This window comes from Zingiber officinale, chromosome 4A (genome assembly GCF_018446385.1).
Source record: "Zingiber officinale cultivar Zhangliang chromosome 4A, Zo_v1.1, whole genome shotgun sequence".
In the NCBI taxonomy this organism is placed as follows: Eukaryota; Viridiplantae; Streptophyta; class Magnoliopsida; order Zingiberales; family Zingiberaceae; genus Zingiber; species Zingiber officinale.
This window is the reverse complement of record NC_055992.1, coordinates 154,504,291-154,576,379: the sequence shown is the minus strand read 5'-3', so window position 1 is coordinate 154,576,379 and position 72,089 is coordinate 154,504,291. Positions and strand designations below refer to the sequence as shown.

General features: G+C 39.5%; 3 protein-coding genes and 2 non-coding genes across 6 annotated transcripts; 1 reads left to right on the top strand and 4 right to left on the bottom strand.

Moving 5' to 3' along the window:
• Window positions 1-29,734: 29,734 nt before the first annotated feature.
• LOC121972944 lies at window positions 29,735-30,118 on the bottom strand. Its single transcript, XM_042524554.1, has one exon. The coding sequence runs from the start codon at window positions 30,116-30,118 to the stop codon at window positions 29,735-29,737; it is 384 nt and encodes a 127-aa protein (XP_042380488.1).
• Window positions 30,119-35,124: 5,006 nt separating this feature from the next.
• LOC121971772 (tricetin 3',4',5'-O-trimethyltransferase-like) lies at window positions 35,125-36,700 on the top strand. The gene is made up of 4 exons (XM_042523205.1): window positions 35,125-35,657; window positions 35,727-36,037; window positions 36,105-36,169; window positions 36,257-36,700. Exons 1-4 carry the CDS (start codon window positions 35,242-35,244, stop codon window positions 36,551-36,553), a joined length of 1,089 nt encoding a protein of 362 aa, XP_042379139.1. The 5' UTR covers window positions 35,125-35,241; the 3' UTR covers window positions 36,554-36,700.
• A 195-nt stretch (window positions 36,701-36,895) lies between these two features.
• On the bottom strand, window positions 36,896-39,371 carry LOC121971771 (putative septum site-determining protein minD homolog, chloroplastic). 2 transcript variants are annotated; one of them, XM_042523203.1, is made up of 2 exons: window positions 38,211-39,371; window positions 36,896-37,573 (listed from the first exon to the last, which is right to left on the bottom strand). In XM_042523203.1, the coding sequence occupies exon 1, from the start codon at window positions 39,278-39,280 to the stop codon at window positions 38,315-38,317; it is 966 nt and encodes a 321-aa protein (XP_042379137.1). In that variant the 5' UTR covers window positions 39,281-39,371; the 3' UTR covers window positions 36,896-37,573; window positions 38,211-38,314. The 2 variants fall into 2 exon arrangements, with proteins under 2 accessions (XP_042379137.1, XP_042379138.1); XM_042523204.1 differs by lacking the exon at window positions 36,896-37,573 and adding an exon at window positions 37,612-38,108.
• Window positions 39,372-44,134: 4,763 nt separating this feature from the next.
• Window positions 44,135-44,241, bottom strand: LOC121973938. Its single transcript, XR_006109841.1, has one exon. It is a non-coding gene; the product is annotated as a small nucleolar RNA R71 (small nucleolar RNA).
• A 6,904-nt stretch (window positions 44,242-51,145) lies between these two features.
• LOC121973962 lies at window positions 51,146-51,251 on the bottom strand. The gene has a single exon (XR_006109862.1). It is a non-coding gene; the product is annotated as a small nucleolar RNA R71 (small nucleolar RNA).
• Window positions 51,252-72,089: the final 20,838 nt, after the last annotated feature.

Below are 72,089 nucleotides of genomic sequence, written 5' to 3'. Positions count from 1 at the left end.
ACATCTAATGTTGACTCATTTGGGCATGGCCATGCACTTAGTGGTCTCACTCTATCAAGAATACCGATGTCGCTCCCGTCATATGGGAGGGATAGATTCCATCTACATCACTCACATCCCTCTACATAATTCGTTATATACCCAGTAATCACCTTTATAGTCCACCCAGTTACGGGTGACGTTTGACGAAACCAAAGTACATAACTCCTTATGTAGGGATCCATGGTGACTTCAGGTCTAAGGACTAATAGTCATACTAATAGCCACATGAGAAAGTATATGACACTCATATAACGATCCATGATACTTTCTCATGGTGGGTCATTCAGTATACATTCTCCAATGCATACCCATGTGTCAACTTGATATCTCCATATCCATGACTTGTGAGATCAGGTCATCGAGTTGACCTACATGCTAGTCTTATTGCATTAACATTGTCCCTGAATGTTAATACTCGACTAGGAATGATTTAGAGTAGTGTTCCCTATATCATCTCACTATCGGTTCAACTAACCGATTGATATAGGTGAGAACCATCTACTCAAGGACATTATTATACTTAGTTTATTTGACACCAATACAAGTAAGTATAATAACCATACAAATGCTTTTATTAATATAAAAATATGATACAATAAGTACCTAATACAATCATCAAATGATTGGCTCTAGGGCTCTAGCTAACACGAGGTACTTACAAGCATTAGTTAACTTCACACTTTGAATTATCTAGATAATCAAAGGTTGGTTCACAAATGCTAGAAGAGAGGTTCAAAAGAGGGAAGAGAAGGTTTAGAGAAAGAGAAGAAAAGAGAGAATAGAGAAAGGGAGCATTAGTGAGTGGCGTGTAATAGATTCTAGGATTTTGGTTTCATTATGATACTAGTTAATGTCCCTATTTATTGTTCATCTATCTAACTCTATGCTTACACCCGTGTAGGAATTCTAACTAAAGCCTAGCACAACCTTTATGTAGGTTGGACTAGAGAGTCTACATAAGTTTTAACGTCATTAAGTAAAGAGATAACTCTAGAAAGTCCAATTAAGAGGGAATCCCTGTCACTAGGATCCCTCGGTCATACATTTCTAGAGTTATCTAATGTACTTTCTAATGGTAGCACTAGAGTATCAACTCCAATTAGAATGATCTAATAAGGATTAGTCCCTATGTTAAGATATTTTAACTCTAGAAAGTAGGTAAGTATTGATGCCCTTTGTCACTATGGGTATAATGTGTTTGATTGAATGGGTATCCTCTGTCACTAAGGATCCCCCGATTATCCAGTCTAATGACAACCTTAACATAGAGATAAGTCCCTCACATCTATATGAATTAACCTCACACACATTTTGTCAAACACATAAAAGGCACAACACATATAGAACTACAGTAAACACATCATTGCATAGGAAAATATTCAAATACATAGTTCATACATCTACAACACATCATAACTACTTCTTACGTCCTAGATCTAGAGATCTACTCAATTGCAAGAGAATACAACCAAAATATAATCAAAATAATAAACTATAACTCAATACATAGAAATAAAGCAAGGAGAGTACTTATCCTTGAAGCCCGATGTCTTTGGAGGTGTTACCTTGTTCTGGAGGTGGATAGATTGGTGAAGATGGACGATCTCAGGTTCCCCCAAGGAATAGGGGCAAGCCCCAAGATAAAGATTCTCAAAAGGGGAGAAAAACCCCCTTAAATAGAGCTAGGCACGGGCCTGGCATGACCCGTGCCATGGCCGTGTGGCATCCTCACGGCCAAAGTCAGCTTGGCTTTTGGTCCGGTGGCACGACCATGTGGAATCCACACGTCCATGCTCTTCTTGTTCTTTGAAATTCTACACGACCGTATGGATTCACACAGTCGTGGCCTACTTCTGCTCTAGAAAACCCACATAGCCGTGTGGATTCACACAGCCATGGTCGTCTTCTTTTTTTAGAGTGTGGCATGACCGTGTGAGTTCACACGGCCGAAGCTTGATTTACCATAGGCAAGACCACACGACTATGTGGTTTCACATGACTTGAGCTTGATCTTCTCTATGTTCGCTCCAATGTGCATTTTTGTTCCACTTTTGCTCCAAATGATGTCATGTCAATCAAAATAAGGAAAGAACAAATCTCCGAACAAAAGAAGTGGAAATATGATATTATAATAAATAGGGTGCAATAAACATACATTATACTCATAAAATATAAATAGATGTGCGTCAAAATATGTATAAAAGTGTATATAATCTATATACATTAGAATGAAAAAGCAAGAATAAAGGTAATGAATAAAGAATTATCTAGACAAACACTAATGTAAACTAACTAGATTTAAAGCACTTAGTTCTCGACAATGACACCAAAAACTTGATGTGAACCTACAAGTGCACGAGCGTAGTCAAGTAATAAAATTTATATAAGTCAATCAACGAGGACTGAGGATCAAATACTAATTGGTTTTACACTTCAAATTTAGCTAGACAGAATCGATTATAATTTGCTTTGAGGTTTTTGACTAAGATGTGAAAATAACATAAAAGAAAGATAACTGAGAAAGTCTTGAATTCATAGGATGTTCTAGGCCTTCAGTTTTATAGTAATGGTGAATGTTGTGCTATACATTTACCCATTCCTAGTTCTTCATTTCTATATTTGCAGGATGACCTAAATTACTACCAAACACCACCCAACGACGATGTATCAGAGTACTTCCCCGACCAGTAACCAAGTATGTCATCAAGTGAAGAAGAAACTTAGAGAGTCTAGATTTTCAGTTGAGTACCTCCTGTCACAAGCCCCCTAGGTTTACGTCTCTAGATTACGTAGGTCACTTGCGTAGCATATGATTAGGGAAAGCCCATTAGGTCAAGTGATAGACTCATCCATACATAGAATTATTCCCCCTTAGGAGATTACGTTCTATAGAGAAAGATAGTTACCTTAGATACTCAACGTTAAACAAGTATCCTAAAGTCATGTCGAGCTATATTGGAGCATACAATCAAAAGAGGTAGAAATCTATGCATCTATTCAATGAAAATTTAGATTTATGCTCAGATATGGATACACAGTAATGTATCTAGTTTAGAAATTAGATCTATGCATACAAAAATATAATCTAGATAGATAAATTTATGTTCATAGAGAAAGCCTACTTGCAAGCATTTCATCAAATAGAATAAGTATCATACAAGCTTCATCAAACAAGGAAATTGGTAATTTAATAAAGTTTACATCATCCACACATTACAATTACTTTCTACATCCTAAAACAATACAAATATACTCAATAATTGGAAGAAATATAATCCAAGAACTCAAAATGATAGAAACTTCAAAAACCCTAAGGAAGGGGAGAAGAAATTTATCCTTTGATGTCAAGTAAAGCCCTTGGATGCAGATCATGGAGTACTAATGAGAATGGAGTAGTAGAACAGTCAGATGATGTCTCCAGATGCAAGGATTTGACCTAGAGGGTCTGTTCTCATCTTGGAACTTCCTCCTCCTCAAAGGGGATGAAGTGCCCCTTATATAGAGGTGAGGGAATGGGGTGACCATGCCTCTTGGCATGGTCTAAACCATCTCTGGTGTCTGGCCGTGCCATATGGCATAGCCAAAGCCAAATTGGCTCTGGCCAGATAGCTTGGTCGTTCCATTAGGCACGACCAAATCTATCTTTGGCTTCTTGTTATGCCTATTGGCACAACCAGAGCAGAGGTTACTCTGTTTCACCTTTTGGGCCATGCTATTTGGCACAACCAGTTCTTCAAATATGTATTTTCTGATTTTATGGAGACATGGCCTTGTCTCAGGGCATGACCTAGTTCATTTCTGCTCTGGAAACCTGCACGATTTGGCTCCTAGCCGTGCCCTGAGACACGGCCTTGTCTTCACTAGTGTTGATTCTTCTTCCTGGCCGTGCCATTTGACACAACCAATGACTTTACTAGTTCCTTGGTTGTGCTATTTAGCATGGAAAAAATGATATGCTTAAGGAAAGAATCTCAAATAAATTCTCAAGGATAGAGACATAAAATGATGGGATCCACAAAAAATAAAATGGTTGACTATGAATTTATGTGTCTATCCTTGATCATTTCCTTGAGATTTTTCCTTGTGTGTATCATTTCTCTTAGCACGACCTCCTTCTAGAGCTTCACCTAGCCATGCCTCAAGGCATTGCCAGGTACAATTTAACTCTGGATATCTTCTTTTGCATCTTTTGAATCCTTTACTGCTCCAAACTGCTCCTAAAAATGAAAACAAACACCGACCAGATCTTTGGATGAAAAATAGTAATTATGCTAAAATTAACATGATAAAGGGTATGAAAGCATAGATTATAAGCAATGAATACAACAAGATGTACGTTAAATGATATAAAATAATATAAATAATCTACACACACTAACTTTTCTTTTTTATTTCTTAAACCTGAACATCTCGACTCGTGTAATTTGAAAGTGGAAAATAGATTTTCTAAAGTACTTACCTCGAGGTCCTGGAGATATAGAAGAAGTCCACTATAGACATCCACTCGGGTGTTCTCGAAAAAGCATTTAGCGCATAGCGAATCTTGATTCATTACCATTTCTCCGAGGTTTGTGAGACCAGTGATCAGCTCCTTGATTCTTACATGTAGATGAGCTGCTATCTCTTCCTTTTCCATCCGGAGGTTGTTGAGTTTATTCTGGAACAGGTCCCATCTTGCAAATTTAACTTCCGAGGTCCCTTCGTGCAACTCTAGAAACTTTTCACAAAGTTCTTTAGTTGAGTCGTAGTTGTCGATCTGATTGAATTCTTGGGATAGAAGAATGCTTAGCAGATGAAACTCTGCTTTGTCGTTTACCATGAAGTCATTTTGCTCTTTTTTGTTCTAGAGATGTTCTTTTTTTTTTTTATCTTTGTGTTGATCTTTGGGTGCTACAAAATCATATTTGATAGTAAGAAGAATTTCAAGGTTCGTCTCGAAGAATACCTCCATACAGCATTTCCAAAGTGCAAACTTCCCCTTGAACTTTGGTAGGTGAATGCTTGATTCGATGACCATCTTCTTACTTTAGCAGGCAGTTAGTCCTTCTAGAGTGATCTAACTTTGATACCAATTATAGATCCAAGTAGACCAGTTAGAGGGGGTGAATAGCCTGAAAAGAAAGCTAGAAATTTCTCTTGCTTTTAGAACAGAACAAGGACACAATATTAATTAAAATAAGCAATTAACATAAAATCAATAACTTAAAAAGTAAGAAGGCTAAGAAATTTACTTAGTTACAACATAAATGGTTGTCAATATAAGATAATTTAAAAGCTTCACTAAAAGGCTCCTTCATGAAGGAAGAGTAGTCTCTTATAAACTTTGAACACTCAAGAATTGCTTCAGAAATGAGTACAAGAGTTGTATTTTAATTCCTAACTCCAAGGGGACTTTATAACCTCCTGGGATAAAGTTAACATTGGTTCACATCAGTTGGAGGCGCCTCCAAAGGAATCCAAGGCACCACCTAAAATGATAAAGTTTATCCTCTTCTCAAAGGTAGTCTAACGACTAATGTTCATTGGAGATGCCTCTTGGAATCTCCAAGGCGCTTCTAAGGGAGGCGTGAGGGTGCCTCCAAGCTCCATGAGGGTGTAGCCAAGGGAGGTGAGAGGGCGCCTCCAAGGGAGGCATGAGGGTGCCTCCAAGCTCTATGAGGGCACCTTCATCAAGAGGCACGAGGGTGCTTCCAAGCTCCTTCACGGTGCCTCCAAGCTCCATTAGAGCACTTTGAAGCTCCTTTAAGGCGTCCAGTTAATTTCCAATATGTTAATTCTTCCTCGTGCTTCTTTGGGGTGATGTTCTGACTGTCCAAAATTGAGCTCACATGGACCCAACTCCAATCTTCTCCTTAAACAGGCTTCCTCTCGGCTTCTTGTCCCTCAAACGCTCCACGTGCGTTCTTCTTGTCCGCCAGTGTACTCTTCCACAGCTTTTCGTCCCTTAGATACACTGAGTCCATTGACTCATTTCCTGTGTCATCCTTCTCACTCACTGTGTCTTTTTCTTGATTTCTTGTATTCCTAAGTTCCTACACACTTAAACACAAGGTATCAAAAGACACATGACCTAATTTAACTTGGTTAATCACATCAAAATCAACCTGGGTACTTACAACAAGGACTTTCACCACCTGGATTCACTCACCAAGACTTTCACCATCTAGCTTCACTCATTATGGCCTATATTCATTCACTTAAACTTTCACTTTTCTTGGAGTTTACTCCTCCAAAACTTCTCATTGTTTAGGGTTACCTCCCTTAGAATTTTTTTCTTACCAAGTATCAGGTCATCTTGACCTGATTGGGCCTGCTAGTCACTCAGTAGACTACTCACTCTTGCAGTCAATTGATATACTATTCACCCTTATAGTCATTCGATAGACTACTCACCCATGCAATCACTCGGTAGACTTCTCGCCTTTGCAGTCACTCGGTAGACTACAAAAACTTAATGTGTGCCTGAAAGTATACGAGTATCATCAAGTAATAAAAATACAAATCCCATGAGGACTGTTGATTAAGCACTAGTTAACTTTGCATGGTGAATTATCTAGAAAAACGAGGCTCACGAGCGCAAGAAGAGAAAGAGAAGGGAAGAAGAGAGAGAGAGATTGAGAGGAGAGAGGGAGAGAATGAGTGTAAGTGAGTGAAGGATGATAGATTCTAGGATTTCAATTTTGTTATGATGTTAGTTAATGTCCCTATGCATTGTTCATCTACCTAACTCTATGCTTATGCTCATGTAGGAATTCTAATTAAAGTCTAACACAACCTCCGCGCAAGTTACACCGAAGAGTTTACTCAAGTTCTAACGCAATTAAGTAAAGAAACAACTCTAGAAAGTCCAATTGAAGGGATACCCTCTGTCACAGGCCCCCGATCATATAATGACTAGAATTATCTAATTTACTCCCTAAAGATGGATTAATGCAATTAAGTAGAAAAGATAACCTAGAAAGTCTGGTTAATGGGATACCATCTGCCATAGGGCTCCCCGATCATACAATCGCTAGATTGCACAAGACACTTCCTAACATTAATTTGGGAAAGACTCCAAAAACTCTAATTAACCTCCCCAGTAAGAATCGATCTCCGTTTCAAGAAAATACTGTAGAAAGTAAGGGATACCTTCTGTCACAAGGTCCCATGGTCATACAATCCAAGACCCTTCCTCTATATGGTGATCAAAACTCTACATCTGAATGTAGTGACCTCACCCACATTTCCTCACACACATACAAGGCACAACGCACAAGAAAAGATAAAATATATCATAGCATAAGAAAATATCCAAATACATAGTTCATATAACATATCATAATTACTTCCTACATCCTAGATATAGAGATCTACTCCATTGTGAAGGAGATACAACCAAGAGACAAAAATTAAAGCAATCTACAACTCAAAACATAAAGAAAAGAGAAGAGAAGTCTTATCCATGTAACGTCGGTATTCTTGGATGCAATCCTCGCTCCGAAGGTGGACGGATCGACGAAGATGAAGCTTCTAGGGTTCCCCCAAGGGGGAGAACCCTTCTCCAAGGAATGAGAGCTAGCCCCTAGCCAAAGATGAGTGAAATGGGAGAAAAACTCCTTAAATAGAGATAGGCATGGGCCTGGCATTACCCTTGCCATGCCACACGGCCAAGGTCTGCTCTGGCTTGGAAAATTCACACAATCGTGTGGTCTACATGACCATGGCATGGCTCTACATGGCTGTATCTCATGGAAATATCTTTTAGATCATCTAAATATGGTTTTCTTTGGTTTAAGTCTTCAGCAAAGTTGTATATCTTGAAGTTATCTAAATTTTGATATAAAGAACAACCAGTAATTCTAACCGAATAAAAAGTTATGGACATTTTAGTTTTAGTTTGCATTGCAAAAAATTCCACAGGGTCGTGACACAGCTGAGTGAAACCACACGAATAAAGCATTGGAAAATTTTGATCTTCACATGGATGTGCCTTATAGGCATGACCCAGACCTTTTGGATGCTCTAGACTCCGTTTAAGCTCTATTTTCTATCAAATTTTTTCTGTAAGATCATGCACATTACAAGAAACATGGTTATAGTGTATTCCTTGATTAAATCTCCAATTTGAAAGTCTTTTGAAAGCCTTTTTGTTCATGTATATTTCGTGTGAGAATACTCCTTCCTTTAACTTCACATTTTAAGGCTTTTTACACTATTTTTGCTCCTAAAACATATCCTATCAATCAAAACAAGTAAAGAGCAGATCTCTGAATAAAAGAAGTGAAAATATGATATTATAATAAAATATAGTACAATAAACATAAATGATGCTCATGAAATACAAGTAGATGTGTGTTAAAACATGCATAAAAGTGTATATAATCTACGCACATCAACTACTCACTCTTGTAGTCACTCGGTATAATATTTACCCTTACAGTCACTCGATAGACTTTTCACCCTTGTAATCACTCGGTAGACTACTCACCTAACTATGCTAACCTTGACGAAGCTCCAATAAACATATTGTCAAACAACATAAAAACTCTAAAGGTCGATTGCACCAACATTTTCTCTCTTTTTAATATTTGATAATATCTTTAAGTTAGGCTAATTACTTAACCTAACTTATCAAGTCTTATGCCCAAATAGAAAGAATTAGAGTTTCTAACTTAAACCCTTTTTCTCTCTCTTTGGCATACATCAAAAAGATTTCTAACTTCTTAAATCCTAAGGGATTCCTTTATTTTGCACCAATTATATATATAAAAAAAGACATCTCTCTTACCTTTTGAAAGATAAATTAGAGTTTTCAATTTTTCAATTTTTATTTTGAGAAATCCTTTTTCAAACATGATTTTTTAAAAAAATTATGTTTAAGGAATTTTTACAAAATTTTCAAAAGTATTTTAAATATTTTCAAAAGTAATTTTTAAAATATATTTTCCAAAACATAAAAATATTTTAAAAGAAGACACTTTCAAATAAAATAATTTTTAAAGTAATTTTGAATAACTTTCTACATATTTTTTTAAAAAAATCTTTGTTGAAAACATGTATTTTCAAAATGTTGTAAAAATTGATTTTCAAGAATTTTGCATAGTAATTTTTAAAGTCAATTTTTTTTAAAAAAAAATCGAAGGTATTTTTAAAAATATTTAAAATATAATTTTTCAAAGGAATTTTTACAACATAATTTTTCAAAATATTTTCTAAATCATGATTTTGAAAATTATTTTTAAAATAATTTTGAGAAGAAAAATGTTATGTTTAAACTATCTTTTCAAAAGAGAATATTTGGAGATAAAAATTTTTAAACTCTTTTTAAAAATATTTTTTCAAAAATATTTTATTTTGAACTTCTTTTTAAAATGTGTCTTCAATAGGATCTCTCCCTTAATCTGATACTCCTTAGGACATTCTTGATATCAACAAGGAAGATATATATACATATATATCTAAGGGTTGAAGAATTCATGGTTGATTTAAGGATCTAAAAGTTTAGGTGTTGGTCAACAATCATGTACAAATTTTAAATACTATCTTTTCAAAAATATTTTTAATTTACTTTTCCTAACATCTTACCCATTCTAGATTTTCAAACATGGTAATTGTATATGTTAGAATGTATACTAAAAGTCTAGCTTTTGTATAAATATTTATTTTGAAATAAGAATCACATTGGTCAAATGTCTACATTTATATGCTAAATGTAGTTATTCATTTAATTTATATTGAAGATAACATGGTGTGTGGTGTCACACAGAAGATCATGTTATCAGTTCCTTATAAATTATAAAAAGTTGCTCACAACCAAGATGGAATGGGACAAACCATTGGAATGGTTGTAGTGTAATTTGATATTAGTTTATCTTGACTATAAAATTACGCTAGTACACTCTGAGTGTATTGAACAGGACCATTTGAGGTTGTTCTTTTTATACTGACTGTAAAAAAAGAGCAGGACCTCTGTTATTATGGAAGTGAGTACTCTTAATCATGATATAATAACAAGCATGTATAGTTAATATTTATTTCTTTAATTTATCAAAGGGTGAGATTTAGTTCGTTAAATCAATATACCCGATAAGTTGGGAAATGATATTATTTATATGGTGTGTTGTTGATTATAGAATGAAACTGTGTCCTAGTGATCTAGGTTGGTGATGTCCCCTTGAGGAGCTCATAAGGATTGTCATGTAAACCCTGCAAGTGGACTTAGTCCGACATGACAATAAGGTTGAGTGGTACTACTCTTGGAGTTAGATATTAATTAAGTGAGTTGTCGATAACTCATTTAATTAGTGGGCATTCGATATCTTAAACACGGAGACTAACACACTCATGATAAGAAGGAGCTCATATTATAATATGGGATTGGTGCGGTAGTACAATAATAACTCTTTAGTGGTATGAGTTATTATTGATGAACTTGAGTTGAGTGTTCGGGGCGAACACGGGAAGCTCAAGCTTATCGAGAGACCAAAATCAATTCCTTCTCTCGGTTCCTGTTGTGGCCTCTTATTTATAAAGTCATATATCCACCTAAAGCCCAGCTTCTTACCCATCTTGATGTGGTCGGCCAAGCCAAGCTTGGAGCCCAAGCTAGGGCCGGCCAAGCCAAAGGATGGAGCTAAGTTGTGGCCGACCAAGCTTAGAGCCCAAGCTAGGTGGCCGACCACATAAAATTAAAAGGTTATTTTAAATTTTAAAATCTTTCCTTTTGTAGAAGCCATGGTTTTAAAAGAGAGTTTTTAAATTTTAAAATCTTTCCTTTTACATCTTTCTACAAAGGATTAAGAGAGAGGTTTGAAATTTTTCCTTATTTGTAGTTATCTATAATGTTTAAGAGAAAGATTTTAATTTTTGATAAAACTTTCCTTTTTTTAACCATCCACATGTTTTTAAAAGAGATATTTTCATTTATAAAATGTTCCTTTTATAACAAACAAGGGATTTAAAAGAGAATTTTTTTTTATTAAAATTTCTTACCGGAAACAAATAAGGAAATTTTAATTTTATGCTTAAAACTTTCCTTGTTTGGAGCACTTGGGTAGCGCCGGCCATGACAACCATTAAAAGGAAGTTTTAGTTTTTTGTTTTAAAACATTCCTTTTTAGTCATTGGCAAGGAAAATAAGGATGTTTTAATTATGTTTAAATTTTTTTTTTTTTTTGCCAAGACCAAGGATTATCAAAGAGAAGGAGGGGGTGCCTCATGAGATAAAATCTTCTATTCCTCTCTTCCAATCTATTGGTGGCCGGCCCTCATCCTTTTCTCTTTTCCTCTTGTTTTCTTACCTTGAGGCCACGACATTTGAAGAAGGGTTTTCATCTTGGTGGTCGGTTGCTTGGAGAAGAAGAAGAAGAGGAGGAAGGAAGCATCCCTTGAAGGTTGTTGGTGGCCGAAAGTTAAGGAAGCAAAGGAAGGCTTGGGTGGATTTCATCTTTGTAGATCGTCACCCACATGACATCCAAGAGAAGAAGAGGAATACAACAGAAGATTAAGAGGTACATAAGCTACAAAAAGATATAACTAGTTACTAGTTTCCACATCATAACTAGTTCATCCTTTTGTATAGATCTTGAAAAACCAAACACAAGAGGCTATTAGTTTTAGGTTATCGTTTTGTTATCGATTTTATTTTTCAATTTCATGTTTCGATATTGTGCTTCTATTGAGGTCTCTGTAGTTAAACCTACTTTACTGTAAGAAGTTAAATATCCGATTTCTTTGAAAGACTTTGTCTAGAAAGTGGTGGATGATCCCATATCCAAGAAGGCCTAGTGCCTCGTCATGTTTAATCTGGAAGCCGATTTTTGAAATAGATATTTAATTAACTTCTGTAATATGGTTTAACTTATGAAGAACACATCAGTTAAACTTAGAGTAAAAATGTTAAATATCGTTTCCAATCCAAGTTTAACTTTTGAAGGACAATTTGGATTAATAATGTTAAGCATCGTTTGCAATCCAAATTTAACTTCAGTAGAGCACATGGGTAGCTTAGATAGTTCTATGCTTATATAAATTTTTCTACAGGGGAACTAGAACGGTATTCCGAGTAGTAAGCAACAATTGGTATCAGAGCTAGGTTTTACCTCTATGTGTTTGGTTTTTATTTTAATTATGCACATGTCATACATATTTTAGGTATAAAAATAATAGGATGTGCAAATAGATTAACTCTGTGGTTGCAGGCTCCAACTATTATGGCCTATTATGATTATGTGTGATTGGACCCTAGAACATGTCAAGGGTATTTTATGTGTGTGCATGATTGTATTTATTAAATACAGCAGGAGCTGTATTAGTTTTAGGATTTTACATTTTATTCAATTTAGACTTTATGTACATTTCTTTGTGGAATATAGGATTAATATATGTAAAATTTTATTTTTGTCGCGGATCATATCCTTGCGAGGCGTGGTGCTATTTGAGGACCAGAGGCGCAGCGGAAAAGGAAGCTCGATGGACGCGACAACATGAGCCCTAGGGCTGGCGGCTAGGTTTGACGACTGCTAGGGCTGGCGGTACATGGAGGACAGTGATGGAGAGGCCATAATAGTTGGAAAATTATTTTTCCATATTTATTGCTTTTATTTGCTGTGATGTGTGTGTGTGCATGTTAAAATCCTCATCTTAAATAACTAAGTGGGAGAGGGGTTTTTAAATAAATTTCACAGTCTCCATTACTGGTTTGTAAGTGATGCAAATAAACTTGCACGTTGGCTTTGAGTGCCTTCCTCCATATCGGATGAGTTTGTTTGCGGATCACTAGACCAAACTTTCTTTATGGATGATTATAGGAAATTATTTAGAAGCATGTTATTTTCTCCATCTGAAGGGACACAATCCTATTTAATGGACTAAGTATCAAGTAATGATATACACTTAGGCACATTTAATAATATCCTCCCCATCGGAGTCACTACTATTATTTGTGTGACCGAAGGAATACCAACTATTAATTTATTTGTCATAAAGTTAGGTTGACAAATATAAAATTAATGTGTAAAACCGTCTCTTACAAATGTTAAAATTTGTATACGTCCACATTATCGTGGTATACAAAATTCACGGTGTTTTGAGGTGTTGGTGAATTTAAATGATATTGTTTGAGGAATCAATATTATTCTAAATTCTTAAGTTTTAACCAAAACTTATTTTGTGATTCTTAGGATTTCAAATGACCTTCAACCCACTTGCTGTTATTCTGAAAGAGAACAAACTTACTGGTCCCAATTACATAGATTGGAAAAGAAACCTGGACATTGTCCTAACTGCTGAAGACTATAAGTTTGTACTGTTAAAGGTCTGTCCTAATGTGTCTAATAGCGATTCTAGTGAAGAGGAGATTGAGTATTATAGGAAATGGGTCAAGGCAGATGAGATGGGGTGGTGTTACATTTTGTCTTCAATGTCAAATGTGTTGCAACATCAGCATCAGTCCATGCCCACCGCCTATGGCGTGATGCACAATCTTAAGGAACTCTTCGGACACCAGAATTGGGTTGCTAGGCAAGAGGCTATGAAAAACTTAATGACAGCCACCATGTCAGAGGGGACACCCATAAGGGATCATATCCTCAAAATGATGGCTTACTTGAACGAGATACAAATCCTTGGAGCTGAAATCGATGGGGGAAACCCAGGTCGATATTATTCTCCAAACGCTACCCAAAAGTTTTGAGCAGTTCCACCTAAACTACAATATGAATAAAAGGATTTATTCATTGGCGGAACTACTGACAGAACTTTAAGCAACATAAGGGTTATTTCGTCATAGTTCTCAAATCCACTTTGCTAAAAATGTTTCTACTTCTAAGTCGAAAGGCAAGAAGAAGAAGAAGAAACAAGCTAGCTCAGCAAAGAAAGTGAATCGATTTCTAGGTAGTAGACTAAAAGCAGGAGTGAAGAAGCCGAAGGGTAAGTGCTTCATTTGCAAGTAGTTTGGACATTGGAAGGCGGGCTGTCCTCGTAGGAAGGAGAACAATAAAGGTATATCTGATTCTCTAGTAGTTGAAACATGTTTAGTGGTATTATCTATCAGTACCTGATGTATAGATACAAGAGCCACTGATCATGTCTGCAATTCATTGCAGGGGTTCCAGGAAACCCGACGACTATATGAAGAAGAGATAACCGTCTACATGGGCAATGCTATGAAAGTGGTGGTTGTTGCAGTGGGAGATGTTTACTTATCATTTGATAGGAATAGAACTTTGATTTTGAGAAATTATCTTTATGTACCAAGTTTTAGAAAGAATTTAATTTTAGTTTCTAAACTATTTTTGGATGGATATTCTGTTTCTTTTGATGACAAAGTGGTTATCAAGAAAAATAGGGTAGTTATCTGTTCAGGTATATTAGTTGGCAATTTGTATACTCTAAATTCAATAACTCCCACAAAGCAACAAATGGAAATTAATAACACATCCTCTAATTCTAATAAGAGAAAGGAACCTTCGAAAATGAACCAAACATATATTTGGCATCTAAGGCTTGGTCATATTAACTTGAGTAGGATTCAAAGGCTAATAGTCGATGGACTCTTGGGTTCATTGGTGGTGGAAAACTTTCCAACCAGTGAATTTTGCTTAGAAGGAAAAATGACCAAGATGTTGGTTGCTACTCGGAAAACCTAGAGGTTCCACTGTACAAAAATTTTATACAAAGGTCTGAACCTTTTCCTAGCTACCATGTGTTCTTTTAAATTAAATTTTGGATCGCCTGCGGAACTTAACACGTTTGATCCAAAACTTAATCTATTTGTTCTTTTAGGTTTTGACTTGGATCTCCTGCGGAACTTAACACGTTCGACCCAAATCACCTTAAGTTATTAATTCCATTAAATATTAATTTCCATAATTGGTTCCCAGTACTGACGTGGCGAGGCACACGGCCTTCTTGGATATGGGAGCAACCACCACCGACTAGACAAAACCTTTTATGGAAAGATAATATTTAATTTCCTAAAATAACTTTAGGTTAACCGAAAAGAACAATCAAATCACAAGGGAAAGAAAAACAAAAGAACACTATATCGAAAACAAATTCGAAACTCTAGAATCGTATGCCTCTTGTATTTGGTATTATTTCCAAAAATAACTAGTATGATGCGGAAAGAAAAATTACTAGTTATACTTTTTAGAAAGACCTCTTGATCTTCTACCGTATTCCTCTTCTAACCTCGGACGTTGTGTGGGCAACGATCTTCCGAGATGAGAACCACCTAGCACCTTCTTCTTCCTTACAAGTTTCGGCCATCAAAACTTCTCCTAGGATGAAGAGGTTCGGCCACCACCACCATGCTCCAAGGGATGCTAGAAAAGAGGCTTCTTTTCTCTCCTTCTTCTCCTTCTTAGTTCCGGCCACCAAAGCTGTCTCCACCATGAGAAGGTTTCGGTCACACAAAGGAGAGGAGAGGAAAGAAAGGGCCGGCCACACCCAAGGAAGAAAAGAGGGAGAAAAATAATAGAGTTGTTCATCCATGAAGGCACCTCTACCCCCTCTTTTATAATCCTTGGTCTTGGCAAATAAGGAAATTTAAATAAAAACTTCCTTAATTCTTTTGCCATGAAAAGGAAAATTTATTTAATTAAAAATAATTTTTCTCTTCTCAATTTACAATGGCCGGCCATTATACAAATCTCCAAGCAATTAAAATTTTAAACACAAATTAAAACTTCCTTATTTGCTTCCGGAAATTTATAAAATTTTTTCAATAATTTTATCCCTTCATGATTGGTTAATAAAAAGAAATTTTATAAATTAAAATCTTTCTTTTAAACATGTGGATAAAAAGAAAGTTATCTCTAAAAATTAAAATCTCTTTCAATCTACAAATAAGATATCAAATCTTTTCTTAATCTTTTGTAGAAACTTATAAAAGAGATTATTTAATTTTTAAACTCTCTTTTTAAATAATGAACATGTTTTAAAAGTAAAGTTTTCTTAAAATTTAAAATCCACCTTTTAATCAATAAATAAGGAAAGATTTTAAAATTTTAAACTCTCTTTTAAACATGTGGATGATTTACAAATAAGAAAAGTTTTTAATAAAAATTAAAACCATCCTTTTAATCTACAAATAAGGAAAGAGATTAATCTCTTCTCTTAATCTTTTGTAGAAAGCATATAAAAGGAAATTTTAATTTTTTAAACTCTCTTTTAAATCATGATATCCACATAAGAAATAATTTTTAAAAAAAAACCTTTTAATATTCTAGTGGCCGACCACCTAAGCTTGGGACCCAAGCTTTGGTCGGCCACCTACATGGCTCATCCACTTGGTCCTGGCCGGCCCTAGCTTGGGTTCCAAGCTAGCTTTGCCGGCCCCATTGGATGGGTAAGAAGGTGGGTATGCGGTGGGTATAAATCTCTATATACTAGAGGCTACGATAGGGACCGAGAGGAGGAATTGATTTTGGTCTCCCGATGAAATTAAGCATCCCGTGTTCACCCTGAACACACAACTTAATTTCATCAATAATAATTCATTCCACTAAAGAACTATTATTGAACTACCGCACCAATCCCAAATTACATTTTGAGCTCCTTCTTATTATGAGTGTGTTAGTCTCCCTGTGTTTAAGATAACAAATGTCCACTAATTAAGTAAGTTACTGACAACTCGCTTAATTAATATCTAGCTCCAAGAGTAGTACCACTCAACTTCATCGTCATGTCGGACTAAGTCCACCTGCAGGGTTTAACATGACAATCCTTATGAGCTCCTCTTGGGGGCATTCTCAACCTAGATCACTAGGACACCGTTTCCTTCTATAATCAACAACACACACTATAAGTGATATCATTTCCCAACTTATCGGGCTTATTGATTTATCGAACTAAATCTCACCCATTGATAAATTAAAGAAATAAATATCAAATATATGTGCTTGTTATTATATTAGGATTAAGAGCACACACTTCCATAATAACTGAGATCTTTGTTCCTTTATAAAGTCAGTATAAAAGGAACGACCTCAAATGGTCCTACTCAATACACTCTAAGTGTACTAGTGTAATTATATAATTAAGATAAACTAATACATAATTACACTATGACCTTCCAATGGTTTGTTCCTTTCCATCTTGATCGTGAGCTACTGTTTATAATTTATAAGGAACCGATAACATGATCTTCTGTATGTGACATCACACACCATGTTATCTACAATATAAATTAATTGAGCAACTACATTTATCATAAATGTAGACATTTGACCAATGTGATTCTTATTTCTAGATAAATGTTTATACCAAAAGCTAGGCTTTTAGTATACACTCTAACACAAGAGACCTTTTAAGGCCAAGGGGTATAGAGCAAAAGATGTGTTGGAATTGGTTCATTCTGATTTGTGTGGACCTATGACTATCCAGGCGAGAGGTGGTTTCAAATATTTTGTCTCTTTTATAGACGACTATTCGAGATATGGGTACATTTACTTGATACGTCGCAAGTCTGAGTGTTTTGATAAGTTCAAAGAGTACAAGGCTGATGTGGAGAAATGTCATGGTAAAAGTATCAAGACACTACGGTCTGATCGTGGTGGCGAGTACCTCTAAGGAGAGTTTAGGAATTACTTATCAGAGGTTGGGATTCAATCCCAATTGTCTGCACCTGGTACACCCGAATAGAATAGTGTGACAGAACGAAGGAATAAGACTCTTATGGAAATGGTTAGATCGATGATGAGTTATTTAGAACTACTAAATTCGTTCTGGGGATATGCTTTAGAAACGATAGTGTACATTCTGAACTTAGTATTTTCTAAATCAGTACCCTCTACTCCCACAGAATTGTGGAATGGGCGTAAGCCTAGTCTGAGACATGTTCGAATTTGGGGTAGTCCAGTACATGTGCTGAAGGGAGATGCTGATAAGTTGGAATCTCATACATAAGTTTGTTTGTTTGTAGGATATCCTAAAGGAATGAAAAGTGGTTTGTTTTATAGTCCTAAAGATCATAAGGTCATTGTTAGCACTAATGCCCGATTTTTAGAAGAGGACTATGTAATGAACCACAAGTCCATGAGTGAAATTATTTTAGAAGAAATGAAAGAGGACACGTCTACTTTAGTACCAACAGTGCAAGATGAAATATCACATGAAACTGTAACACGTATCACAAATGATGCACAACTACAAGCAGTGTCTCGTCGTAGTGGGAGGGTTGTTAGACAGCATGAAAGATTCATGTTTTTGGGAGAGTCTTCGGACTTGATCCTAGGTAAACATGAACCTGATCCTCGAACATATGATGAAGCACTCCAAGATAAAGATGCAACATCTTGGCAAAGAGCGATGAATTCAGAAATAGAATCTATGTATTCTAACAAAGTCTAAAAGCTAGTAGAACCACCAAATGGTGTAAAATCTATTGGATGTAAATGAGTCTACTAAAGAAAAAGAGGAGTAGACGGGAAGGTGGAAATTTTCAAAGCAAGGCTTCACTACAAGAAAAATCCTCATAGACATCGGTGGAACAACAACAGTTTTAAGCAAAAACCGATGTCTTTGAGTATTTTACACCGATTTTTTCAAAAATCGGTGTCTATGAGCGCAGATTTTCACTCATAGACATCGGTTTTTTAGCCGATGTCTATGAGCGCCTTTTTTTTTGTTAATAGACATCGATTTTAACAGCGATTTTTAAAACCCGGTGTTAATGAACAAAAAAAAAAATAATTTAATTTTTCCACCAGCCAAAATTTACAACACTTCACAAAGTTCCCTCCAAACCTAAACCAATATCGTGCCCCTTCTCTCACCCTAAATGTAAACCTAAACCTAAACCTCCGACCATCTCTCTCAGCCTCATCTCCCTCTTCCCCTTCCTGGATCTCTTCCCCTTCCTGGATCAACGCCCCTTCCTCTCCCGATTAGGATCAAAACCACCTGCTTCGGCCCTAAGCAAAATCGTAGCATAAATCGTTCCATTCTGCCTCCTCGTCCGATCCTCTCTTCCTCCTCCTCCTTCCTCTCTTCGCTCTTCCCGGCTAAGGTAGGGGACGACGAGATCGCATCGAAGCACTTGATTCATTCGATTCTGGTTCCTGTTCGTGAAACCAGTTTCTTTCGATCGAGGTGATGGCGGATGTGCAGATGGGGGAGATGGAGACCTTCGCGTTCCAGGCGGAGATCAACCAGTTGCTGAGTCTCATCATCAACACCTTCTACTCCAACAAGGAGATCTTCCTGCGCGAGCTGATTAGCAACGCCTCGGATGTGAGACATTGCTGCTTTCCATGATGCTGCTCCCATTTTTTTTCCCGTGTTGTCGTTGTTGAAGCAAATCGTGTGACTGCAGGCACTCGATAAGATCCGGTTCGAGGGTCTCACAGACAAGAGCAAGCTGGACGCCCAGCCGGAGCTCTTCATCCGCCTCGTGCCTGACAAGGCGAACAAGACGCTTTTCATCATCGGCAGCGGCATCGGCATGACCAAAGCTGGTAATTTCTCTTCTCCGCACCTTGTCGGGATGACGTCGCCGTCCCGACGAACGCTCAAGGTAATGTAGTCCGAGAAATGCCCTAATTTTTGGCTCCTCACGCTTACGATCACTTTTCCTAGCAGCCCGTAGGCGGCATTAGCCCCGTGATGTTCGGAGTGCAACTGTCGGCAGAAGAGGCGGAGAGCTTGAGCAAGAGGTAGGGAATGTCTTATATAGTGACGTCTGTTCTGTCTTCTTCTTATTTTCTTGTTAAGGTTTATTTCTGATCTTGTTTTCGCCTCTCACTCGGTTTGATTCGAGTTCCATGGTGAGAAAATTGTCGTTTTGTTTTCCTCCCATTATCGACTTCCTTGATATGATGAGAAGTTTTTTTCTTAACAGTAGGAAACATGTAGCAGTGTAATAGTTCCGAATGTTGCTGATCTCCTTGCTTTACAACCCGCAGCTTCATTTTCCCCTATTTTCCTCCAGTTCTTGTGTTCTTCTATTTTATTTATCAATATTTCTAAATTTTGTTTATGCCACCTCAGTTGACCTAGACTCTCCTTTGTATCACAGACTCGAGTTCTACACATATTTTCAAGATTGTTACTCTGCCTTGTGTGTATCATCATTATCATATGTTCTGCACATGCTGTGTTTGTCAAAATTCCACACTCGTCGGTAACTTTGATTTGCTCTTCAGTTAAATCGGATGGATTGTTCATTTAGTCGATGGATTCTTCCCCTTTTTGCCTCATTGGATTGCTAAGGCTCGTAATGTTGTTTTGCAGCATGGGCATTTAGGATTTATGCTCTCATGTTATGATGCTCAAGTTAGCTACGATGGCCGCACTAACACTTTTCTGGCAAGGTATGTGGACAATTGCTCTCATTTGAATTCAAAATATGTTCTCCTTTTGATGAAAAGTTAAGTTGTCTCTGTCAAAGTTATCACACTGGCTTCATATAACATGGCGTGCGTTATTCATTCTTCTCGACTTGTAGATATCCACCACATGGAAGAAGAACTGTGGTCATAGAAGAAGTTGACCAAAATATATATATACTCTATGATCGTATGTATAAGAGACTTTATTTAATGTATATGAAAATGCATGTTATAAACGTTACAGTCTTTGTTCAAATTAGTGCCTCTTTTACATTCTCAAAAAGACTCTTTTAGGCACAAGGAAGAAGAAGAGCTTCTGAATCTTTGTTTCTTCCAAGTTCAGACAGCTATGGAATCAGCTTTGGTAACTGCTATGGCTCGCATCATGGGCGAGAAGGTGGCAATTCTCATCCGACGCAACAAGAACGTCAAGGAAATAACTGATATTGAAGAGAAGATGGAGAAGTTCAAGGAGTTGTTGCTGATTGTTAACATGGTGATCCAAGATGTCGAGTCCCACCCTTTCACTTATGATGTGAAGATCTTGTAAAGGAAGCTCAGGTACTTGGTCTACTATCTCGAGGATGTTGTGGATTGCTATGACACTGAAGTCTTGCGCAAGCAGAGATCAAGAGCTTCTTTTAGGTCGGTGAATGATTTCTTCTCTTCTAATAACCAAATTTTGTTTAAGAGTAGGCTAGGCAGCATGATAAAAGCTGTAACAGATAGTCTGGATTCAATTTTACTGGCAAAATCAAAGCTTTTGAATTTGTCGCAAGGCAATTTTGTGATGGAAATTGACATTTAGATCGGTATAGGTTGATAAAACTTGATCAATATAGGTTGATAAAACTTGAAAATATAGATATTAGTAGTGATATAGTCTTGCATAAATCTCAATGGAGATATAGATCAGTATAGGTTTAGGGTTTAGATACTGTGTTTTTTCACCTTGTTTGTTCGTCTCAAGGAGTTGGAGCTTTTCCCGGAGGTCAAATCATTGGAGAAAATATGACTATTTCATGATGACCTCTGCCACAGTTATTCTGTGAGGGATCAACTTTTGAAGGTACATCTTCTCTTTTTCTTTTCTTGCTAACCAGTTGTTTTCTCTTATTCTAACTTGGTATTTCTTTAGTTAAAATGAGCTTATTGTCTTCCTTAAGGGTTTCTTATATGGAGGCATATAGCATCACTAACAAATTATATTTGATTTCATTTCCAATTTAATATGATGAATGCCAATTAATTTGGATTAAATTATATGTTTTTTTAGTCTTCGAAACCTTCACAAGAAGTTGATGTCAGGAGAGATTATTGAGAAAAAGATTAATGATATAGGACAGGTGTCTAAAAGAAGCATCTGGGATAATGATCCAGATGTTATTAGTGCGTTTGGATGCTTGTTGACCTGTGCAGCTCCAATGAAGAAAATGTTACGAGTGGAATGCTTGCAGATTTCATATCTCGGGTTAGTGGTGAACTTTTTTTTTTTTTTAAATTTTTTACCAATGACCTTCAAGATGTTTTAGATCTTCTACAATATGACATTTGATACCTTCTATTTTCTAAAAGAAAATAATTGTTGCAAATTGGTATAGGTGATCCTTGTCATGCTGTCTTTCATTTGCCAACTATGTCTACTGAAAGCCACACCATGCATTTTATTGGTTGATGTAGTTGGACTGATCTCTCTCTCTCTCTCCTAGTTGTCTATTTGCTGCTTTCCCCTGTTAGAATCATACAGTTCCATGCTATTAATTGCCCAATGACTTGATGTTGAACTTTGTGTAATTCCTGGAATATGCAGCTAAAGGTGAACTCTACAAGGAGCTACAGAAGTCCAAATGCTTCAGTGAGAGGCGAACTGCTACAGTGAGTTCTTTGCAAACACACACTAACGGTTATCAGTGTATGAGCTTTTATCTATTATTGCCAATGAAGGACTAACACTCTAATCATGTACCCATAGAATTTGCAGTTCCTTTCTCACTGTATGTACAAGTGTTGTGCATTTGCAAATTTAATGAGGCTAGTGTGTCTGCAAACTTGAACAAACGTTCTGATAATTTATAAGCTTTACGTGTTTTTTTAGAAATGCCTTAAGGTACTTCTTAATGAATTTTCCCATGTTGTCCACGTACTTCTATAGATTCTTCCTCATGATATTTTTGTTTATCATGGCAACATCCAGAAGTCTATGGCAGCCGCTTCTGCTGAGGATGGCCTCGATCCCATACTTGCCTACACTACCGGAGTAGAGATCGAGCAGCTGTAGTGGTCTTCCTCCCAGCCCGACTGGGTTGCCATTGCCTACTCCACTAAGCTTCAGATTCTGAGAGTTTAATGGAAAGTAAACGGATATTAGAGCAGTAAACAATGAACAATAAGATTTTGTTCAAAATTCAAGTCTATAAACCCAAATTATTCAGAATTCAAATTTCCATGCATGAAAGGTCACCCTTGGCATAAGGTAGCTGAACCTGTAATATAATGATGATCCTCCTAGTAATCCAAACAATAACGCACCATGTCTACAACATGCAGTTTTTTGCAAATTCTGTACCCCCCGAGGCAATTGATCTTGTGTCAACACTACTTCAATACTCACCTAATTTGCGTCTTACAGCGGTAAGTATATGATATATCCAAATAAAAATAAAGTTTTTCTGTTTCACTTTCATAATGTCTTCTCTACATCTTGCTAGTTTCTATTTTGATCATTAATGGTTTGCCATTGGTATGTATTCCAAGTGACATAAACATGTTTGTCATCATTGATACAGTTGGAGGCCTGCTCTCATCCATTCTTTGATGAATTGAGAGATCCTAATACATGTTTGCTTAGTGGCAAATCTCTTCCTCCTTTATTCAACTTCACATCTAAAGGTAATGCCTTGTTCACCTTCCTGTCTAATTGTCGTCCGTCCGTCGATGGTCCTTTAAATGAGATTTAAACATGTTTGCAGAGCTTGAAAGCGCTTCTCCTGAACTAGTTCGACGCCTCCTACCCGAGCATTGAACTAAACTCCGGGTCAAGAAGTTTAGGCTGAGTTTGGTAGAGAGCTTCTTTTTCCAGTTTTCCTGATGTGGTCAATGGTTGGAATTCAAGACGATAAACAAGAACCATTTCAATTTTAAGGCTACAGTGTGTGCTTGAAGTGCAAGATTTTGCAGAGACTTGAAGAGATAGGGAAAGAGAAAGGATTCCTTCTGCAGCAGACAATCTTGAATTATATCTGACACTACTGATGGCCATCTTATAATTGATCGGAGATATGAAGGGGCAGAGCAAGAGAAAGGTTCCTTCTTCAGCAGTCAGTTTTCTGTTGCATTACCATTGACCATTTCTTGAACGTACGTAGCCTCGTTGTACAACCCCAACAAAATCTTATTGTTTATTGTATTGTTGTAAGAAGAATATTTATGTAATTTATGAATATTTGTGTATTTTATGGATACTGTTGAATGAAGAATATTTGTGTAATTTGTGAATATTTGTGTATTTTTTTTTGTTACTGTTTCGAAAATCAAATTTGTACTATTAAAAAATACTGATATTACATCGGTTTTCCACCGTTGCAAAACCGGTGTTATTAACTAATATTACATCGATCGTATACCGCTGCCAAAACTAGTGTTATTAACATATAATATTACATCGGTTTTACACCGTTGATGAAACGGTGTCGTTAAGTGATACTACACCGGTTAATAACTGATTCGAACACCGGTGTCGTTAAGTGATACTACACCGTTTTAAACCGATGTCTAAAATGGCAGACTTTTTACATCGTCTTTATAGACATCGGTCGAAAATGTAATAGACACCGGTGGAAAACCGATGTCTATGAGGTTTTTTGTTGTAGTGCTTGTTGCAAAAGGGTATACTCAGAAAGAGAGAATCGATTGTGAGGAAACCTTTTCACCAGTAGCCATGCTTAAGTCTATCCGGATTCTTTTATCTATTGCTGCTCATATGGATTATGATGTTTGACAAATGGATGTCAAGACAGCTTTGCTTAATGGAAGTCTTGAAGAAAACATCCATATGAAGCAACCAGAGAGGTTTATTGCAAAGGGCAAAGAACATCTTGTATGTAAGCTCAATCGGTCTATTTATGGACTGAAGCAAACTTCAAGATCTTGGAACATCCAGTTTAATGAAGTAATCCAGTCTTATAGATTTACTTAGTGTCCGGATGAGTCTTGTGTATACAAGAAGTGTGACGGAAACATGGTGATATTTCTTGTACTATATGTAGATGACATTTTATTAATTAGCAACAATGTCAAAGTGTTGTCAGAAGTAAGGGTATGGTTGTCCAAGAAATTCGATATGAAGGACTTGGGAGAATGCGGACATATTCTTGGGATCAAAGTAATAAGGTATCACAAGAAAAGAATGTTGTGTTTATCCCAAGCTTCATATATCGATACTATCCTAGCTCGTTTTAGCATGCAAAACTCCAAGAAAGGTTTTCTACCTTTTCAGCATGGAATATATTTATCTAAAGAGATGTCTCCTAAGACATCAAAAGAGATAGAGGAAATGAAGGCAGTTCCTTATGCTTCAGCTGTAGGAAGCCTAATGTATGCAATGTTATGCACGAGACCGGATATCTGTTTTACCATGGGCATGGTTAGTAGATATCAAAGTAATCCAGGACAGGGACATTGGACTGCCGTAAAGCATATATTAAAGTACTAGAGATTATGTGCTAGTTTACCAAGCAGATGATTTGCTCCCTGTGGGTTACACGGATTCTGACTTCCAATCAGATAGGGACAATAGTAAATCTACCTCAGGTTATGTGTTAACTTTAGGAGGTGGAGCCATAGCATAGAGGAGTGTTAAGCAGAAATGCGTTTTAGACTCCACCATGGAAGCTGAGTATGTGGCAGTCTCTAAGGTAGCCAAAGAAGCTGTATGGCTCAGGAACTTCTTGATGGATTTAGATGTGATTCCTGGTTTGCCCAAAATCATCACAATTTATTGTGATAATAGTGGTGCAGTAGCAAACTTGAAGGAACCACGAGTCCATAAGGCGAGTAAACACATTGAGCGCAAGTACCACCCGATATGAGACATCGTAAAGCGAGGAGAACTTATTGTCGCCAAGATTGCATCAACAGATAACCTGACAAATCCTTTCACTAAGGCTCTTTCGGTGAAAGCTCTTGATCGGTATTTTGAGGGGATGGGAATTAGATGTATGACAGCATTTATGGCAGCGTAATCTTTTAGTATAAGTAGGAGATTGTTAGAATGTATACTAAAAGTCTAGCTTCTGTATAAACATTTATTTTGAAATAAGAATCATATTGGTCAAATGTCTACATTTATATGTTAAATGTAGTTGTTCATTTAATTTATATTGAAGATAACATGGTGTGTGGTGTCACACAGTGTTGGGATTTTCGAGACGTAAAAATAGTTTTTTGCATTGCTGAAACCCCGAAATCCCATGCCACCGGATCCGTGCGAATATTAAAATTTTCATGTATGTGTTTTCTAATCCTAGATCTACTTTAGATCTACATGTTTAGGAGTTTATACCTTTGATGTGAAGTCCTTCGCTTATCCCGCTCGTCCAAGAAGATGCTGGATCTCAAGGGTGTCAAGTGAACACCCCTCTATATGTATCCACACGAACAATTAGGTGGAGAAGAAACCTTAGAGTGTGCTAGCACTCTTTGAGGGTTTCGGCCAAGGAGGAGCAGAGGGAGAAAAGAAGAAGCAAGGAGGAATAATGATCGATGATGAAAATAAGAGTAAAAAATGGCTTAAGTATTTTCATCTAATGAAAATACTTAATGTTCATTAACACCATTAATGAGCCTCATTAATGAGCCTTAATGAATATTCAATGAATATTCATTCTTCATTAAATGGTCATTTTGAAACTCATTCGAAATTTGAATCTAGAATTCAAATTGAATTCCATTTATCATTGAATTCAAAATTCAATGAATATCATCATTAACCCTCACTTGAGTTTAACTCAAGTCTAGCCTCACTTGAGTTTAACTCAAGTCTAGCCTCACTTGAGTCTAACTAAAGTCTAACTCAATCGAGTCTTACTCAATTAATCTAATTTGGATTACTCTTAATCTAATTTGGTTCATCACATGAACCTAATCCACTTGGTTCATCATATGAACTGAATCTCCATCGAATTGTCCTTTGTGTGTGACCCTATAGGTTCTTGTAACGTTGGCAATGCTCTTAAACTCATTTAGAAGCATAAGTAATGAGCGGTATCTAGCAACACATTATTACTACCCAAGTTACAAGAATGTTGAGATCCAACATCACCTTGTGACTACTAATTGTGACTCTTCACAATATATGACAAATGCCCTTCTATCCTTGACATCTAGATTGATCAATGTGAGGCATAGACCGTGTCATCCTCTAATCAATCTAAATCTTGAACTCTAAGTAGACTCACTCTAATCAATTGAGCTCAATATCTCATATTGACTCATTTGGGCATGGTCATGCACTTAGTGGTCTCACTCTATCAAGAATAATGATGTCACTCCCGTCATATAGGAGGGATAGATCTCATCTACATCACTCACATCCCTCCGCATAATTTGTTATATACCCAGTAATCGCCTTTATAGTCTACCCAATTACGGTGACGTTTGACGAAGCCAAAGTATGTAACTCCTTATGTAGGGAACCATGGTGAGTTCAGGTCCAAGGACTAGTAGTCATACTAATAGCCACATGAGAAAGTATATGACACTCATATAACGATCCATGATATTTTCTCATGGCGGGTCATTTAGTATACATTCTCCAATGCATACCCATGTGTCAACTTGATATCTCTATATCCATGACTTGTGAGATCAAGTTATCGAGTTGACCTACAAGCTAGTCTCATCGCATTAACATTGTCCCTGAATGTTAATACTTGACTAGGAATGATTAAGAGTAGCGTTCCCTATATCATCTCACTATCGATTCAACCAATCGATTGATATAAGGCGACGAGCAGGAACTTTCGTTGGTCGGTCGTCATGGGGAAGGACCCCACTATATCCATGCCTCACTAGTCGAATGGGCATGATACTATGGACGTTGTCATCTCTTCTGTGGGTCGATGCGAGAGGTTGTGATACCTCTGGCAGGACAGGTAGGTGGACATTGTCCGAGCGGCATCCGCCTGTAGGGTTGGCCAAAAATATTCGACCATTAGTATCTTCCTGGCCAACGATCGACCGCCCGTGTGTCCTCCGTAAGTTCCTTGATGCACCTCCTGTAGAATGTACTCGATGTCTTCTGGTTCGACGCACTTGGGTAGGGGTCGGGAGAAAGCTTTCTTGTATAGTTGATCCCCGATCAACGTGAATCTTCCTACTCTCCTTCTCAACAGGTGGGCTTCCATCCGATCGGGCGGTGTAATTCCCGATCGTAAGAACTCTATCAGCGCCGTCCTCCAGTCGTTTGGGAAGATGAGTCCTTCCATCCGATCGACGTGCGCCACCAGAGATACTTGCTCGATCGGCTGCGATATGACAACAGGCGATATGGAGCTAGCTAGCTTAGCCATCTCATTTGTCGCTTGATTTTCCGCTCGAGGTATCTTCTGAATAACCACCTCCCGAAAGTGGGCTTTTAACCTTTCAAAGGATTCGGCGTAAAGCTTGAGTCGGGTGTTTCTTATCTCAAATGTTCTAGTGAGTTGTTGAGCAACTAACTGGGAGTCCGAGTAAATCAAGACCCTGATTGCTCCGACATGGCGAGCGGCTTGCAGGCCTGCTATGAGCGCCTTGTATTCGGCCTCGTTATTAGTCGCCCGATATTCTAGCCGAATGGACAGATGCATCCGTTCTTCCTGAGGGGAGATCAGTAGTACACCAACTCTACTCCCTTGCTGAGTGGATGATCCATCCACATATATCCTCCAAGTGGCCTCTGACTCGAGATTCTGTACCTCGATGATAAAATCTGTCAAGGATTGTGCCTTGATGGTCGTTCGGGGCTAATACTGTATGTCAAACTCACTAAGTTCCATTGTCCATTTGATCAGCTGTCCGGATGCTTCTAGATTGAGGAGGACTCGACCCAGGGGCTGTTTGTCATTACTATGATTGTATGTGCGAGGAAGTATGGTTGAAGTCTCCAAGCGGCGAGCACTAGCGCAAAGACAAGTTTCTCGAGACTAGTGTAGGGGGACTCGGCATCTTTTAAGATATGGCTCAGGAAGTACACTGGTTGTTCCTCGTCGTTCAGTCGTACCAATGCCGAGCCGACAGCGTGCTCGGTCGAGGATAAATAAATGTGAAGCGGCTCGTTGGCAGCCAGCTTAGCCAATACAGGCAGAGAATTCAGATATGCTTTTAGTTCTTCAAACGCCTTGTCGCACTCTTTGTCCCATTAGAATTTGGTAGCTCGACGCAGTATCTTGAAAAAAGGGAGGCTCCGGTCGGCAGAGTTGGAGATGAATCGAGATAAGGCAGTTATCTGACCGGTGAGACGCTGAGTTTCCTTCAAATTCCTTAACGGCGGCATATCTTGCAGCGCCTTTACCTTACTAGGGTTCGCCTCGATGCCCCGCTCGGTGACGATATAGCCGAGGAATTTTCCACCCTTTGCGCCGAACAGACATTTGCTCGGGTTCAGCTTGATTTCATATACGCAGAGCGTCTGGCAAGTTTCTTCTATATCTGCGCAGAGGTCCGCAGCTCGGAGAGACTTAATGAGTATATCATCGACATACACTTCCATGTTTCATCCAATCTGCTGCCGGAACACCTTATTCATAAGCCTTTGGTAAGTAGCCCCAACATTCCTTAATCCGAACGATATTACGTTCTAGCAATAGGTACCTTCCGCTGTGATGAAGCTCACTTTTTCTTGGTCCTCCCGAGCGAGCGGCACTTGATGATATCCCTGATACGCGTCCAGCATGCATATAAGCTCGCACCCAGCCGTGGAGTCCACTACCTAGTCGATCCTAGGCAGTGGGTAGAAGTCCTTTGGGCAGGCCTTGTTGAGGTCTCGAAAGTTGATGCAGACCCTCCACTTGTTGCCAGACTTTGAGACTAGTACCACATTCGCGAGCCAGCTCGAGAACTGGACCTCTCTAATATGGTCGGCCTCCAAAAGCTTCTCTACCTCAGCTCGGATGATCTGATTTTGCTTGGCGCTGAAATCTCTTTTCCTTTGCTTCACCGACCTTGCATCTGGTTGGGCGTGAAGCTCGTGCTGCGTTATGCTCGAGGAAACGCCGGGTAGTTCATGCGTGGACCAGGCGAAGACATCATGATTTCGCTGAAGACATCCGATCAGCTTGACCAGCTTGCAGGTCGGCTGCTATGAAAGTCGTTGCCTCCGCCCAGCTAGGATGTATCTGCACCTATTCTTTCTCTTCATAAACTAGAATAAGAGGTTTTTCGGTTATGGTGTTTACCTCGTGTCGAGGAGCTTTCCGAGAAGACTTAGCCTCCGCCTTCACCATCTCGACGTAGCAACGCTGAGCAGCCAGTTGATCTCCTTTGACTTCCTCGACCTGGTCCTCTACGGGGAACTTGATCTTCTGGCAATAGGTTGAGACTACCGCCCGAAATTCGTTGAGGGTCGGCCTGCCCAGGATGACATTATAGGCTGATGGGGCGTCCACGACAATGAAGGTGGTGGTCCTGGTCCTTCGAAGTGACTCTTCTCCGAGTGATATAGCCAACCTTGTCTGACCGATCAGCTGGATCTCGTTGCCGGTGAACCTGTACAAAAGGGTTGTCATCGATAGCAACTCGGGCCGGTCTATCTGGAGCGGATCGAAGGCCTTTTTGAAGATGATGTTGACCGAGCTCCTTGTGTCAATAAATATACGATGAATAGTATAGTTGACGATTACCGCACGGATGATGAGGGTGTCATCGTGCGGCACTTCAATCCCATCAAGATCCTTGGGACCAAAGCTGATCTCGGGCTCGTTCGCCCTCTCTTGGCTGCATCCTACAACATGGATCTCCAGTCATCTAGCATACGACTTCCGTGCCCGGTTGGAGTCTCCGTTGGTCGGCCCACCAGCTATTATGTTGATTTCACCCCGAGCGGTGTTGCTTCGGTTTTCCTCCCCCCGAGCGGAGTGCCCGACTTGCCCGCGTGAGGCTGGGGTGCGGTCGTTACTCCTTGCTTAATGATGATGCCGCCGCTCGGATGACCGCCTGATCTCCTCTCATCGTTCAGTACTCGTTCGCCTATATCGCAGTTCGGGGGAATGCGATCGACGACGATAACTCCTGGGAGTCGGCTGGGCGACTATAGGGGGTGTGCGGCAGTCTCGGGTGTTGTGGGTGGAGGATTGATGGAAGGCACAGAACATAGGAGTCCATACCTTTCCCTTGGGCCTTGGCCGTTCGGCCGCCACGTGCTGGACGGCGTGTGCCCTTGCTTCCTGATGTGGTCGTGCTATATCGGCTTGGGGCCCTCTTGGAGGCTGGTGACTGTTTGGCGGCCTTCGTTCGACCTGCACAGCCGGTTCCGATGGAGCTTCTTTCCATCGGGCCGCCTGAGCTTCTTCCACGTTGATGTACTCATTGGCCTTCTTTAGCATATGATCGTAATCGCGGGGCGGCTTCCTGATGAGCGAGCGGAAGAAGTTCCCGTTAATGAGCCCTTGGGTGAAGGCGTGCATCATTGTTTCGGACGAGACCGTGGGGATGCCCATGGCCATCTGGTTAAAGCATTGAATGTAGGTCCGAAGAGTCTCTCCGACCCTTGCTTCATAGAGAACTGACTGACGCTGGTCTTCTGATAGCGCCTGCAACTCGCGAAGTGGTGGAGGAAGACCGTCCTGAAGTCCTTGAAGCTTTGAATCGACCCGTCCGGCAACCTTCGAAACCAACGTTGTGCCGAGCCGGACAAAGTAGTGAGAAAGACTCGGCACTTGACTCCATCCGTGTACTGATGAAGGATTGCAGTGTTGTCGAACTTGCCGAGGTGGTCGTCTGGGTCAGTCGACCCGTTGTACTCGCCGATCGTCAAGGGTGCGTAGTACCTTGGCAGAGGATCTTGCAGAATTGCTTCAGAGAATTGGCAGTTGATCCGCTCGGGTGATGAGTCAGCTCGGGGCGCTTTGCCCTTTCTTGCATCCCGAGCGGGAGCTTCGTCTGAGGAAGACCGGTCTCGATTCACTTGCGCAATCTCAGAGGGCATCTGGAACAAGGCCCGATGGAATGGGATCGGGGTGGGCGGCGCCTCTGCTTGTGTACTGGTCAGACCTTTGTTTTAACCTCATATGGAGAGCTGTTCCGGCCGATCTTCGTGCGTCGCTCGACTAGCGCTTTCTGTTGCTGCTCTATTATCTTGGCTGCTCGCGCCTATACGAACGCATCAAGCTCCTCTTAAGAGAGCGTCACAGTGTGAGGGCGTCCAGCTTCTTCCATCTCCTTGACTCGGATTCAGGTGCGTTCCCACAGACGGCGTCAATTTGATGTTGTCCGAGTGCTGCGTCAATGGACGCTGGGGACGTGGCGCTCTTGTTGACTGGTCGAAGACTCTAAAGACGTAGATCTTTTGTCGTCGTGAACCTGCTAACACAATGCTGAGCCGAGGAGGGGTTCCCCGGCGACGACCCTCCGACGCTCAAGTCAAATCTCCGGCAGAAAGAAGTAGAGCGAAGAAGAAATGAGAACTGTAGCTATAGTGAATTAGTGAGCATACCTCCGTCGAAGTCTAGGGGTCCTTATATAGGGCTCCCCAAAGGCACGTGCACGCTCCCCCGAGGCGTGCATGCTCCTCAAAGCAAACCTGGAATGGATGTGTCAGAAAAGCGTGCGGGACACCATACTTTAATAGTTCGAGCATATCTCTGACGTGACAGTGGAAGTTTCCCCCGTACGATTCTCTGTCTGACCATACTGCCGGCCATACCTTTTGTCGGCGGCACTGGTTCGTAGGAAGATATCGTCAACTGCTCCCTTTGTCCTTTACTGGGCCGAGCGTAGGAACTGCTTGGTTAGCACCTTTCCCTGGCCGAGAGAAGGGACCGCTCGGCTAACGCCCTCCCAGTAGGTCGAACCGACTTGGCTGCCCGCTCGACCACTGATTTGATGCCCGACTCCGTCCTATCGAGCGAGGGAGCCTTAACTGCCAGGTCGATGCTATGTTCCTGGTTAGCCGAGCAGGATGTCCGCTCGGTCGCTGATTTGATGTCCGACTCCGCCCTATCGAGCGAGGGAACCTTAGCTGTCAGGTCGATGCTATGTTCCTGGTTAGCCGAGTAAGATGTCCGCTCGACCTTCGTCTCTTCTTGCTTTACCTTATGAGCGTCGGAAACTCGGCGCCAAGCCGAGCTGTCGAGATGCCGGGTCAACCATTCTTTCTGCTGCTCGAGAAGGTATCGCGCCCGATCAATCGCCTACCTTGGATATTGACTACTCTGATTTCCTATCGTGCAGGCCTCCTCCTACCACCAGATCAGTATAGTTTATGCACGCTGAGAAGATTCTACTGTTAGATCATACTTCTTAGAGAAGCATAATTGGAGATGGAGATGGAGATGGAGTATAACAGAAGGTCCAATATCATTATTCGAATATCACGGATATATATATATAGATGGAGATGGAGTATAACAGAAGGTCCAATATCATTATTCGAATATCACGGATATATATATATATATATATATATATATATATATATATATATATATAAAGTATAGTTTATGCACGCTGAGAATATTTCACTGTTAGATCATAGAAGCATAATTGGAGATGGAGATGGAGATGGAGATGGAGTATAACAGAAGGTCCAATATCATTATTCGAATATCACGGATATATATATATATATATATATTCAAATTATAGAATCCGTCTTATTGTTTTTGTTTTTGTCATCGCACGTGCCCGGGTCGTTCTCCACTTTAAAGAAACAGAAAGAGACTCATAAATATAAAGTTGCTAAGTCTTTGTCACGATATCTGATCTCATCAATGTTAGGATTGAAATTCATGTGAGAAGTTGGATGGAGAAGGTAGAGAGACGTCTCCATGGCTTGGGTTAGGTGATGGAAGTATTATTTTTTATATATAAAATGTCTTAATATTCCTAATAACCAACCTAACATCCTCTTTAATACCTACATCAGCAAAAATTTTATTCTCACACCATGCATATAATACACACCTAATTACCCTTTTTTTATATAAAAAAAATCAAAATGAGATATAATTTCTTTTAAATTTAATATCATTTAATTAGAATATAATATATTTTCTATCCAATTAAGTACAACTCTTTTTTCGCTTGATCAATTAATTCAGAGATCATATCAATCGATTGATTATTGATATGACTCTCAATTGATCGGTCAGGTAGAAAAAAAAAGTCATATTCAATTAGATAGAAAATATACTCGTTCTAGTTAAATAGTACTGGATTTAAGTAGAATTATATCTCATTTTAGATTTTTTATACCTATAAAAAAAATGAGAACTTCTATTCCCTCACTTAGGACAATAAAATAAATCGATATGCATTAGGGATTTGAAGCAAAAATAAATTTGCATGCAAGGAGTGAGAATAAATTACTCTCAATTGACTGGTCAAGTAGAAAAAGAGTCATGTTTAATTGGATACTTGATTCTAATTAAATAGTACTGAATATAAGAGAAATTATACCTCATTTTAAATTTTTTATACTTATAAAAAATAATGAAGAATTTTGTTCCCTCACAACAAACTAATTGAGTGTCGATCGATTTTCAATCAAACAAAGTTACCCAATTAATAGAAAATATATTAAATTTTAGTTAAATATTGTTTAATTTAGAAAAAATTATATCACATTTTAAATGTTTATTTAAAATAATGAGAATAATTAAATAAATCGATATCTATTAGAGGATTGAAGTAAAGAAAAGTTTTTTTTACAGGAAATTGAGTTTGCTATAGTATAGGATAATTTGCCCTTTTATTATTTGACCTAAGTCAAATCTGGTTCATTTGGTCTGAAGGAAAAAATTAAAACTATCAAATGGATTAACTCGTGCAGGGGTGGGTCAGTTCATGATGGGTCAATCATTTAGCGAGACGGGACAAGCTAATCCGTCAACTTGATGAGTTGAAAATTTTCAAACCCAACCCAATTCAAGACGGGTTGTGAGTTTGATAGGTCAACCCCGTGGACCCATCATTTTTTTTAAAAAAAATAAAAAATATTTCATATATTCAACGTTTTATTTCGAAAAGATTTCAGCAATCAAATATATCCATAAACATGTATTTTAAATAAAAATGGACATAAATAAGAACTTATATGGGGTGAAAAATATTATTTTTATTTTGAAATTATAATAAAGAAAGATAATAAATTAATATAAAACTTAGCTTACATATATTTCTCAATCTATGGACCAATCCAAACCTGTCGCAGATCGACCCGCACGAGTCGCGGGCTTAGACAGGTCAGCCCGCGACGGACTTGAGTTGATAAAATTTCAATTCAATATGTTTAAATTATTTAACGGAATGGATCAATCCGACGGACTCATCTTAATTGACAAACTCTAGAAAAAACAGAAAGTGAGTAATATGGAAAATAAATAAATAAATAAATAAGAATAATATTAGTGCCCTTTTGAAAAGAATTGCCTGCTGTATTGATAATGCTCGCCCTGCTGTACAAATGATGCTGCTTTTAGCAGAAGCGTCGACAGCGTGAAGGAGCGAGTACGGCAGCAATTGCTTCCTCCGCACTGCCCAACCTCCGCACCACCACCACCAGCAGATTTGGTGTTGGTGGTGCGGTTGGTGAGCCAATGCCGCCTATAAAACCAATTCCACTTCCTAGTCCTCCTCCACCATCTCCTACCTTTCCAATTCTTACACCCCAATCTTGCAGTCGTCGCCGGCCATGGGATCCATCGCCGCCACCGAGTGGCAGTTGACGCCGGAGGAGGACGAGGCGGCTTGCATGTACGCCATGCAGCTCGCTAGCGCGTCCATCCCTCCCATGACCCTCAAGGCCGCCATCGAGCTTGGCCTCCTCGAGATCCTCGCCAAGGCCGGCCCAGCCGCGAAGCTCTCCGCCGCCGATGTCACCGCCCAGCTGCCGACCCACAACCCCCACGCCCCCGCCATGATCGACCGCATCCTCCGTCTCCTCGCCGCCTACGGTGTCGTCACCTGCGTTGTATCTGACGCCGACAGCAGCCCTACGCGCACTTACGGCGCCGCGCCAGTCTGCAAGTACCTCACCAAGAACGAGGACGGCGTCTCCATGGCCGCGCTCGCCCTCATGAATCAGGACAAAGTCCTCATGGAGAGCTGGTGAGTCGTAACGATTCGCACTCGCCCTCTAACCGTTCGACGAACTGACGCGGCGAGCGCAATCAACAGGTACCACCTCAAGGACGCCGTGCTGGACGGCGGCATCCCCTTCAACAGGGCCTACGGCATGACGGCGTTCGAGTACCACGGCACCGACCCGCGGTTCAACGCCGTGTTCAACGAGGGCATGAAGAACCACTCCATCATCCTCACCAAGAAGCTTCTCCAGACCTACAGCGGCTTCGACGACATCAACGTCCTCGTCGACGTCGGCGGTGGCATCGGCGCCACCCTCTACATGATCACCTCCGTGCACCCCAACATCAAGGGCGTCAACTTCGACCTCCCCCACGTCATCTCCGAAGCACCACCTTTTCCAGGTCCATTCTCAGCTGAAGGTCCATTCTCATTCGATTTTCCTCAAACATCTTTCGATCCTAATTGTAGGAGTGGAGCATGTTGGCGGCGACATGTTTGCGGCCGTTCCTAGCGCCGACGCAATCCTCATGAAGGCGAGAGCTGCAGCACACGATCTCTCTAATTCTGTTTTCTTTTCTTTACTGTACTTGGAAATTGATTGTGATGATCTTGAATTGCAGTGGATACTCCATGACTGGAGCGATGAGCACTGTGCGAAGCTGCTGAAGAACTGCTACAGCGCCCTTCCGGCAAGTGGCAAAGTGATAGTGGTGGAGTGCGTGCTCCCAGCAGTGCCGGAGCCGACTCCGAAGGCCCAGGGCGTCTTCCACATCGACCTCATCATGCTGGCACACAATCCAGGAGGCAAAGAGAGAACTGAGCGAGAGTTTGAGAGCCTGGCCAAGGAGGCTGGCTTTGGTGAATTCAAGGCCACTTACATTTTTGCCAACACTTGGGTCTTAGAGTTCACCAAGTAGATCAAGGGTTTGATCAATGTCTTGGTGTGGCTCTTTTGGTTGTTTGCTTGTTTGTTCTTGGATTGAGTGCCCTTTGTTTGTGCAGTCTTTTTGTCTTGTGTTCAGTGCCTACTTAGAATAAAATAGGTTTAAATTTGGGTGTTCTCATGTTATTGTTATCGTTTAACATCCATTATATCTTATTTCATTCAACTAATAGATTGAGTTAAGCTAACCAAGTAAGACGGGCAGGTTAACGAATCAAATGAGTCAAGCAACTGGACAATGGCTCGGCTAAGATGATACAGCATTCGGGCAAGAGAACCAGAATATACCTCAGCTTTCATGGTGCATCTCTACGCATGATCAGATTGTCGTGAATATATTCACCAAACCATAGTTCCAACTGATAACATTGAAACTCAAGGATAAAATAGAATCAAGAAAGATGAGAATATTGTCTAGAATCTCGTCTTCCACAAGCAGAAGTCACTTGTATTGTGATCATATCTAAAAAAGAACACCGCCTGAATCATCTTTAAGAATGCTTCTGAAAAACTGAAAACAGACAAGTATTTGTTTGATTGTGGCTATCCTTCAACAAGCAGGTGGATGACATTTAGTTCTGGACACTTACATAAACAGCACAATAGGAACTTCAATAAAGTATTACTCCTAGATAACATAAATCCCATAAAGGTACTAACAATCAAAATATCAGTATATTTCATTTACTAGAACAGAAAAGAAAGATACACTATCAACAAAAATCAAATCAAAGGGAAACGATTATGGCTTTTATCTCGATCATTCAGGAAATACGTGCAATTTTCTTCTCTATTCTAGAACTTCTGACAACTAGAAGTTATCATTGTAACTAAAACATGTAACTAATGCCACTTTAAATGAAACGAAACGAAATCAACAAATTACAAATGTTGCAAGTCCATCATAAGAAAAGTTGCTTTTCCTGTGGTAGAAGAATGTTGAAAATAGGTGTCTCCAGAGTCAATCAGACAACAGGCCTTTTAGTCATGCAACCTGATAATATGATTATAAATTGTCCAACTCTTTACTCAAACAAGAGTGAGAAAAACTCTTTCATAACCAAAAAAACATATTAAAAAAACACATTAGTTTATGAGATTCTATTTCTTAACGTGAGTGGAATGCAAGTCATCCATTGTTAATCCACTAATTACGAGCGAAAGAAATTACATTTCAAAATACAAAAATTGATCAAGCATGTGTGTTTGGGAACAATTACCTCCTACTTAATAATGACAACTAGAACATTTAGGTAACAAGCTACTGTGATCGTTAAGTCAAGAGGTAGAGAAAGTGCCAGGGCATCAACCTCAGAACCATCAAAAAGAGGTGGAAAGTGACCAATTTATTGCGAGGACTTCAGGTTCTTATACTTCCATGGCTAAAATATCAACTTGTTATTAAAAATAAAATAAATAGAGAATTGTGTGTGATTATCAATTTCATCCACTATTCAATCTGCCATGAGACACAACTAAATTGCAATCACCCAAAAGGTACATATGCATGAGCACCACGCACCCACAACCTAAACCAAATCAGAGAATCAAGAAATATTTTGGGAGAAAAAAGACCAGACAATCTCAAATTGAAGATAAAAGATGAAATGAAAAACAAGGAACGGCAGTACCTATTCTGTACACAACCAAAATCTCCCCCTCTGCTACCAAGCTGAGAATCGACTCCTGTTCTGAGAGTATCATGCTCAAAATTCCTCTAAAGTAAGGAGTAGCCTTAACCACCAAAGAAAGAAAAGAAGCCCTTTTTCTTGGGCTCCTCTTCAACCATGACAGCCGTCATTGTGTCCTGCTCAACCAGCCTCCACGCAGCCTGCTCGAATGCAAGCCCAGCCACCGTCGGGGGCTTATTCAGGACAAGTGGATAGCCTCTGTTTGTGCTCTTAATAACCTCAGAATCCTCAGGGATAACACCGAGCAGTGCAAGCCCAAGCATTTCCTGCACATCGATCACTGACATCATGTCCTCGCCCCTTATCAAATCCGTCCGCACCCGATTGACGACCATCTTGATATCCCGGATGCCATCACACTCGAGAAGTCCGGTGACGCGGTCAGCATCGCGGAGGGCAGTGATGTCAGGGGTCGTCACGAGTAGCGCCTCATTCGCCGGAGCTATGGCGGTGATGAACCCGGCGTCAATGCCAGCGGGACAGTCAATGAGAACGAAATGCGGAGCGCCTGACGGCCTGGAGCGGAGGGCGTCGACGACCCATGTGAGAGCCTTAGCGCCGAATCCCAGGGGAAGCTTGGAGCGAGGCTTGGAGATGCAGAGGAGCTCGAGGGAGGGGCAGCGGCGGTCGCGGATCAGGGCCTGATCGAGCCGGCAGTCACCGTTGAGGACTTCGACCGCAGTGTAATTGACGCGATTCTCGAGGCCGAGGAGGAGATCCAGGTTACGGAGGCCGGCGTCGGCGTCAACGGCGACCACGGAGAAACCGAAGCGGGCGAGGGAGAGACCGACGTTAGCGGTGGTGGTAGTTTTTCCGACTCCTCCCTTTCCGGAGGTGACGACCACCACGCGCGGAGTTTCACCGGCGAGCTGAGGCTTGCGGTTCCACTGGAGGGCAGCAGAAACCGCGGCACGGAGGCGAGGGAGGGGCTTTCCGGGGAAGATGCTAGGAGGGGGAGAGGAAGGGGAGAAAGGGAGTGATGGAAGGAGACCGGGAAAGGGGGAGGCCATGATTAGGGTTTGTGTTGCGCGTTTCAGAGTGAGGAGGAGGAAGCGAGGGAGTCGGCGGCCATGGCAACAAAAAAATGAGATTCGATTCGAGAAAGGTTGTGATTTCTGTTTAATTTGTCAAAATAGCATTATTTTTTTCGGTATTCTTTTAAATAAATTTATTTAAGGTAAAATACCCCCTATGTGTTATATCCGATAGTATTTAATCTCCTTATGTTTAAAAAAATAACATTTAATGATTAAAAGTTAGATGTGAGAAATTTTATAAAAGTTAATTATGTTATTATCTTTTTTTATCATTTTTTTATAATAATAATCTCAAAAGAAAAAAAAATATATTGAATTAACTATTATATCTTTCTATAAAAATTCTTACAAAATTCATACATATACTAGTATAAACAATAGAAAAATAACAACTCTGAAAGGAATATACATCCAAAAACTTATTCCTACAATCTCATCAAACTAAAAAAGAGCTAAAATTCTAAATTGATAAATTAAAATAAAATGAAGATGAAACGAAGTTCATCATTACAAATCTCCTCCTCATCATTAAATGTGATCGGAAGACTCAGAAGTCTAGAATAAAGGCGAGAAAGCATGCTCGCTTATAACCTAGGCAGACTGCTCGAGAGTCTGAAATAAAGGTGAAAGATCACACTTGCTTATAACCCGATTAGACAGCTTGGGAGTCTAGAATAAAGGCGCAAGAGCACGCTCGCTTATAACCCGGCTAGATAGCTCGGGAGTCTGAAATAAAGACGTGAGAGCATGCTCGCTTATAACCCGGTCGGACGATTCGGGAGTCTAGAATAAAGGCTCGAGAGTACACTCGCTTATAACCCGGTCGGACAACTCGAGAGTCTGGAATAAAGACACAAAAGCACGCTCGCTTATAACCCGACCGGACAGCTCAGGAGTCTGGAATAAAGACGCAAGAGCACACTCGCTTATAACTTGGTCGGACATCTCAGGAGTTTGGAATAAAAGCGCGAGAGCATGCTCACTTATAATCCGACCAAACGGCGCAGGAGTCTGAATTCAAGGCACGAGAGCACGCTCGCTTATAACCCACCTGGATAGCTCGAGAGTCTTGATAAAGGCGCAGAGCATGCTTGCTTATAACCCAGTCGAACAGCTCAGGAGACTGTAATAAAAGTGCGAGAACACACTTGCTTATAACCCGGTCGGACAACTCAGGAGTCTAGAATAAGGACTTTTTTGAGGTAAATTCGTTTGCATTTTTATTAATTACAAATTTTCAACATGCTACATTAATATATTGCAGGCATACTCTTAAGCCTTATAGGGTTGTAGATGATTTATGATCTAAGGCCACTCCAACTTCTTTCCCTATGCTTCTTGGAGGTAATAGGAGCTCAAGCCAAGTTTTTACACTATCTTATATGATCCGCCCCACTATGGCTCTAGCTTATGGACATCCTCAACCGGCTTGATCCACTTTCAGACCAAGTCCTCCATCTGAAAAAATCTTGGAATAACCCTTTTTTTATAGTTTTATTTCATCTTTTGGTGATATGTCATCAGCTAAGTTGCTGCATTGTCGATTATCTCCTCTATTAGAGCAAGTTCCATAAGATGTCGACCGGCATTATCTTCGTCGTATAATTGCCTCCAATCGGACTCCATGCCAACTTTGACTGAGACAACTACTTCACCACCATAAATAAGGTTAAAAAGGGTTATAACTGTCGCTTCTTACGGGGTGGTGCGGTAAGCTCACAGCACGCTAGGTAACTCATCGACCTAACTTTCTCCGACATGATCAAGCTTAGTTTTGAGACCTCTGATGATTTCTCTATTAGTGACCTCAGCCTTACCGTTGCTTTGAGGATATGTCATAGAGGTAAACACTTGTTTAATGTCATAACTGGAACATCATTTCTAGATCCTCTGGCACTAAAACTGTCTTCCATTATATGAAACAAGCTTGTATGGAATCCCGAACCGGCAAATAATTTCTGCCAGAGGAATTTGATGACCATCCGCTCAATTATTTTGGCCAATGGCTCAGCCTTCACTCATTTGAAAAAATAGTCCACAACCACTAATAAGAATTTTTCTGAGTGGGCGCCATAGGGAAGGGTCCTACTATATCCATACCCCATTGATCGAATAAAAGAAAACAATGGAAGTTTTTAATAGCTCGGTAGGACGATGTGGAATGTTTTGATACTTTTGGCAGGATAAGCAAGTCATTACCAACTGAGTAGAATCAACTTGCAGAGGGGACCAAAAGTATCTGGCCAGTAAGATTTTTTGAGCGAGCAATCGGCTACCCAAGTGGCTTCCGCGAACCTTGATGCACTTCTTGCAAAATATATTATACATCCTTCAGCTCGATACATTTGAGCAAAGGTTGGGAGAAAAAGCTCTCTTATATAAATGATCCCCGATCAAGGTGAACCGACTGACATTTTTCTTAATCATACATGCTTACTCCCGGTCGACTAGTAATACTCATTGTTGAAGAAATAAGATTAATGACACTCTCCAATCCGCTTGTAATTATTTTTCATCTTGTCTTTCAATATACTCTATTAATAGTGTTTGCTCCATTGGCCAGTCCAAATTCTACTGAATTATAGAACCACCCAACTTAGCTAATTGATATGCATAGATCTTATACTCTTTTATGCATGTTTTGACACACAATCACGTACTTTATTCATGATTGATTTATGTATTCTTACACTCCTTATCATATTTATAGTATAATTACTCTTCTATGTCGGAGATTTACTCTTTGTGTGCATTTATGTTGACAGGAATCACTCTTGGAGCGAAAAAGGCGATCATCGATGAACTGGAGAGCAGGCAAAAGATATTGGCACCGGTCGTGTGATCCTACATGGTCGTGTGGCTAGTCCGGAGAAGGAGCAGCACATGGTCATGTGATCCCACACGGTCGTACCACCCATCTAGAGCCGGTGAAGCACACGGTCGTGTGATCTCACATGGTCGTGCAATACATCCAGAACCGAAGAACACAGTAGTGTGGATCTCACACGGCCGTGTCACTTGACCCCAAGCCAAGGCGACGTTTGCTATGTGAATCTCACACGGTCATGGCACGGGCCGTGCCAAGCCCGTGCCCTAGCCTATAAAAGGGGCTTTAAAACTTTTCTAGAGCAAGGGAAGCCGCCGACCTTGAGAGAATTATCCTGGTGTTGTTCCACGCCATCCTTGACTCTTGTTCGACGATACGAGACATATTCCATCATTCCATCAACTCCGGAAGCGAAGTATTGGATCCCAGGATTACTCGACTTCATTGGATAAGCCTTCTCCCTCCTCTTTGTTGGATTTTGATGGATTTATTTCTTAATGTCTTTGGATTCTTTTCTTTCCTCTATGGAGTAGATTCATTATTTTAGGACAAGGGAGTAGTTGTGGTTGTGTTATGATGTAAAAACTCATGGTTACGCCTTTTATCTATCTACATGATATTAACTTGCTTTGTATCTATTCGTTCTAATGTGAATAAGATGTTTTGCCATGTTAGATCGAATGTTTGTGTAGAAATTGTTGATCTCATAGAAGAAGTGTCATAGATCATATACTCGAGGGGCCTCAGTGACAAGGGTAACCCGTTTACGGACGTTTAGGACATTTCCTTGAAAGGAGAAGCAATTCCTCTATAAGGAAGTAGAAAATCGCACCTAATTTCTATCTTTATCTTTATTATTATTTACTAGACATATATTCCTGTGATCTATGACCGAGGTGCCCTAGTGACAGGGGTTATCCGTTTTCGGATTTCATAGGAATCATCTCTATGCAATACTTAGGGATAATAAATCTAATTTCTTACAAGTGCATGCTAATTGAAGGTAGGAAATTGGTAGACCATGATACATTAGTAAACACTACAATGAAACTGAACTCCTAGAATATTCCCCGAATCGATATATTCAACACTTACTCTAGTTCTCTTTTCCTTCTTCTAAGTTTCTTCTTTCTTTCTAGATAGTAAATTTTTAACAATCGATAGTTTAGCTATTTCTGCATGAGCGATCGCTAGTGCTTATAACCAGTCCTTATGACTCAATATCTTTTATTACTAACGACTATGCACTTGCGGAAACGTAATAAGTTTTTGGCCTCATTGTCGGGGACTGCGCTTATAACATTAGTGATAATCATTTAAGTTAGACTAAATTTTTATTTTCTTTATAGTTTAAATAATTCTTGTAAATTTTATTTTGAAGTTACATCTTGCGTTTGCTTACTTAAATTTCTACATTTTTTATTTCTGCATTATGAATCTCCTGCATTTTCTTGTTACCTTTGAAAATTTTAAAAACTCTATTCTCTTATTGCATTTGGATTGTTTGTTCTTGCATGCGAAGAGCTAATCTTGTAGGAGAACTACTGTCATTCGACCCAGAGATCAATAGAACTTTTCGAAGGAGAAGAATCCTGCAAAGACTCCAAGCAGAACAAGAAACATCGGAAATGGCTGACAAACCTTTGAAAGACTACGCAACACCTTATGCACGTGGGCTATGGTCTAGCATCACTAGGCCACCAATTGAAGCTAATAACTTTGAGATAAAGTTAGTGGTAATCCACATGGTCTAGCAAAATCAATTTGGAGGAGCGCCAAATGATGATCTGAACTAGCACTTGGAATCATTTTATGAGATTTGTAGCACGATGAAGGTGAATGGAGTTCCACCAGAAATAGTGAGACTACTACTGTTTGGATTTTATTTAAGAGACAGAGCCAAGCAATGACTTAACTCCTTACCAACAAATAGAATAGCATCTTGGGAGCAATGTGAGCAACAATTTTTAGACAATTTTTATCCACTAAGCAAAACATCTCACATGAGGAATCTAATAGCAAGCTTCAGACAGACAGACTCAGAATTATTATTTGAAGCATGAGATAAATTCAAGAGTATGCTCAGACATTGCCCTCATCATGGGCGTGAGAAGTGGTTAGTCCTACATACATTTTATAATGTCATCAACTATCACACGAAGGTGTCCCTCGATTTTACGATGGAAGGGGCATTAATGAATAAGAGATTAGATGAAGCTAAAGACATCATTGAAAATGTAGCCCTGAACCATCATCAGTGGACATCTAAAAGATCTGGAAGATCCTTTTCTGGGAATGCAATCAAGGCTTCAGGAAAATTTGATGTAGATGCAGTCACACTCATGTCTACAAAGTTGGATGCTCTGACTAAAAAGTTTGAGACTATGGGAAATAGCACTGCCAATGCAATTGTGTGTGTGTGTGTGTGCGAGACTTACGGAAGTACGGATCATGCCCAAGATACTTGCCCCCTAGGGCCAATCTCTGCACAAATAAATCAACTTGAGCAATATGATGTAATAGTCAATTACAATCAGAGACAAAATAATCTGTACTCTAACACTTACAACCCTAGGTGGAGGAGTCATCCGAATTTTTATTATTGGAATAATCAGGACCATGTACCATCTGCAGGAGCAAAGCCAAGCTACCAACCTGGGCAACAAATTTATCAACAACAATCATCACAATTATCAAGAATAGAGAAGATGCTTAAGGAAATTCTTACTTAACAAAGGGAAATGAAGAATGAGATCAAGTAATTAAATCAAAGAATGGATAACTTTAAAAAACACCAAAAGATGCATGATAGTCAGAGTGCCGAAATAACCCAATCTTCTTCAAGAGCACCAGGCACATTCCCAAGAAAACCTGATATTAACCCAATGGAACATTGCAACAGTGTTGAATTAAGGAGCGAGCAGACCTTGGGAGACCCCCAAGTAACTACACCGAAAGGGATTGATCTTCAAGAAGAACTCTCTCCCCCTACACCAAATTTGGTCCAAAATAAGGACAAGGAGGAGATTACTAGGAAGGTTGAAGAGACTTTTCCATTTCCGCCACAAAGTCAAACAATTCTTTTTCCTCAAAGATTAGTAATGTCCTAAAAAGATGAAGAATTCTATAGATTTCTGAAAAAAAATAAGGATATTCGCATTGAGGTCCCTCTTATAGACAACCTTCACTAGATGTCAAAATTTGTAAAGTTTTTGAAGGAAATTATGTCAAACAAAAGGCAGAAAGGTGAATTCGAGATCGTAGCATTGATGGAAAAGAGTAGTGCTCTACTCACGGCAATCACTTCCCCAAAGCCCAGCTTCACGAGATCGTAGCATTGATGGGAAATTGACCCCCAACCAACAACGAGAAGTAACATCTGCCCTGCACGCCACGGTCATGTGATCCACATGGCTGTACCAATCTCCCCGTGGCCAGGCAACACGCAGTCGTGCCATTTCTCTAGAGGTCGTGCATGGCCAGGCAGTGTGAGCCACACGACCATGCAACATTTTCCATAGAGCAAGTATATCCAGGCCGTGTGAGCCACACGGTCGTGTAGGTCATCTAGTGCTAAAAGCAGAACACGTTTGTGTGGATCTACACAGCCATGTCACCTTGGCTGAGAGGAAGATGCACGAGGCCATGTGGACTACACGGCCATGTCATGGGACGTGTGGTATCTGTGCCCTTTTCTATAAAAGGGATTTTTCTCCCATTTTCACTCATCTTTGGCTTGGGGCTCTTTTCCATTGCTTGGGGAAGGGTTATCCCCTTTGGGGAGGCCCTAGATCTCCTTCATCTTCACCAGTCTGTCCTCCTCCGGAGCAAGGGAGCACTTCCAAGGATGCTACGCTTCAAAGATAAGCATTCTCTTCTCTCTATCTCCATGTATTGAGTCGTGGTTTGCTTTACTTATCGTCTTTGGTTGTAATTCCCTTGTAATGGAGTAGATCTCCAAATCTAAGATGTAGGAAGTAGTGATGATGTGTTGTGATGTATGAACTATGTATTTAGACATTTTCCCATGCAATGAAGTGGTTATATCACGATCTATGTGTTGTGCCTTGTATATGTTTGACGAAATGTGTGTGAGGCCAATCCGTGTAGATGTAAGGTCTAGATCACCATATAGAGGAAGAGCCTTGGAATGTAAGATCATGGGACCTTATGATAGAAGGTATCCCTTACTTTCTATAGCAGTTCCTTGAAACGGGGATCGACTCTCTACTAGGAAAATTAATTAGAGTTTAAAGGTTTCTCCCAAATTAATGTTAGGAAGTGACTTGTGTAATCTAGTAACGTGGACCGTGGGCCCTGGTGACAGATGGATGTTCTCTATAATTGGAATTCCTAAATTATCTCTTCTACTTAATTGCATTAATCTATCGTTAGAAAGTGACTTGTGTAATCTAGGAACGTGGGTCATGGGCCCTTGTGACAGAAGGATGTTCCCTATAATCGAACTTTCTAAATTACCTCTTCTACTTAATGGCGGTAGAACATGGGTAAACTCTTCGGTGCGATCTTCGCGAGGTTGTACTGGACTCTAGTTAGAACTCCTACACGAGTGTAAGCATGGAGTTAGTTAGATGAACAATGCATTGGAACATTAACTAGCATCACAACGAAACCGAAATCCTAGCATATATGATTCATCCTCTTACCCTTCTCTCACTCCTTTCCCTTGTTCTCTCTCTTCTCTTTTCTCTTTCTCTTACTCTCTTTTCCAACCAATCTTAGGTTTGTCTAGATAATTCACCATGTGAAGTTAACTAGTGCTTAATCAATAGTCCCTATGGGTTCGATATCTTTTATATTACTAATGACGTAATCGTGCACTTGTGGTTCATAACAAGTTTTTGGTATCGTTGCCGGGGACTATTTTTTATTAACATTAGTTGATTAACATATGAGTTACTCTAGACATTTTTCTTTTTCTTTTTGCCTTTTCTTTCTTGTTTTCATTATGCACTTTCTTTCTTGCAATTTAAATTCTACATTTTCTTTCTTGTTTTTCTTATAGCATTTTATTTCTTGTCTTTGATTCTTCATTTTTATTTTTCTTCTCATAATTTTGTTTAGATATCATGAGTACTAACATGTCAAGCAAGCCTTTGAGAGAATTTTCTGCACCTATTTCTTGTAACGATCCACCTTTCTACACTACTACTATTCTCTAAAGGTGACCATTACTTGACTACTAACTCTACTTAACCGGTACGCTACTTAACTTCGAGAAATCCCTACCGAAAAATATCGGCAGAGCCTCCCCTGTACCGGTGACCCCAAACTGGGATACAAACACTATATACACAGCCACCGGCGGCTGGAACATATTTTTCACAACCACGCATAAATAATAACACGACACTAAAAAGAAACTATTCTAGCAATAGAAAACTATATAGCTCCAACAATAGGAAATAACTCAACTAACAATGCGGAATAGACTCAATTAATCAACATAGACAAAGGAAACAACTAATACAATCTCTATCAACTTAATAACTGAAAGAAAACTCAAAAGGAGTCTTGACAGTTTCCTTAGCAAACTCATGATCTCTCCATAGTCCTGGCATCACACACCGTCACAGCATCTCCTTGTCGCCTTCCTTTCATACCTTAGCTTTTCCTTTATCTGCAGTAGGAGGAAATGCAGTCTATAAGCATAAAGCTTAGTGAGCGCTATCTACTCACAAAAACTCGATATGCATGTATACAAATAAAAACATGCTAAAACTGAATGCTAACATGTAAAGCTACTCATGCTCATAAATAGCAAAGAAATCAACTAACAGAAAAGCTAACATGTATAGCTACTCATGCTCATAAATAGCAAAGGAATCATGCTAACTGAAATACTAAACATGTATAGCTAATCATGCTCATAAACCAATAAAGGAATCATACTAACTGAAATACTAAACATGTACAACTAATCATGCTCATAAATAGCGAAGAAACTAACTGAAAAGCTAACATGTAAAGATAATCATGCTCATAAATAGCAAAGAAACTAACTAAAAAGCTAACATGTAAAGCTAATCATAGAACTATCATGTGTATCAATAAGAAACTGAATTGATACCTAAGCTAAACTAATTAATGCTAAACCGAGTCTAACTTGTATTCACATAACTAATTTGTGAAGTTTTGAAAACTATTTACATAATAGATTAAAATAATAATCATGCTGTTGATGGGCCCGGCAACTGTACTTGCTGTGCGCGCATCCCTAACTAAACCCAGGATTGCAAGTTCCGAGTCTAGTAGGGTTTACTAGGTTATCTAAACCTAGGGACGACTGTGGGAGCCCAACCCAATGGATATCTAATCCAGTACAGTGCCACTGCTGAAAATAAAATACTGATTTCATAGCTAATTTTCTTATCTTGCTTTTAATATGTTATCTGAACAAAGAGGCGACTGTGGGAGCCCACCCATTGGACCGTAGTCCCATATAAGCTGAAGCAAGACTAAATAAGTTATTTTAAATGCTTCTACTGCATTTACTGAGCTATTAAAATGCCTACTGTAGCATTATATTGAGCTAAGCATTTTATCAAGCACTTGGGGTGCACTAGAACACACTCTACGTACTGAAAATCTGTATACAAAGCTTAACATAGATCTGCATGTAAAGCTTAATAAAATCTGCATACTAAGTTTATCAAAATCTACATACTAAGCTTATCTAAAATCTGCATGCAATACTTATGAAAATCTGCTTATTAAAAATCTGCATACTTTACTTATAAAAATATGCATGCTATAAAAATAGAACTGCTCATGTTATTCCAATAGCAAATAGGAAACTAGAACAACTTAAGCATGCTGTGAAAGTAAAACAACTTAAGCATACAAAGAGATCTAACTATACTAAAATTCTGCACTATACTACTAAATTCTGCATACTATAAGCTTAACAAAATCTGCATACTATGTTACTAAATTCCACATAACATTCTGCCCTATCATGCTTAACAAAAACTGTGCTATATTACTAATTCAACTACTAAGCATGCAATAGAATCTAGAAAATAAGGAATCGTTGTTGTATGGAATTAACAGAATATCATGCTTCACGGAACTTAAACTAGCTTCAAAGGAACTAACAAACGAAAATCTAACTCTTCTCATATCTAATTTCCTTTATGCAGAATTACGGCAGGTTGAGGAAGATATAAATGAACAATTAAAACCCACAGTAAGCTCCTCTATCCGTGCCCCTCTTGTAACACAATTTAAGCTATAACCTACTGGAATTTAAGAGAAAACTAGGTGAAGCTTGTTCACAATAATTCTAACATATATAAATCTGTGCACAAATTTATAGCATTCACAACTCTGTCACAAGGTTCAGCAAGTACTAAATCGTTCATAAAAACAATTCCAGTATGTCAATCTGTTCCAGAGATTTCAGAACAATAGGAAGCTTAAGCATTATCTATCAAGACTAAATCCCCTAGCAATCTGTCCAAAACTTTCGGGAGCAGTGGGAAGGATCCGAACATCACCAAATCTCATAGAATCCATCAACCTCTTGATCCAGAATCCCAAACTAATTGAAGGAAAATTGCTACTGAAAACCTAAATTTTATAACTGTTCTTCATGCTTAAAATCCCTATCTTCTTTCTTTAGGGTTCATGGCAGTAAGCATCAAAAACAAAACCCCTCAAGCTTGCTTCGAAATCCAAAAGAAAACAAGAATCCGAAAGCCATGAAAATGAATCAAAGCTCGAAACAACTCCTACTGCAGGTGAGAAGCAACTCACATTTGCTTTTAGGACTTACAACCGGAAGGGAGAAATCTAGGGTTTGCGGCGAAGCTTGAGTTTCCCCGGCCGCTTCCTCGTGCCTACGCGCCCTCCTGCCGAGGTGGTCTCAATTGGTGAAGATCCGTCGGAAGGAAACCTTCGCCGGCCACCGGAGGAAGAAATCCTGGCGGCGGCTGCGATTTCGCCCAAGAGAACCCCGACGCCGCGCGAGAGAAAGAATAGGAGAGGGGAAAAATTAGGTCACGGCCAAAACTTAAGTTCTCCTTTTAATACTCTCATATTTCTGTTAACTAGTACTACTTAAATATATTTCGATATATATTTAATTAAGAAAAGTTCGGCTGGTCTGTTGGTGGGCTGCGTTCTGCTTAAAGCCCAACTTGTGGGTTCGAATCTCGGCTGCAACCATTTTATTTCGTATTTATTCTCCATTTCCTAACTACTGCTCAAATAGAATATTTCTCCTTCTTTAATAAGAAACGCCCGCTGGAAGAGTTGGTTGGCTGTGTTTAACCGAAACCTCTGGTCACGGTTTCGAAACCTCAACCGAGCGTTTAATTTCCCTTTTATTTTAACTGTTCTTAACTACTGCTTAAATATATATCGCTCCATATATGATTAACAAATTGAGCGCAGCTCGGTTGGTTAGGCCGATTTTGCTTGGGTCCGGGGTGCTGGGTTCAAAACCCAACTTCTACAACCCCTTTTTTTTATTATTATTATTTTAGTTTATTTTTAAAACTTATCCTCTTTGGTAAAAATACCAAACGAACTCCAAAAATTGCATAAAAATATTCTAAAAATTTCTAAAAATCTCTAGAATTTTTCTATAACATTTAATAATATTTTTGAATTATTTATGGGGCTCAAAATGAGAAAATTTGGGTCGTTACATTTCTGTAAGATTTTTATCTCGGATTGTGCAACCTCATATTGAAGCAAAAAGTTTCCAACTAGACCCAGAGTTAATCACCATGATATAATGCCACAAATTTAGAGAAGAAATATCAAAAAACCCATATTTCCATCTTCAAGAATTCCTAAGGCTTTGTGATATGGTAAACTGTGAGGGTCTCTCAGCGGATGCAATTCGATTGATAGCATTTCCTTTTAGTATTAAAGATCGGGCAAAGACTTGGTTTAATTTTCTTTGTCCTCAAAGCATCACAAGTTGGAAACAATTAGAGTAGCAATTTCTAAATCATTTTTTCCTCTAAGCAGAATAGTGTATATGAGGAATTGCATCACAAATTTTTCTCAAGCAGATAGAGAATCACTATTTGAAGCATGGGATAGATTCAAGAGCCTACAAAGATAGTGTCCTCATCATGGTTTGGAAAAATAGCTGACCCTACATATATTCTATAGGGAAAATTTCTTTCTCAGATAAGTGTTTGTTAGATTCATCAGTTGGAGGTTCTTTTATGAACAAGAGGGTGGATGAAGCATATACATTATTTGATCAAGTAACATTGAATCTCCAAGAATGGTCAGATAAAAGATGGATGGATTCTTCCCTGATAGTTTCAGAAGTGCAAGTCATGAAGGCAAAAGAGTCTGTCAAACAAATTGTAATTCAACCACCCAAGAATTTTGAAAATCACAAGTCACAGAATGAGGGGTCCAAACAATTGGAGGCAAAGATTGATAGCATAGTTTCAAAATAATTCAAACATGATCTCCCTCCTACATAGACAAGGTCTAGTGAACATCATAATGATATTGAGTTGAGAGGTGAAAAGAATCATGAAGAACTTTTGAAAAAAGGACTTGTATAGAATTGAGGAGAGGAATAATACGGAGAGCTGGGAGAAAAAACCTACTTCCTTGATGAAGAATAATACCTGACTGAATGTAAATCCGAGAAACCCAAAGTGGATTGGGGAGAGTAGAATCACAGAATACCTTCCTGGTGCAAAGCCCCAATGGCGAGAAAGAAATCTAACCGAAGAAAACCCAGATCCAGAGCTTCCAAGGCTTCCTGCGCACAAGAGACCAACCAACACTATCATCAGTGACCTAAGACCGGGGTGGGAATCCCTGGCTAGGCCCTCCGATGCTCAAGTCAGTGATCTCTCTCGGTGTGGAAGAAGGAAGAAGAAGAAGAAGATGAACAGTAGTTGAGAATTAGGGTTATCAATGTGCGCAGTGATGTGAACTTACCTTGCCAACGGAGAGGATTCCCATTTTTATACCACTTAATATAACCACCGTAGTCATGAAGTGAACCCCGGTTCGTTAGAGTTTGTTATGAGATGTCGTAAGTTATGTACTTGCAGGAAATGGTTTTTAAGGAATCTTTTTTGTACCCCAGATGTACCTTCTTTGTCGTCTAGTACCTATAGAAAAATCCAGAAGCCTTTCTCCCACCACATTAGCAAACCTGTCATACAATCACACACTGCAAATATCTTCATTAAACTACTTTATTTGAAATATTTACTTCTGTCCTGTTTCATAAGTTATTTCAGAGTGTATCTATCGTTCCTACTTGCCCCTCTTGTTTTTGCTATATCATAGATAGCCTAATATAACATTGTTCTTGGTATCAGTCGAAACTGAACTTAAATTAGGTCTGGTCAATTACTATTACCTCTCATGATGCTTATTGGGCAATACCTGTCCGTACCCTTCTAAGTTTATTATCCTAGCTAGTACTGGGCTATATTTTATCAAGTATGTAATCTTAATCAATATTGGTATGTCCTTTTCAAGGTATTATCCAGCCTAGATTGACCTACCTCTTTCATGGTATGTATCGGTCGATTGCCCTGCTTACTTGGAAGTATATCTCGGCCGATATTGGCCTTCTTCCCTGAAGGTATATCTCGATCGATATTGGCCTGCCTCCTTGGATTGGAGGTATATCCTGATCGATATTGACCTACCTCATTTGAGGTATATTCCGGCCGATATTAGCCTACCTCCTTGGAGGTATATATTGATCGATATTGGTCTGCCTCCCTGGAGGTATATACCGGCCGATATTGACCTGCCTCCCTAGAGGTATATCTTGGTCGATATTGGCCTACCTCATTTGAGGTATATCTCGGCCGATATTAGCCTACCTCCTTGGAGGTATATCTTGATCCATATTGGTCTGCCTCCTTGGAGGTATATACCAGCCGATATTGGCCTGCCTCCCTGGAGGTATATTCAGATTAATATTGGTCTACCTCATTTGAGGTATATCCCGGCCGATATTAGCTACCTCCTTGGAGGTATATCCTAATCGATATTGGCATACCTCCTTTGAGGTATATCCCGACCGATATTAGCCTACCTCCTTGGAGGTGTATTCTGATCGATACTGGCCTATAGGGGTGTCAATTCGGGTGGGTCGGGTCGGGTTGAGTTTTATTTTTTTTTTAACCCAACCCGAACCCGAGTTTTATTTTTTTTTAACCCAACCCGAACCCGACCCGAACCCGAGCTCAATCCAAAACACCTCAACCCGAACCCGAACCCGAACCCGACCAACCCGATCAACCCGAACCCGACCCATATAACCCGAAAATCCGATTCAAAATGACTTTTTTGGGCTATTTTCCCTATAATTCTTCACTTTTATCTCAATACTCCATCATTATCATACAAACATGATATTAATATACATAAAAACATCTAAATTTTTAAAATAAAATTTGATTTAACCCCAAAAAAACCCACAAAACCCTATATTTAAGTCAACCTGGGTCAACCCGGGTCAACCCGAACCCAACCTGGTCCAACCCGAAATTTTTTTACTCTCCAACCCTCCAACCCGAACCCGAAAATGCCCAATCCGAACCTGATTTTTTTCGGGTCGACTCGGGTTGGGTCGTTGGGTCGAGTTCATTTTTGGCACCCCTACTGGCCTATCTACTTGGAAGTATATTTCGACCGATATTAGCCTACCTCCTTGGAGGTATATCCTGATCGATATTGGCCTACGTCTTTTGAGGTATATCCCATCCGATATTAGCCTACCTCCTTGGAGGTATATCCTGATCGATACTGGCCTATCTACTTGGAAGTATATCTCGGCCGATATTAGCCTACCTCCTTGGAGGTATATCCTGACTGGTATTGGCTCTCCTTCCCGGAGGTATATCTCGGTTGATATTGATCTATCTTCTCAACTTGGCTATCTCCTTTCCCTACCACACCGGGGATCCATGAAACCTAACCCATATCAATTGATAGCATAGTTTCAAAATAATTCAAACATGATCTCCCTCCTACACAGACAAGGTCTAGTGAACATCATAATGACATTGAGTTGAGAGGTGAAAAGAATCATGAAGAACTTTTGAAAAAAAGACTTGTATAGAATTGAGGAGAAGAATAATAGAAGACCACAAAAACTTAGTTCTCCACAAGTACCTTTCCCTCAACAATTGATCACACTAACACTAGATAAGCAAGTTGGACCTCCTCCGCAAGCTCAAAGAGAATATGGGAAAAGGAAGTTCAATCTTTCCCAAGACCTTCACTAAGGGTTCCTTTTCCACAAAGGCTAGTGAAAGTCAATGAAAACAAAGACTTTAAAAAATTCTGTGATTCTAATACGGTTGAGTGTAGATTTTGTGATGTATATAATGATGAAGACTCTTTGAATGAGGATTGTGATGATAATGCAGTGGATGAAAATTTTTAGATCTACCTCCAAATTTTACAAGATGTTATAGTGAAATTTAATTTTCAGATGATGAATGTGATGTGGTAGATCAACTTAAGAATGCAAATGAAGTTAGGGATCCTCCTATAGTTGATTCTCTTATTGAGGATATTGATGTTGGTTTATTTTTTGATGTATATGGAGATGATAATGATATGGAAGGATGTGTAGGGAGCTGTGTTGTGGAAGCAACATCTCAAGAATCACCTCCTTTGTCCACACAATCTTCTGAGATTATGAGAGTTGCAAGGATTGAGCATGTTGTGGACCAATGTGTAGGGACTTATGCAGAGTTAGCAGAGTCTCAAGAGTCACCGCCTTTGGTAGCACCAACACCTGAACCAGAGCCAGAACCATCATTGGATTCAGAGGAGGTCACATCCACTGATTTGGAACTTTCGGGTAACTCTCAGCATTGTAAGGTGAGTATTCTTAGTGATCTTTTAGAAAGTTTCATGGAGGTACCTATATTTAATTTTGTTGGATGTGATTCAATTATTGATACATAATCAGTTCATTCTAATATGGTTCTGGTTCTATCTTATATAATATGTTTATGGGAGATTTGTTTTCCTTTTGAGTGTGCAAATTTTCATGAGGCTTATAATTGGAAGTTTAATCTAAACCATCTTCAACCACCTGAAAGAACTTAAAAGAAGATGAAGACGAAGAGAGCAATACTTCACTTTTTAACTCCTATATTGAAAGCTCCCTCCATAATGAGAGCTCTTGGTAGGAGGATGTTGAAATATCTTAACCCTCCAAGTGCGAGATTTAGATGAATCTAATGAGGTGGCCGAGCTAATGACCTTAAACAAGCACTTCTTGGGAGGCAACCCAAGTTCATTTTCCTTGTTTTCATTTATGTGTTTATTTTTTTTTTCTAGTTTCATTTCTTTCTTTATAATAAAATCATATCCTCTACTTAATTTTTCTTGTCTATTTTATTTTCGTAGATTTCAAAGTTGTGGAGGAATGTGAGCATTGGATAGAGAAGTATCTTCAAAAACATGAATGTCAACCATTTGGAGCTCATCAATTGATAACTTCTCTAAACTTCATAAATCTCCTCCATATATCATTTCTAGTTTTCATTGGGACAATGAAAAGTTTAAGTCTAAGGGGATGCATTAGATGCATTTGGTTTAGTTTAGTTTTTTCTTATTTCTTTATGCATAATAAAATTTTGTTAGTTGCATCACTAATCAAATCATGATTATTTGTTCCTTAATGTAAAATTCTAGCACTTGTTATCTAGATATTTATGTTGTGTGATTTGGTATGCTAGTATGTTGATTGATCTATATTTTCCTATCCATAGTAATATGAAGTAAGCATTGTTATTATTAGAAGAATTTGAATGTTGGTTTAGTTTTAGGATCTCTTCACATTATGCTTGACTTTGATGGTAGATATTTTTGAAAATAATCATAATTCATAGAACCGAACTAGTACTCTTACTTCTATGGTGACCTCTCAACTATATTTTGGTTACTGAATAAACTCAGATCATGCAAGCTCATTTAGAAAAATCAATCCCTAAAAAAATAATAAATGAAGGTTTGTTCAAGTTTGATACTTTGCAAACATTCAAAGAAAGAAAAAAAATAAGGGATAAAAAAATAGTTATCATGAGTGGAAACTAATAATTCACCTCTTTGAGACCGAGTTAGGTTACTAGAGAAATGAATGTTATGTTTCTCTTGATACTGAGTATTCCTTTGAGACCTCGTGTAGACGATGTATAGTATTTTTTTGTGGGGGATGAACCTTGCGTGTGGCAGGTAAGTGTCTATCGCCGGAAGTATGAGGAATACAGTTAAATAAAAAATTGACTAGGCTTAGAGATTGACACTTGAAAAAGTTAAGCCACTTATCACACTGAGCACGGAGAACTTCTACTTAGGCCACACTCAAATAATTTTTGTATCATTCTCATCAATGAAACTATATGATAGGTTTATATTAATTCATTAGGGATTATTACATGTCATCTACACACATAAATCTATATTGCGGGTTTTGCTTGAGGACAAGCAAAGGTTTAAGTATGCATGTTTTTGTGTATATCTACTTGTATTTCATTAGCATAATCTATGTTTATTACACCCTATTTCATTATAATGTCATACTTCTATTATATTATATTTAGAGATCTACTCTTTGCATATTTTGATTGACAAGACGCATATTGGAGCAAAAATAGAGTAAAAATGTACACGGGAGCAACTCTGATAGAAATCAAGCTTGAGTTGTGTAGGCCACACGACCGTGTGGCCATCCTGAAGTAAATCATGCCACGGCCGTGTGACCCACACGGTCATGCCAATCTCCCTGTGGCCAGGCAGCACACAGTCGTGCCAACAATCTAGATGCAAAGCAAGGCAAGGCCGTGCCATTTCTCCAGAGGTCGTGCATGCCCAGGCAGTGTGAGCCACATGGCTGTGCAACATTTTCCAGAGAGCAAGTATAGTCAGGTTGTGTGAGCCACACGACCGTGTAGGTCATCCAGTGTTAAAAGCAGAACACAGTCGTGTGAATCTACACGGCCGTATCACCTTGGCCGAGAGGAAGATGCACGAGGCCATGTGGACCACACGGTCGTGTCACGGGCTATGTGGTGCCCGTGCCCTCCTCTATAAAAGGGATTCTTCTCCCCTTTTCACTCATCTTTGGCTTGGGGCTCTTCTCCATTGCTCGGGGAAAGGTTCTCCCCTTTGGGGAGGCCCTAGATCTCCTTCATCTTCGCTGATCCGTCCTCCTCCGGAGCAAGGGAGTACTTCCAAGGACGCTACACTTCAAAGATAAGTATTCTCTTCTCTCTATCTCCATGTATTGAGTCATGATTTGCTTTACTTATCGTCTTTGGTTGTAATTCCCTTGTTATGGAGTAGATCTTTAGATCTAGGATGTAGGAAGTAGTGGTGATGTGTTATGATGTATGAACTATGTATTTGGACATTTTCCTACGCAATAAAGTGTTTATATCATGATCTATGTGTTGTGCCTTGTATGTGTTTGACGAAATGTGTATGAGGTCAATCCATGTAGATGTAGGTTTTAGATCACCATGTAGAGGAAGAGTCTTGGAATATAAGATCATGGGACCTTGTGACAAAAGGTATCCCTTACTTTCTACGGCAGTTTCTTGAAACAGGGATCAACTCTCTACTAGGAAAACTAATTAGAGTTTAAAGGGTTCTCCCAAATTAATGTTAGGAAGTGACTTATGTAATCTAGGAACGTGGATTGTGGACCCTGGTGACAGAAGGATGTTCCCTATAATTGGACTTCCTAAATTATCTCTTCTACTTAATTACATTAATCTACCGTTAGGAAGTGACTTGTGTAATCTAGGAACGTGGACCGTGGGCCCTTGTGACAGAAGGATGTTCCTTATAATCGGACTTCCTAAATTACCTCTTCTACTTAATGGCGGTGGAACATGGGTAAACTCTTTGTGCGATCTTCGTGAGGTTGTACTGGACTCTTGTTATAACTCCTACACGAGTGTAAGCATGGAGTTAGTTAGATGAATAATGCTTGGGACATTAACTAACATCACAATGAAACCGAAATCCTAGCATCTATCATTCATCCTCTTACCCTTTTCTCACTCCTTTCCCTTGTTCTCTCTCTTCTCTTTTCTCTTTCTTTTACTCTTTTTTCCAACCAATCTTACGTTAGTCTAGATAATTCACCATCCGAAGTTAACTAGTGTTTAATCAACAGCCCCTGTGGGTTTGATATCTTTTGTATTACTAACGACGTAACCGTGCACTTGCAGTTCATAACAGCAACCCAAGGGTTTTTCTTTAATTAACTTTCAGTTCGTGATTTTATTTTCTAAGTTAGTTCGACTAAGTATGTTCTTTTTGAATCTTTGTTTTTCAAGTTGTGCGCGACTTCCACGAGCTACCCATAATCATTTTATGGGCATGGAAGTGTTAGAGGAGTCATAGAGAGGAGAAATCTAGCCACTATACAAGCCAAGAAGTTGGCCGTGTGAATCCACACAACCGTGTGATGATGGCAGAGAAAAAGACATCATGGGTCGTGTGAATCCACACGGCCATGTGGCATTGGCAGAGCAGAAAATGAAGCGAGCCGTGTGACTTCATACGACCGTGTGAAGTCACCCAAGAGGAAGGAGATAGGGGCCATGACGATGGACATGACCGTGTGAAATCGACAAAAGGTAGGTCGTGCATAACCCACATGGCCCAACCCATTCACATGGTTTTTAGGGCACGGGCATGCAAAACTCCACACAGTCGTGGCCGCTGATTCTTCTCACTTCTTCATCCCTCTCTCACCCCTTTTTCTTCCTAAAGCTCTCAAAGTGTCACCTTCCATCCTCATAACCCATTCCATTGAAGTTTCGACCTTCTCATCATCCTTAATGTCAAATCTCATCGAAGGAAACAATCGACCTAGCAAAGGACAGGAGAAGATGGGTGTTTCAAATAAGGGGAATTCATGCTTCAAAGGTACATCTAACAACTTTGGCATTGTTTTCTCTAGTGATTAACAAATGTATCATTATGATTCTTTGTCTAAACATTCCATTTTGAGCACTAGATTTATGAACCAAGAGACCTTAGAAGTGTTAGGATTTAGAGATGATGTTGATTGGCTACTTGAAAGAATAGGGTGGGCTTATTTAATGAATATGAAGTACCCAACTTACCCTAGAATTATTTTAGAATTTTTAAGCTCAATCACTGTTGATAACGTTCAACGAGGGGGGAAATTGAAATTTTGTTTATTTAATGATGATTATGAATGGACCCTTAGCGACTTTAATGCATGTTATGATTTGCCTAGGGATGGAATATATACAATTCTCCCTGCTTTTGACAACTTAAACATAAGGCAACTAATCTCTGGGCAATCTCATTTTAACCCCCCATGCTTCCAAGAGCACCAGAATCATTAACCCAATTTTTTGGTATGTTCAGTTGATTATGAAAAATATGATATTTGGAAGGGGAGGTAAAGAAGGAATAGTGAGACTTTCGGGTTTATATTATTTATGGGCGATGATAGAAAATGTGTCAATAAATTCTAGCTATTTTTTAAGGCACTTGGTAACATTAGGGAAGGTCTCTTTTACTGCTCTTATTATTTTAGTTGGATTACTCACTCATATAGCAATAGTACTAGGATATGACCTTAATGATGAAATGATTGAAGTTGTTCATTGATTCGATCTAAATTCTTGCTTAGAAACTCATATGATTCATTGTGAGGAATACGGGTATAGTCTTGTGATCAAAAATAGTTTCTCCCTTCGACTGCCCAACCCAACTATAACCGCGATACGTGTTAGGGAAAATTGGTGTTTGACTTTGGCAAATCAACAATCTAAACTACCTCCCTCTCCCATTCCTAAAGACATACATTCGGTTAGTCGGGATACTCTTTGATTTAATTTCTACAAGTTTCGTCCTATTATTGATAACCTTCATCTTGATTTGGACCTATATAGTAAGATGTTTACAAGGGGCATATGCATGGTGGACGACTAATTTAAACGTTTACAAGATTGTTTTAAGAGTGAGAGAGAATTGTGTAAGAAGATGACTGAATTTATGGAAGCTTATAGAAAATGAATGATGTTAAATGAGGATTTTAGGGGATATATGAGACTTCTTCAAAGTGATGTCGATGAGTAATTTCATATCTTAGATTTGTGAGGAATGAAGTAAAGTGGCTCCTTAAGTCTTTTCTTGAACTTCCAGAATTCCCCGATATACCTCTATATCAGCCATATTGATTTCATCGGGACGATGAAAAGTTTAGGTCTGGGGAGGTGTTTGTGTTTGTACAACCTGAGTCAAGTCTTTTTCATTTTCTTTTCTTTTATTTCTACAACTTTAGTTTGTTTTACTTACTTGCATTTTAGTTTGTTTGGATTATTTTCTTTTCAAGTTTCATATTGCATCTCTTTTCTTATTTATAGTTTTTCTAGTTTATTTGTTTTGCAAAATAAAAGTGGTTTTAAGGCATATTGAGAGCATCCGACCTTCCATTTTTACTGCTGACTTGTCCGACAGTAAAATAACTAGCACGTTTATTTCTTAATTCATGTTGTTGTAGAGATAGTGCTAGTATGTTTAGTGTACCTCTTTTCTCTTTCTCTAGTAGCATGAAATAAGCTAAGTATTGTACGGAGATAAGTATGAGTTTTGGCCTAACCTTAAGGATCTTACCTTCACTTCACTTAAGCTTGAATAGTAGATACATTTTGGAATAGTTATGATTCATCAAAATTATTTAGTACTTTTGTTCCTATGATGATTTCTTATTTACATTTTGGTTATTGGATGATCTCGGATTATGGCAACTCATTTGGAAAAATCTAAATCCCTATAATTGCATTTATCTTACTTGCATTTATGATTAGTGATACATTTCTATGATTACCGTGAGTGGAAACTAACAATTTACCCCTTTGAGATCGAGTTAGGTTACTCGGAAAATAAATATGTTGTTTCTCTTGATTCTGAGTATTCCTTTAAGACCTTGTGTAATTTAAGGAAAATGAACCAAGTGTGTGGCAGGTAAGTGTCTATTGCTGGGAATATTAGGAACTCAATTATATGATGACTTGACTAGGACAGAAATTAAAACTTGAAGAGCTTAAGTCACTCTTTGCACTGAGCACAAGAACTTATGTTTAGGTCATACTTAGGTTACTCCACAATCATGCTTATCAATGAAACTAGTTGATAGAGTTAGGTGAGTGCACTAGGGATTATGAAGCACTATAGGAACTCATGAATTTAGATTGCAGTATTTTGCTTGAGGACCAGCAAAGATTCAAGTTTGGGGGTGTGATGTACCTAGATCTTATACTCTTTTATGCATGTTTTGACACACAATCACCTACTTTATTCATGATTGATTTATGCATTCTTACACTCCTTATCATATTTATGATACAATTACTCTTATATGTCGAAGATATGCTCTTTGTGTGCATTTATGTTGACAGGAATCACTTTTGGAGCAGAAAAGGCAATTTTCGATAAACCAGAGAGCAAGCAAAAGATATTGGCACCGGGCATGTGATCCTACATGGTCGTATGGCCGGTCCAGAGGAGGAGCAGCACACGACCATGTGATCCCACAAGACCGTGCCACCCATCTAGAGCTGAAGAAGCACACGGTCATGTGATCCCACATGGTCGTGTAATACATCCAGAGTCGAAGAAGAATACGACCGTGTGGATCTCACACAGCCGTGTCACTTGACCCGAAGCTAAGGCGACGCTGGCCGTGTGAATTCCACACGGCCGTCTAATACATCCAGAGCTGAAGAAGAACACAGCCGTGTGGATCTCACATGGCTGTGTCACTTAACCCGAAGCTAAGGCGACGCTGGCCATGTGAATCTCACACGGTCGTGGCACGGGCTATGCCAGGCTCGTGACCTAGCTTATAAAAGGGGCTTTAAACCTTTTCTGGAGGGGGGGAGCCGTCGACCTTGAGAGAATTATCCTGGTGTCATTCCACATCATCCTCGACTGTCGTTTGATGATACGAGACAGATTCCATCATTCCATCAACTCCGGAAGCGAAGTATTGGACCCAAGGATTACTCAATGTCATTAGATAAGTCTTCTTCTCCCTCCTTCTCTTCATTGGGTTTTGATCACTTTATTTCTCGATGTCTTTAGATTCTTTTCTTTCCTCTATAGAGTAGATTCATTGTTCTAGAACAAGGGAGTAGTTGTGGCTGTGTTATGATGTAAAAACTCATGGTTACGCCTTTTATCTATCTACATGATATTAACTTACTTTGTATCTATTCATTCTAATGTGAATGAGATGTTTTCCATGTTAGATCAAATGTTTGTGTAGAAATTACTGATCTCGTAGAAGAAGTGTCTTAAGTCATATACCCGAGGGGCCCTAGTGACAGGGGTAACCCGTTTACGGACGTCTAGGACATTCCCTTGAAAGGAAAAGTAATTCCTCCATAAGGAAGTAGGAACCACACCTAATTTCTATCTTTATCTTTATTGTTATTTACTAGACATATATTCCTGTGATCTATGACCGAGGTGCCCTAGTGACAGGGGTTAACCGTTTTTGGATTAGGAATCATCTCTATTAAATACTTTGGGATAATAAATCTAACTTCGTACAAGTGCATGCTAATTAAAGGTAGGAAATTGGTTGACCATGATACATTAGTAAATACCACAATGAAACCAAACTCCTAGAATATTCCCCAAATCGATATATTCAACACTTACTTTAGCTCTCTTTTCCTTCTTCTAAGTTTCTTCTTTCTTTCTAGATAGTAAATTTTCAATAATTGATAGTTTAGCTAATTCTACGTGAGCAATCGCTAGTGCTTATAACCAGTCCCTATGGTTCGATATCCTTTATTACTGACGACGTATCCATGTACTCGCGGAAACGTAACACTAATTCATCTGCTTTTTGATTCTTTGATCGAGGTATTTTCTGTAAGATTACTTTTTGAAATTCTGCTCTCAGCTTCTCAAATACTTTCACATATAATTTGAGCCTCTCACTATTAATTTCAAAATTGCCCAATAGTTACTGAGCCGCTAATTGAGAGTCTGAGTAAATTAATACCTGGGTGGCTCCTACATGTCTTGCAGCCTGTAGACTAGCTATTAATGCCTTGTACTTTGCTCCATTATTGGTTGCTCGTTAATTCAACCAGATAAACAACTGCATTCTGTCCTCCGTAGGTTATATCATAAGTATTCCTACCCTGCTTCCGTGCCGAGTGGATGACCCATCCACATAAATTTTCTAAGTCTCCTCCAACTCTAAGCTTTGTATTTCTATTATAAAATCTGCTAAGGCTTGAGCTTTGATGGCATCCCGGGATTGGTACTGTATATCATACTCACTAATGCTTTCGGGTTAATGAGTACTTGGCCCAAGGTGCTATTAGTTAGTATGATTATCGGATGAGAAAGGAAATAAGGATGCAACCTCTGAGCGACTAAGATTAATCTATAAGCCAACTTCTCAAGTGTGGTGTAGCAACACTCGACAGCCTTTAATAAATGACTTAAGAAATATACAAGCTGCTGCTCCTTCCTCTCTTGTCTTACTAACACTGACCTGATGGCTTTCTCATTAGTTGATAGATATATCCACAAGGACTTGCCCACTATAGGCTTAGCAAGCATAAGTAGGGCAAATAAATAATTTTTCAACTCCTCAAAAGCTTTGTCACATTCAGCATCCCATTGAAATTTAGTCGTTCGACGAAGTATCTTGAAGAATGGCAAGCTCCAGTCAGCCAATCTTGATATGAAATGAGATAGCGTCGTGATCCACCTGGTCAGCCATTGTGCTTCCTTGAGATTGCATGGGAGAGCAATATCTTGGAGAGCTTACTTTGCTTGGATTAGCTTTAATTCCTCGCTCGATCACAATGTAACTCAAGAAATGACCGCTCTTTGTTCTGAACAAATATTTAGTGAGGTTGATCTTAAGCCTGTAATCCCTTAAGGTTTTGTAGGTTTCATCAATATTGGCGTAGAGATTGACCGCTTGAAAAGATTTAATAAGAATATTAATCCTATCTGAAAATTGGAGGCATGGCGTGCTGGACAGGTGGCTGCATTGTTGACTGCGTGAAGACTTTAAAGAGGGGCTTCTTCTTCCTCTTTGCACACACCAAAGAGAGCAGACAGGGTATTAGAACAAAAAACCAGGAGAGGGGTCCCTAGCGTAGGCTCTTTGATGCTCAAGTCAGTATGCTATTCGAGCAGAAATAAGAACAATAGATGAGTGTTAATAGCTGAGTGTAATTGAGGATAACTTAATGTGATTTCACGTACCTCACCAACAGACAAGACCCCTCCTTTATATATCACCTCTCATAACCTCCACAAAGTGGTAGAGAATGTCGGGTGTCAGAAGTTGTCGAGTAAGGGAATATGTACAGCCTGGAAGGCATATAATCACCGTCCGAGGAATCTTTTGTTACTCGTTCGCAGCCTTTTTATAACTTACACTATTAATGATGTGGTTGAAGGAATATACTGTTATAAGATAATGACTGATGGGAAGTGTAATCATCTTTGAAGAAGGTTCTAGTGAAAGCTCATATTACAACATAGGAATATTCTCTGACAAAACAGTGCTACTCTGACAAATTATTGTGATTCTCTAACCATGTTATCTACTAAGTGTATCTTAACAGATCTTTAAACGGACTGACTGTAGAGCCGGCCTTCCCTTAAGTCGCTTGGTTGTGCACTATGTAATGCTAAAGATCTTCTCTAGAAGTAATATGAAGCTAAGTCCCCTAGGTTTGGTCAGTTCTTTTGCCAACCGGCCATATACTGGGATACTTACCTTTGAAAAAAGAGAAACTGAGTCCCAGGAGATTTGATTGGTACTTTAAGTTGACCGCTAGATGATCGAAGTTTTTCCTTTGAAGTGAGAAACTAAGATCTAGTCGTCCGACCAAGTTTATAAGGAGAGTTGCTTTACACTCACCTTTTGTACGTATAAGAGACGAGCCTGTTGAGTTATGTAAACCGACCGAAGTTATTACCGACCGGCTATACGAAGGACTGTAATGTGGCAAAACCCATAAGGTCGACCGATAGTGGGGTCAACCGGTCATATGCTAAAAGACTTGTGCTGAGAGGGAAGTTGGATCCCCTTACTCCGACTGGTTGTATGACCAGCTGACCCTGTGGTAGGTCGGACATCCCTCGAACTTAGTCAGCTATTGAACGATCAGATATATATATATATATATATTTAATAGATGTCTTAATACAGGAATGGAACACTAAGTCCCCTAAGTCTGACTGGGTCATGGGCTAGTAGTCCTTATACTAAAGGCCTTAGCGTTGGGCGAAGAGCAAAGTCCTGTGGAGACTGACAGTCTATCATCTCCCTTTGACTTTGACTACCATGTCATCTTGACTTTGATTGTCATGTCATACCCAGGTCCGCCTGTAACATCTCGTATCACTAGTCTCTCCTTCAAGTTTAGTCAAAGGAGGCATGTAGCCGATTGACTGAACCTAAGTCTTATTTTCGTCTGATCACTCAACTTACTGGTTCGACCAGAGGGGCATACTTCTGCTCACCTATTTTAACTATATTTTTTGGGAAAAATACATGCCCAATGCTAGACATGCCCAGTATTATACCACTAATAAGCAAGAAGGCATTTTTTAGCATAATGATTTGGTTGCTGCATCCATCATAAATGCTCATTATGGGTAAGTGCTACGTGTCCCACTAGCATATTCTTTGAAGTGACCACTGACGCACACCTCTTCGTACAAAGGAAACAACACTCTTTCCTTTATAAATCAATGGTCATCAGTGATCAAGTCATTTTGATCAAATGATGGAAGTTGGACCATATCTTGTGGCTTATGTTTAAAAACCCTAAACGATGCAGAAACAAATCACTTGTACTTCGTCTTCTTTGACTTCTTCCCTAGTGATTTCTCCTGTCGAACCCTTCCTTCTTGTGATCTAAATCAGCAAGTCCTTTTTTTAATTTCTTTGTTTTCCTCGCGTTCTCTCATGGCTCAAGAGTCTTTCTCTCCTTGGTACACTTTTATCTGTTCGTACTTTGATAATGCTTATAGAAATTTAATCTACCTACAATATGAAATCCCTAGAAACCACCATATTGTCCTTCCTTCCCCCCAAGATCATCCTCATCGCCCTCCTCCGGGCCATATTACTTTCTTTAAAGATCATATGGTAGTTGGTTTGCGCTTTCCTATCCCCTCATTCATCTCAAAATAGTTCAATATTTTAGCATCCCACTACAATAACTTGCCTTGAATGCATTCTGCACTATGTGTGGAATGTCATTTTCTTTCGCTTGTATGGCATTCCTCACACTTTTCATAATTTTCATCTATTTTCTTACCCCCAAGAGAACGGAATCCAAGATTTTTTTTTATTCCAATCTCATCCTAAGGCAGTATTCTTTAAAGAACATTTTCTTCAAATAAGGGATGGAAATCTCATTCTTTTTTTGTTGAGTTTCTGGAATCCGTCTCATGGCCAACCGATTGACAATCTGACTTGGCCCCTATCCTCGACCTTGGGAACTTCAAACTTGACCCAGCCTTCATTTCCTACTCAAAGAAGCTGGGTGGCGTAAAATTTAAAGTTCCCAAGTTGTTGTAAGAGGGCTTGTTGTATCTGTTCAGATTAAGCCCCGTCCGAGCGCCACTTCGTTGTAGTTTTGGTAAGTCTTAATAACTTGAACATTATATTATCACTAACTAAGGTATTGCTTATTTTATTCAGTGGACACTTTTTATGAGGCTTTTGGCCATTGAGTGCATTCAAATGGAGGATGACGAGATGATTCAACGAGAGCAGATGTTGTTAACTAAGCAAGCTCAATAGCAGGCCGACCCATCTGGTGAAGCATCCAGTAGCTGAGAGGCTAAGTCTAGCACGGTGACTACCCCAGAAGGGTGCCCTTTGACCTTCTCCCAGCCTCTAAAGATACTCCATCTTCTGAAGTTGAGGATTCTTTGAAGAGGAGGCACAAGAGATGTCGGCTTGTCATTCAGACCCAAGTTCTTGAGGGGCGGACATCTCCAATTAAGGTGCCTTGTCCTCGCCTTGCACCCGTATGGGAGGAGACCCCGACACAATCATCCGAGTGGACTTTGTCCTCTCTCCCTTCTTCTAGTCTAATCCAAGAAGAAATCACCTCTCAACCGAGCGGCTCTTCGGCTGTTACTTCATGTTCCTCGTCCACTCTTCTCGCCAAGACTAGGTTGGTCGTATCTCCCATCTTCAAGCCAAAAAAACTCTACCAATTCTTGGTCACCTATGATGTACCATTCTCCCCATCCATAGCTTCTCCGTCAGCTTCCTCACCGATCAAGGGTTGACTACTATTGAGGGGCCAATTAATAGAGGTCTGGGAGCTGGCTACTAGCAGGCTGGATAATTCAAAAATAATAATGACATAAAATCTAAAAATTTACTAAATTTTGTAGTCAGTGGATCAAATCTTGATTTGCCACCTCGATAAAATTTTAAACTCCTGCCAATACAGGGTCACGAGGAAGGGTATATTGTACGCAAGACTATTTTTACTACTCAAATTTGTGATCATCAGGTTACATGATAATAATTTTATCAATGTACCAAGGATTATTTATTTTATATATTCTTTTATTATTGAATGAGCATAAGTGAGTGAAAATACTAAGGTTGTATATGAATGTTCGATTTATTTATAACCTTACCTTTAATGAGTCGACATACAACAATATCATTAAATGAGGATATTGGAGGTTTAGAAAATGAGGAAAATCAATTATTACCCTTGGCTTGACTAAAAGTGATCACCTAGTGGCTACAAATGTCAAGCAAGAGGAGGGAAGAGAAAGAGAAGGAAAGGGGAAAGGAAGTCGATAATGACTTATTCTTTTTTCTGCTCAAATTTCCCTCTTGATTTTGGCTTCGAAATGATAAGCACTGGGAGAAAAATTAGGGAAACGGTGAAAGGGGAAGAGAAGAGGGAGTTGAGGGTAGCAACTGTTGTGGTGGTGGAGGCTGTTGTGGCAGTGACTTCTTTGTCCCTTCATTTGGTCCACTACTTTTTATATCCTCAACAAGTAATTGAGGGTGCATTTTATTTTCACTCTCATCCCAAGACTACCATATTCAATAAAATCTCTCCTCTAAGTGAGTGGAGGTACAAATATTTCTTTATCAGACTTCTCATTCCCATATCTTGGCCAATAGTTTGGCAACAACGTCTTCCTTTTGCCCCGACCTTGGGTAATCTTAGCACGGACTTCTGTCTTTATGTAAGGCCATAGAGAAACTGAATCGCTTGCAGTTTGATATTTCCGGAACACTTTTGGAGGGGTTATTATATATCTTTGGGTTGAGTCTTGTCAAAATTGAATTGGACTCCTTTGATAAGAAATATTTTCCCTCCCCCTTTATTCTTATGAAAACTCCTTTATCTCACAGTATTTAACCTTATCTTTACAGCAGAAACTATTTCCAAGTATTTCCTTTTCAAGAATGCTCGGATAAAGAAAGATACGCTAACCAACTAGGCCAAGCACTTTTGAAGAAGTGTGAGGCCGAGCAAGTCTCTGTCTTTTGGCTACCCCTGTTAATAGCGGCCTCCCTAGAGTCTATAGATTAAGATACGCCACTTGCATTTTGTCATAAAAGGCGTCAACCGGATGCTCTTATTTTGTCTAAATGACAATTAGATGAGTGAGCTATTGTAGATACGACCTGGGCTCTCTCCGCTCAAGGAAAAGACACGATCATAACGAATCATTCTCCAATCAGGCCCATCATTTTAAGGCCGCTCGATTCCTATTTTACACCTTCTACATCCGCTCGACCCTATCGTCCGGCCGAGCATACTCATAAACCTTCATCGCGATGCTTGGTTCCCCCAATGAGCCCTACTCCGGGCGCCCCTTCTTCCAAGCTAAGTTCTCCCCCTAACTCGGCCCGTCAATTTAACTTCACATTTGATTTACCATCCCAACATGGGATGGTCTCAACTTGGCCATCTTACAGGGTGGTGAAGTTGAAAGGCTCACTAGCTAATGCCTGGATGAATGCGATGAGATGACCGAGGGACTCCTCCATCCTTGAGTGTGCGGACAAATATGCCCAGAAGACTATTGTGGTAAGTCCTTAATTTTACTCCTTTTAGAAAGTAAAAACCTCTCAATGTTACTCTTCTCAATTTTATGTGGTCGGCTAAATTTGAGTCACCTAGTAGAGGAGTTGGAGTGCGATAATAAAATTCTACTAGAGCGTATAGAGGGACTAAAAGCTTCCACGTTCAATCCAAGCATGGAGGTGACTAATTTACAAAAAGAAGTAAACTATCAAGTCGGGCTACTATTGGATATGGAGAAGATGATGAGGGACTCCCAGCAACTGGTCAAATCTCAATAGGCGGAAAAAGAAAACTAGAAATCCTGTTGTAGACTAGTGAAACCAAGCTTCGAGCGGAAGGCACAATAAGAGCCAAGGTGGTCTTCGACCTACATAAAAATCTGCCCTGCTAGAGGGGCTAAAGGTTGTTCAAGCTTCGGGATCCACTGAACAAGCCAGAGATCTATCATCCAAGGACTTGTTAATATTAGAACATGAGCAGAACTTGGATATGTAGGAAGCTCGACTGGAATCAATACAAATTGAACTAGAGAATGTTAAATCAGAGCTGGCAGCTTATAAGGCCAGGGAGGATGAGCATTTTGAGGTTAGGCGGAAAGACCATCTTGAATCCCATGAATTCGACAAGCAATTTATCTTGTGCATTTCGAGGACTCTCACTCTTGGAGCCAAAGGAGCGGTTCAACAATTATGGGAGGGTGGCTACTTATCAGTGGAGCCTCCCTAATGGTTTATAAATCGCCAACGACTCCTCAAAGAGCTCCCAAAAGACCTTTGAGTAAATTTGATTGAATGCATGACATGATTTTCTTTATGTCTTGTAATTGTCGAAGCGAATGTAACTTAGATGCTAAACATGTATTGATCATTATTAAATCATACTATCTTCTTATAAATCTTGACAATTTCATTAATATCTCCTTTATAATATGAAATCTGAATGAACACTTCCTCACAAGAAAGGTCCAATATTACGGAGATCTGGATATTGGACGCGTAAGCGATCATCATAATTAAATCAAGATGAAGAATAGGATGGGCGGGATAATAACTCCGAGCGGAATAATTAGGTCAGCAAGAATAATGAGACCTTTATAACTTGAGTAGCAAATTTGTCAGAGAAGTCTACAAATAATGTACACATGAGAATATGCTCGCGTATAACCCAGCCATATGGCTCAAGAATCTAAAAAAATATATATAGACACAAAAACATGCTTGCTTATAACCCGACAGGCTGTATAGGAATCTAGAATATATAGATGTGAGAGCATGCTCGCTCATAACTAGGTTAGAGGCTTGGGAGTCTAGAATATATAGATGCGAGAGCATACTCGCTTATAACACGGCCGGTTGTATAAGAGTTTGGAATATATAGACGCGAGAGCATGCTCACTTATAATCCGATCTACTGTATATAAGTATGGAATATATAAACGCGAGAGTATGCTCCCTTATAATCTGCCCTGAGGCTCGAGAGTTTGGGACCTGGCGCAAGAGCATGCTCGCTTATAATCCAGCTTGATGCTCAAGAGTCTAAAATATATAGATGCGAGAGCATGCTCGCTTATAGCCTGGTTAGTTGCATGGGACTCTAGAATATATAGACGAGAGAACATGCTCACTTATAACTTGCCTAGAGACTCAGAAGTCTAGAATATATAGACACGAGATCATGAATGCTTATAACCCACCCAGAGGCTTGGGAGTCTAGAATATATAGACGTGAGAATATACTCACTTATAACCTGCCCGAAGGTTTAAGATTCTAGAATATACAGACACGAGAGTATGCTCACTTATAACCCAACCGGCTGTATGAGAGTCTGGAATATATAGACGAGAGAGTATGCTTTCTTATAATCCAATCAGCTACATGGGACTCTGGGAGTTGGCGCGAGAGTATGGTTGCTTATGACCCGGCCGGATGCTCAGGAGTCTGGGACTTAGCTTGAGATCATGCTCGCTTAAAACCCGGCTGGATGCTCGAGAGTCTGGGCCTTGGCGCAAGAGCATGTTCGCTTATAACCCAGTCTAAGCGACACGGGAGTCTAGGACTTGCCGCAAGAGCATGTTCGCTTATAACCCAGTCTAAGTGACACGGGAGTCTGGGACTTGGCGCAAGAGCATGTTCGCTTATAACCCGCCTCGAGCTGCACGAGAATTTGGGGCATGGTGTGAGAGTATACTCGCTTATAACCCAGCTTAAGTAGCATGGGAGTCTAGGCCATGGAGCTTTTGAGACAAAATCGTCTGTATTTTCATTAACTATAAATATTCAATATGCTGCATTAGTGTATTACAAGCGTACTTTCAAACCATATAAGACTATAGATAATTGGCGCTCTAGGGTCGTTCTACATTTTTTCCATCCACGTCCTAGAGGTAATATGAGCCCAAGGTGAGCTTTTGCACCACCCTGTATCATCCTCCCCACTGTGGCTCCAGCTTATTAACATCCCTGACTAGCTTGATCCACTTCTAGACCAAGTCCCCCACCTGAAAAAAAATTTAGAATAACCCTTCTATTATAATTTTGTCTCTTCCTATGGAGATAAGTCATTAACTGAGTTGATGCCTTATCCCTAATCTCCTCTATCAGATAGAGCTCCATAAGGCACCGACTGGCATTGTCTTCATCATATAGTTTCCTCTAATGGAACTCCACGCCCACTTCGACCGAAACAACTGCTTCACCACCGTAGACTAGGTTAAAAGGGATTATACATGTTGCTTCTCGTGGAGTTGTGCGATATGTCCATACTAGGCAATTCCTCGACCTAGCTTCCTTCTGTTGGAACCCCAAGATTGTTTTGGTGTGGTTAACAAGTTAAGTTAAG

Excerpts from the sequence above, each read along its gene's own strand:
- LOC121972944 (XM_042524554.1), bottom strand. The coding sequence starts at position 30,118 with ATGACAACCCTTTTGTACAGGTTCACCGGCAACGAGATCCAGCTGATC.
- LOC121971772 (XM_042523205.1), top strand. The coding sequence starts at position 35,242 with ATGGGATCCATCGCCGCCACCGAGTGGCAGTTGACGCCGGAGGAGGAC. Across the intron at positions 35,658-35,726 it reads AAAGTCCTCATGGAGAGCTG|GTACCACCTCAAGGACGCCG; the intron begins GTGAGTCGTAAC and ends CGCAATCAACAG. Across the intron at positions 36,170-36,256 it reads CCGACGCAATCCTCATGAAG|TGGATACTCCATGACTGGAG; the intron begins GCGAGAGCTGCA and ends CTTGAATTGCAG.
- LOC121971771 (XM_042523203.1), bottom strand. The coding sequence starts at position 39,280 with ATGGCCTCCCCCTTTCCCGGTCTCCTTCCATCACTCCCTTTCTCCCCT.